Source organism: Lolium perenne, chromosome 1 (assembly GCF_019359855.2).
Source record: "Lolium perenne isolate Kyuss_39 chromosome 1, Kyuss_2.0, whole genome shotgun sequence".
Lineage (NCBI taxonomy): Eukaryota > Viridiplantae > Streptophyta > Magnoliopsida > Poales > Poaceae > Lolium > Lolium perenne.
The window spans coordinates 6,654,212-6,726,300 of NC_067244.2; the positions used below are offsets into that span (position 1 = coordinate 6,654,212).

Here is a 72,089-nt window from a genome sequence, read left to right on the forward strand (position 1 = left end):
ATAAATCATGTAGCGCACGACGGCCTGTCGAAGGAATAAGACAAAGTAGAAGCGGTGCCGTGCCTATAAAAGGAGCATCGATACGCCTTGCCAAGCAGATCAACAAGCCAAGCACAGTTTCATTCCCATGGATGAAGGAAAGGGTTGGGAAATCTCCCGTGGCGCAGCTTCTCGAAGATGTCGTTGGTGCACACGCCCTACGGCATCTTCGGAAGCTGCTCTTCGGAAAAATTTCCATGCAAGCCCGTGAAAGACTCTGTCTCCTCTAACAGTGTTGGGGAAAGGGTTCTCATTATTACATAAATGTAGAGATTGTCTTGGGAACTATATATGAAGAATACATTATTACATCGCCATCTAGTGTTGTGATCTTCTACGCCGTAGCCATGGAGAATCTTCATCATTTAGCAAGATGCTTGGGTCAATTTTCACCGTGAAGGGCGGAATTTCTTTAAACTTATTATAATCTTCTGACATGTCTGTCTTGTCATCCACTCCCACGATGTTTCTTTTCCCCAAAAGAACTATGTGGCGCTTTGGCTCCTCGGTTGATGTATTCTTTTGTTGATTTCTCTTTCTTGATTTGCTAGACATGTCCTTCACGTAGAAAACTTGAGCCACCTCGCTGGCTAGGACAAAAGGCTCGTCCAGGTACGCAAGATTGTTGGGATCCACTGTTATCATACCGTACTTATCGTCAATATGTATAGCGCTGAGCTTCACCCATTTGCACCGAAACAAAGGGACCTTAAAAGTGGGACCATAGTCAAGTTCCCATATCTCCTCTATGTATCCATAATATGTGGTGGTCTGCCCATTCTCGTCTGTTGCATCGAAGCGGACACCGCTGTTTTGGTTGGTGCTCTTTTTATCTTGGTCGATCGTGTAAAATGTATTCCTATTTATCTCGTACCCTTGGAATGTACATATGTTTGAAGATGGTAACCTGGCCAACAAGTACAGCTGCTCCACCACAGATGGGTCATTAATGAGATGTCTTTGCAACCAACTGCCGAAGGTATTCATGTGTTGACGTGTAATCAAGGACTCGGGCTGGCCCGGGTTTATTTCTCGTAAAACATTCTTATGTTTCTCGATGTACGGAGCCACCAAGCTGGAATTGTATAGAACTGTGTAGTGTGCTTGATTGAAAGAAATCTTGTCCCTCCACACCGTTGCTTTCCTTCCTAGTGTGCCTTTTCCAGTCAGCCTCCCCTCATACCGAGATTCAGGAACACCAATCGGTTTAAGGTCAGGAAGAAAGTCAACACAAAACACAATGACCTCCTCAGTTCCGTAGCCCTTTGAGATACTTCCTTCCGGCCTAGCTCGGTTATGAACATATTTCTTTAAGACTCCCATGAACCTCTCGAAGGGGAACATATTGTGTAGAAATACAGGACCGAGAATTCTAATCTCTTCAACTAGGTGAACGAGGAGGTGCGTCATAATATTGAAGAAGGATGGTGGGAACAACAACTCGAAGCTGACAAGACATTGGACCACATCTTCCTGTAATCCTGACAAAGTTTCTGGATCCATTACCTTCTGAGAAATTGCGTTCAGGAATGCACATATCTTCACAATGGCTAGTCGAACATTTTCTGGTAGAAGTCCCCTCAATGCAATCGGAAGCAATTGTGTCATAAGCACGTGACAGTCATGGGACTTCAGGTTCTGAAATTTTTTCTCCTTCATATTTACTATCCCCTTTATATTCGACGAGAAACCAGACGGAACCTTGATACTGAATAGGGCTTCAAAAAAGATCTCCTTCTCTTGTTTGGTAAGAGCGTAGCTGGCAGGCCCTACAAACTGCCCTGGATGATTGCCGTTTCGTCCTTTATGAAGTTCCTGGTCCTCCCGTGCTTCTGTTGTATCTTTTGTCTTTCCATACACGCCCAGAAAACCTAGAATATTCACACAAAGATTCTTGGTCAGGTGCATCACGGTGATTGCAGAGCGGACTTCCAGGACTTTCCAATATTCTAGCTCCCAGAAAATAGATTTCTTCTTCCACATGGGCGCGTGTCCGTCATCGTCTTTCGGAACAGGTCGACTGTCTGGACCCTTTCCAAAGATAACATTTAAATCCTTGACCATGTCAAATATATCAGCACCACTACGGGGGACAGGCTTCGGACGGCGGTCTGCCTCGCCATCGAAATGCTTGCCTTTTTTCCTTAAGGGATGCTTGCGCGGAAGGAAACGACGATTGAACGGGTACACAACTTTTCTGCTTTTTCCCAAATATTTACTTTCAGTCTCATCTAAACAGTGTGTGCATGCATTGTATCCTTTGTTCGTCTGTCCTGAAATGTTACTGAGAGCAGGCCAATCATTGATGGTTACGAATAGCAACGCTCGTAGGTCAAATTCTTGCTCCGTGTGCTCATCCCACACACGTACACCTGGTTTGGCCCACAACTCCAAAAGTTCATCGACTAATGGCCTTAGGTACACATCAATGTCGTTGCCCGGTTGCTTTGGGCCTTGGATAAGCACTGGCATCATAATGAACTTCCGCTTCGTGCACAACCAAGGAGGAAGGTTGTAGATACATAGAGTCACGGGCCAGGTGCTGTGACTGCAGCTCTGCTCCCCAAAAGGATTCATGCCATCAGTACTTAGACCAAAGTATAAGTTCCTTGCCTCACCTGCAAAATCCGGAAACTCTCTCCCGATGTTTCTCCACTGCCGACCATCAGCGGGGTGCCTCAACATCGCGTCTTTCTTACGTTCTTCCATGTGCCATCGCAACAACTTGGCATGCTCTTTGTTTCTGAACAAACGTTTCAACCGTGGTATTATTGGAGCATACCACATCACCTTCGCAGGAACCCTCTTCCTGGGTGGCTCGCCCTCAACATCACCAGGGTCATCTTTTCTGATCTTATACCGCAATGCACCACATATCGGACATTTATTCAAATTCTCGTACTTCTCACCGCGGTAGAGGATAAGTCATTAATGCATGCATGTATCTTCTGCACATCTAATCCTAGAGGGCAGACAAGCTTCTTTGCTTCATATGTACTGACGGGCAATTCATTATTTCTTGGAAACAGCTTCTTTAATATTATCATCAATTTCTCAAATCCCGAGTCAGTCACACCGACCTCTGCCTTCCATTTCAGCAATTCCAATATGCTACCCAGCTTTCTATGCCCATCTTCACAACCTGGGTACAACAATTTGTGGTGGTCCTCTAACATCTTGTCGAACTGCAACCTCTCCTTATCCGTGCCACAGTCTCTTCTTGCATCAGAAATGGCCCGACGAAGATCATCATCAACAGGATCATCTGATGCCTGTTCTTCACCTCCTTCTTCTTCATTGTCGTCCATTGCGGTATCAAAGCATTCAGAGAACATAGATCGGTACTTCTCATCATTATCTTCTTCCTCATCGCCGTCTTCCATCATAACCCCTTCTTCTCCGTGCTTGGTCCAAACATTATAGCTGGACATGAACCCAAACCGAAGCAGGTGGCTCTTAATATCTCTTGAGCAAGAGTAATCCTTCTCGTTCTTACATTTTAGACATGGACAGCACATAAAACCTTGCTTCGACTTGTTGGCCTCGGCCACAAGCAGGAAAGAATTCACGCCCTCTCTGAAAGCGGGAGCACATCGGTTACCGTACATCCATGGATGACTCATCTGCATCATAAGTACAATTATATATGTATCAGATGCAATCACCTTGCTAAAATTAGTATTGTACGGACTATGCATATATATATAGTCGAGAAAATAGTTGCTAACCTTTTAGGATCAAAAAGAGGAGAAATCTTATCAAATAAAACCAAGTGGCATCCCTCTCACAAGCATTCCATCAAACACCTCTTGTGCACATGTAGAAAAAATGAGCTAGCATACACCTCCACCTTCACCACCAAGGAAAAAATGAGGTGGGGGGTGGCTGGCTGCTTCTATATATATAGGCATGGACATTTTGTCGCGGGCCGTATTACGACCCGTGACAAAAGGGGTGGCCACGTCGCTCCTACCCCTTTTGTCGCGGGTCGTAATACGGCCCGCGACAAAAGGCCGCGACAAAAGCCTCTGCGCGCTCCACATGGTTTCGGGGCGACGTGGCCAGGCCGTTTGTCGCGGGTGCAGGCGCGCCCGCGACAAAAGGCTCCCACGGAAGCCCTGTTTTCCACTAGTGCGTACACGTATATAGTGTAACAACTACATCTCTACTTGACCAAGTGGCCGGAGCTAATATGACTATATATATATATATATATATATATATATATGATAAATACTTCCTACTCCTTGGTGTAACTACACCCACGTGTCATATACTACCATACGGAAGTATGTACCATATTTTATCGGTTTGAGTATGTTCTTATATTATATCTAAGATATTACAAACCAAGTTTTGCGAAAAAAAATATAAGTGAGCATGTAGTTTGAACTATATATACGAAATACATGCATATGTATACGTAAAAAATGAGTCTACGTAAAAAATTGTGCATGTTGCGTACAAAGTATTATATATACTACCAAAATAGTCGTATATACTTCATACTACATGTACATATACTTCGGTATGATAGATACTCCCTAGATTATACGAAACACGCGTGGGTGTAACTACACCCGGGTGTAGTATGAATATGTCCTAGTAGGAAGTATGTAGAATTTTTTACGTACACTAGTTTTTTACATATGCATGTATTTCAGATATATAGTGCAAACTATGAGTTCATTTGTATTTTTTCACCAAACTTACTTTGGAGTATCTTAGATATAGTGTAGAAACATACTCAAAATGATAAAGTATCGTATATACTTCCGTATGGTAGTATATTAGATATGGGTGTAACTACACACAGGGGTAGGAAGTATTTATCCTATATATATATGCAAGAATAGCTGCACACATATTGCTTGCCGCCTGCTTCTTCTTCCTTCCATAAAAATATTAGTTGAATGGCCGTGCGTTACCTCGGTTCTTTTAAAAAAATGTAATTGCCGCCCATATGTAAAATACATGTAAATATATAGAAAGCTATTTGTCTTTATGTACTTCATTGGGTACTTAGGTTGTGTGGACTAAGGGATCCTTTTAGAACTTTGACAAATATTTTATGTCCCGCCTATGATCTAAAAGTTGAAATATAATATATGAAAATAAATTATATATATCATGATGTGCAACATGCGCATAGAAATGAATAACAATTCTATGTGTGCACCTCCTTTGATCTTCGATCCCTTCTAACGTTTTAGCGTCAAGGTCCTTCTTAATTATGTCATCGTGTCGGTTCTTGTGACCTGATATTTTTGAATAATCGCATAATCCCTCTAACCACTGAGCTCGAACCCTAACAACACAATAACTCTAAAGATCCTTGAAATCGATGAATGAGCCCGATTGGCCTCATAGCGCAAAATACAAAAAAATAGTGGGAATACAGTTTCAATGATTATGCTAGGTGACCTCGTAGAACAAGTTGTTTTCAACCATATATACTTACACATGTGATAAATAACATCTCTTTGCATGGCATTGGTCATTAAAGAAAATCAATTTGTGAAATCATAAAAATCAGCAGAAAATAGTCAGATAAATAGGATTCGCATCCTGATATTATTTTAACATGAAAACTCAATAATGGATTCAACACATTACATATGTGTGTAACATAAAAGTGTTTGCACAATGTAGATCCTAAATCATATGTTGTGCCACATTCAACAAAGTGATCCTTTCTAAAAACAAGACACTTCAAACAAAATCCATTAGAAAAACAAAAGGACATCTTCAGTAGAATAGCACCCGGCCTATTGTGCTTTCCATTAGTCTTAAAAATGGATCAACGGAGCCTAGAACAGATTAGGAAGAGGAAGAGGGATGATGATGATAAGCTATTCTTCTCCATTCTACCAGCACTATACCTCTACTTGAAAAATACAGAAAAGACCTTCTCAGGTGGGAAAAGAATAATGTGCAGAAGGCCTTCTCAGGTGGAAAACAAATTAAGAAAAGGGCATCTCCAAATTGCTCCAAGAAGACTTCACCTAAATTTAAGAAAAAGCTTCTCCAAAAGGTACCCAATACTACTGTACTATATTGATACCCAATACTAATGTACCATATTGATACCTGCATATTTGCTTGATATGTGCAAGATTTTTCATGCTTCTTGTTTTTATGCATTAGTTAAATGGACAACATGATTTGCAAAATGTACTGCAATTTTATTTGTAGCTCCCTCTGAACCATCACTCTTGTATGTTGTATCTGGGAAACCTAGAGCTTCATGGAATATAGGAATATAGAAGTCTCTAGTGAATATTCTTCTTGAGCACAACAATACATTCCATAGAGGACAAAATGGGTGGAGTAGTGAAACGTGGAATGTAATGGTGAAGCTTTTCCTCTCTCAACACCCATATCTTAAAATGGAGAAGTCACAAATAGAAGATAAGGAGAAATATTTAAAGACGGGCTAGAGGATGCTAAAGGAAGCTAGAATGCAAAGTGGGGTTGGGTGGAATGAAAGACAATTCAAGCTACAGGCTGAGCCCCATCTTTAGGAAAATCTGGAAATTGTAAGCCTTCACTTTTGACCCATTAAACTAAACTTCTGTAGTCACTATTTATTCAACTATTGTAGTCACATATTGTTTAACTCTTGCAGTCATTTGGTACAAGAATCAAGAGATTCAAAACGAAAGATTTTCCTCTCTATGAGTCACTTGGACAACTTTATGAAGGTAATATATGTACTATGCTTGCAGAGAACATATTGTCATCCATTCTACGAACCATCTGACTTCTTTGTTGGATCTTTTGCAGGGAGCATAGCGGAAGGTAATTATAACTTCACTTCAACCTCAACTACATCAAGGGAGTATCTGACACAAGTAATAAGTGATGACGATGAACCTGAAGGAGAAATTAAGGTTGATATAGCTGAGAGAGAAAGTGAAGATGAACACCAAGTTATGGATCATTCTCCAAGTGCTCAGAGTATGGCTCGGTGGAACACCAAAAGGTGAAAGGAAAAAGGGTTGATGTTGCAAGGAACAAGCTTGCAAAGATATCAAAGTGGGGTCGTAAGAAGAGGAATTCCGATGGAATTGTGCAACTGATGAAGAGGATGGTCCAAGTGCGTGAAAAATAAATCACTCAAGAACAACCTCTACAGAAGTTGTCTATTACCAGATGCATAGATGCACTAAAGACATTGGATGGTATTATAGGTTCTATTAAAATCCCTGCATTGGATGTCTTCAACATTGCCGATAATCGTGAAATATTTCTCAAGCTTGTTGATGATAAAGATGATAAAGAAATAAAGGAGAGAGATAGTGAAATGCCCGTTAACCCGTCGCCACGTCAACACCTAGCTCACGGGCCCATCTAGACCTGCCACGCATGCATGCAGGGAACGTCCCATTGGAGCAATTTTCTCCCCTTTTATTTTTTTTCCTTCGCTTTGGAGCTGCAATAACTAGCGAGTAATGCTACATCTACGGATGTTTTTTTACAAAATCACATTAATTTTTTCTTTGATGTGGCGTGAAGTTAAGCACGTTACGTCCCTAAAATTATGGAAAGGAAAATGCACGTAATTAATTTTTCCCAAAAAGAGGGAAGATGCACGTAATTAATTTTTTCTGTCCCTAAGGTACACTCGTCGGTCCACCATGTCGACACAGAGGAGGGAAGGCCCGCCGTGCAATGCACGCATGCATGCAGGGGACGTCGCATCGGAGCAATTTTCAGTCACATCATTGATCGCGCGGAACGCAACGCGGAGCACGCGGCTGCCATCGCCTAGCACACATTACCATTACTTCCTAGGCTTTCCCACATAGCTTCATCGACCAGCTTCATCTCCCCCAATTAATTAACTATGCATCAGCTTCTTCGCCGCAGGTGAATAAATGGTGCGCCTCAACTTCCTCTTTTTCTTCATCTTCCAAAAGCCCCAGCCACCATGTCATACCACCCACCCTTGAGCAGCTGCACCTCCGATGAGGTCAGCGACAAGGACAACCACCCGAACCGTCGCCGTTGGTGGGATCGGGAGCCGGAGAAGAAGCATGCCTAACGCGGGAGAGGCGGGCAACGTAGGTGATGCCCATGACTCCAACTCCCCCAACCCGCAGTCGGACGGCGAGTTCGTCCACCAACGATGTCGTGATCGCCCGCTCCGAAAAGTACTGGGAGCAGGAGGCGCGGAAGGAGGCTATTGACGAAGCTCGTGAGGAGCGGCGGACGGCGCGGAGGGAGAAGCACGCGGCGGCGAAGCGGACGGCGGAGAGGGAGGATCGCTAGGCGGCACGGGCCCGGGCCGAGGCTAAGGCCGCGTTCCAGGGGGCCCAAAAGGCGGCGAGGGCGGCGGAGTGGACGACAGCGGGATGGGTGCCACCGGGGATGCACCCGTAGGCTAGCCTCCCGGTGGCGAGGTTGGCCGCAAGATCGTGGGGCCAACCTCCTAGGGTTTGGGGTGGGGCCAACCTCCTAGTTTTTTATATCTTTTTTAATGTTTTTTTATCTATGTCATCATGTAAGTATTGTAATGCTACTATGTGTTCCTTGTTTTTACTATCATAATGCTACTATCCTAATATCGTAATTATCCTTGTTTTATTATCTGTTTCTTGTTGTGTGAGTTTGTATGGTGTGCGTTTGTATCGTGTGTTGGTGATGGACATGTTGTATCGTGCGTGCGTTTGTATTTTGTTGTGGAAGTTTGTATGGTTACCGACGATGCCTAACAATGCCTTCAGACTTGCAACATGATTCAAACTCATTAGAATAGAATTCCACCACATTACCAGTGTGAAGCTTCTTTACCTTCCTTTCAGTTTTCCTTTCAACCATAGTCTTCCATTCTTTAAATGCTGAATTTTTTTCTGATTTAAGTTTCAAGAAATAAGGCCAAACTCTTCATGAGTAATCATCAATAACTGTCAACATATAACGAGCACCACCTAAGGATGTCTTGCGAGATGGTCCCCATAAATGTTTATTTCCTTGTTTTATGTGTGTTTTCCATGTATTATGAGTTTTCTTATCTAGTATCCATTTTATTTGTCCAAAAAATGTGGTAAAACACTTATGTATAAAAATGCTCAATCTAACGGGAACATGCACTACCTTCCACTAAAATCACTTATAAAAATGCCCAATCCTTAGTTTGGACCGTATTGGGCCTCGAAACGCACTACTGGGCTGGCCTTTCCTAGAACTTGTCGTTGGTTTTTTTATTTAACTGAACTTTGCAAACCCTGCACACACCGCGCGACCTGGACAACATGGTAATTTTGCCAAATTGTTGTTGCATTTGATTGAACGCAAAGACAGTGAGCATAAGATCCATCTCGGTACTATTACAAAGCATGGAAATTCTTAAGCGAACATTGGTTTCTCTGTCTAACGCATAATGATCAAGAGATAAACAAAGCTGAGACAAATTACATAAAAATAAAATAGCCCGGCCATCAATTTATCCCGTTTTTTCAAATTCACAAGTTTCACTAGCTGCTTGTTGATGACCCACAAGTATAGGGGATCGCAACAGTCTTCGAGGGAAGTAAAACCCAAATTTATTGATTGGACACAAGGGGAGCCAAAGAATACTTATAAGTCTTGACAGCGTAGTTGTCAATCCAGCTGCACCTGGATAAGCACTAGCAACAGGGTGATGTCAAAACAGTGGTAATATGATGCGGCGCTAGAAAATAGTTGGTACTACTTTGATAGCATGTTCACAGGGAAATATGATGCGGCAGTAATATGAGAGCAATAGTAACACAACAGTGGCAGTAACACAGAGGCGATGGCACTGGAAAATATCCCAGCTTGCAGTTGATTGAAAAGCAATGATGATAAAATAAAGGACCGGGGTTCCTGACGATCTACACTAATGGTAACTCTCCAGATAACAAGTGTTGGGTGAACAAATTACAGTTGGGCAATTGACAGAATTGAATTTAGCATTAAGGCAAAATATCCAGTCTATTAATATGGTAGGAATGTTTCCATATATAGTCATACGTACTTGCATAACATCTTTTGTCCTACCAGCCCGTTTGCAACGGGGCCTCAAGGGAAACTACTGGTAATTAAGGTACTCCTTTTAATAGAGCACCGGAGCAAAGCATTAACACTTGATGAAAACATGTGATCGTCATATCAAAGTCATCCCCTCCGGTTATCCCAATTCGAGATCACTTTGGGGCCTTGGGTTCCGGACAAAGATATGTGCATACAATTTGTAGATACAATCTAAGCAACAATTATAGAGCCTAGATCTAAGATCATGCCACTCGTGCACTAGTGACAAGCATTAAACATAACAATTTGCAGCAACAAATACTTCACAAACTTATAAGATATACTGAAAATAATGATCAACCCATCGGATCCGAACAAACACAACACCGACTACAACCAAGAACCCATAGTGCCTGCGGGAACTACTCACAAACCACCATGGAGTCAAATTGGAGGCGGTGGAGTCGATGGCGATGGCTCCGGGGGTACTTCCCCGTCCCGGCAGGGTGCCGGAATAGAGACTTCTGTCCCCCCGAAACTTGGTTTCGGCGATGACGGCGACTATGGAACTTTTCGTGGACGGAGGGTGATTCGTAGCGGAGTTTTTAGGTTAGAGGGTTCTTATAGGCGAAGAGGCGACGCGAGGGGGTGCACGAGGCCACCATACCACCCCAAGGTGCGGGCCAGGGCTGGCCACGCCTGGGCCTGGTATGGGCGGCCTGTAGCCCCCCTCCGGCTCTCCTTCTGGCTCCCGGGGTCTTCTAGTATATTATAATTTCTGTGATTTTTCCAGAATTTTCCGAGAACTTTCATTTTTGGACATTTTCTGCAATAAACAGACATAATAAACAGGAACTGACACTGTGGCACTTTTTAATAGGTTAGCCCAATAAATGTCATAAAATGATGCAAAGTGAACATAAAACACAGAGGAATTGCTGTAGAACAAGCATGGAGCATCAAAAATTATAGATACGTTTGCAACGTATCAACATCCCCAAGCTTAACTCCTGCTCGTTCTCGAGTGGGTAAGTGATAACAAACAAATAATTTTTGAAGTGGCATGCATCTTCAAAGTTCAAAGGATGACTAGATACAAATAATTTAAGGACAAGTAATAACAGATTCATGATTCAATCAATAATAATTTTCGGACCATGCACATAAAACTAAGAATGACAACTATGCTCTCTTAATGGTGCATGAACTTAGAAGATGAAGACACAACATAAAAGTAAAAGAAAGGCCCTACACAGAGGGAAGCAGAGATTACTCATGTGCTAGAGCTTTTTATTTTGAAAGCATGTAAACAATTGTGTCAACGGTAGTAATAATTCATATGGGTTATGTATAAAACTTCCTATAAGTTGCAAGGCTCATGCATCGAATACTAATAGTGCCCGCACCTTGTCCTAATTAGCTCGGATTTCCATGGATTATTATCGCATTACATATATTTCAACCAAGCGTCACAAAGGGGTACCTCTATGCCACCTGTACAAAGGTCCAAGGAGTTAAATCGCATTTGATTTCTCGATTTTGATAGATCTCAACTTAAGGACATCCATACCGGGATAACATAGAAAACAAATAATGGACTACTCTTTTTAATGCTCTAAGCATTCAACAATAATAATATTCTCATAAGAGATTTTGAGGATTTGAGTGTCCAGGCTGAAACTTCCACCATGATACATGGCTTTGGTTGGCGACCCAATGTTCTTCTCTAACAATATGGATACTCAAACCATTTCAGCTCATGGCAAATCTCCCTTACTTCAGACAAGACGAACATGCATAGAAACTCACATGATATTCAACAAAGGTGTGACAGGTTGATGGCGTCCCCAGTAAGTCAATGGTTACCGCTCAACAAGCAACTTATAAGAACTAAGATATATAAGTGACACATTCCTTACCACAATAGTTTTTTAGGCTACTTTCCCATGAGCTATATGTTGCAAAAACAAGGAACATTTTGCTTTAAATGTAGCACACAAGAAATTTACTTTGGAATGGCTATGAAATACCACATACAGGTAGGTATGGTGGACACGATTGACATTTTGGTTTTTGGGAGTTGGATGCACAAGTAGAGCTCATACTCAGTACAAATGAAGGCTAGCAAAAGAAAGTGGGGGACCGACTAAGAGAGCAATAATGGCCATAATCATGCATACAGACAAAACTTATCAATCAAAGCATATGGTGATATTAAAAGTAAAAAACTAAATGATCATCAAGTCAACTCAATTTGAAACATCAAAGGAGATCTTTCATTTGCATCACTATTAATATGAGACTTCTTACTCGTATCCAACACCAATTAACTTATTTGAAACAACTCTCGTAGATAATATTCAGTAGATATTAGAGAGATAAATTCACTTGCATATAGAAAACCAACAAGCTCTGAACATAATATGAATGAAAAACTAGAGCTTAAATGCAGTACTCGCAAAAATAGAACGCTCGTTGAACATATGAATGAAAACGAGAGCGTTCATGCAATTAAAACGGAGCGTGTCTCTCTCCAAAACCAATATGATGGGGTCCAACCACTTGTTACAACAAACAAAACAAAAAAACAGAAAACAAAAAATAAAGACGCTCCAAGAAAAAGCACATAATGCATGAAGGAATAAAAATATAGCGCATTAAAAAATGACCTGGTGATTTTTACTGATGAAGAGGGGGTGCCTCGGACATCCCAAGCTTGAGATTTTCTCCATGCTTCATCTTATTGCATCATTCTTCTCTCCCTACACTTGAAAACTTCCTTCACACAAAACTCAGCACAATTGATTAGTAACATTAGTGCAAATAAAAATATATCAAACCAGCAAGGCTTCAGTAATGGCACATATCAAACACTCATTTTAACATATTCTACTGTAGCTACTTCTTTCCAAAGCACTTTTTCACAAAAGAACTCAAAAATACGAAGCATAAGACGCAAATGCAAAACATGGCAGAAATCTGTCAAAACAGACCAGCAGGCAGAGATCGAAATTAAATAAATAGTTCTGTTGCTCAAATCGAAAAATGATAAACTAACGAAAGTTAGCTAACATATTGGGTCATAAGCACGAAAATTTGCAGCTCACAATAACGTTCTGGCGATTTTTAAGAATGTTTTCGTGACCAGCACAGAATCTGTTTCAGAATTGCAAATACCCCAAACACTACTTTCTTACCATTAGAGGCTACTCTTGGCACAAAAACGAAATAAAAATGATAAGGAGAGATCATTAAAGTAGACTTCCGAAACTGAACAAAACAGTAAAATAACATAAATAAAAACATAATGGGTTGTCTCCCAAAAACCTCTTTCTTTATAGCCATTAAGATAGGCTCAGTAATTTGAGAAGATGCTCACATATATAATATGAATTGAAGCAGAAAAGAGCATCAAGAATAAAATATGAAACACATTTAAGTCTTACCCACTTCCTGTGCATGGGAATCTTTTACACAAATAAATTCAGAAGAATAAAGTGACAAGCATGTGAAGGTAAAACAAGAGTAACTTTAAAAATTTCATCATGTAGAGAGGTGTTTTAGTACCATATAAATTCTTACAACCATATTTTCCTCTCTCGTAATAATTTTTAGTAGCATCATGAATAAAATCAACAATATAACTATCACATAAAGCATGCTTTTCATGGTCTTCAAACACATAATTTTTATCAAGCTCAAAAATAGTAGATTAAAACAATCAAACCCACTTTTAGCAATTTTATAACAAGATGATTGATCATTCTCAAGAGGTATGGGACTACTAGTAGCAATCCTATTTTCAGTAGCATTATAATTTATAGCATCAAGTAACATAGGACCATCATCTAGAGCTTTATGGTAAACACTCTCCAAGCAAAATTCTTTAGTTCCATGCATTTCGAAATTAGGCACAAATAAAGGATTATCATGAGATTTATAAAAATAGCATGGATTATCATAAATAACAGTAGCATAATTATTCTCACAAGTTTTACTCACAGGGAATATTTCAAGAGAATCCTCATGAACATAACATTCGTCCTCCTTTGGTGAGCATGGAGGGCAATCAAATAATGTAAGAGATAAAGAGTTGCTCTCATTAGAAGGTAGGCATGGGTAGCTAATCCATTCTTCCTCCTTTTGTTCATCACTCTCCTCCTCGTTTTCATCTAATGAGCTATCAGGTTCAACAACTTCTTTGTCCACGGGTTCCTGCAAATTGTGGATACATTCTTGTGCATAATTGAGTCTCTCTTTATAATCAATGATATAACAATTATTACTGAAATTTTCTGTGCAATAATCAAGGATAGAAGAGACATAATCTTTAAGGTCATGACAAGCAACACAAGTTTCATAATTTTTAGACATGAAGGATTCTATTTTAGAGGCTCCCATAAATAAGACAAAATTTTCTACTTCTTCGAATCCAAGATAAATATAGTTATTCCAATGATAGTTCGAAATTAAAACTTCTTCACTAAAGCCACATTGGAATTTAAAATGTTTCGTATCCTGTTTAGAGCAACAATTTATATCATGGCATTTAGGCAAAATTTTAGCAATTGTATCCAACTTTTTCAACACGCCACTCATTACTTTTCCCTTATATGATTCTCTATACGTCATAAATAATTCTACAAGTTCAATATAGTATAAAGCAGGTCCTTCCATAACAACAATTTTTAGTTTTTCAATTTTTCAAATTTTTATGGATTTTCAGATATATAGGAAAAATAAAACAAGACAAAAATAAACTAAACAAAACAAAATGAAATAAAAACAGCGAGAGAGGTGGAGTGTACTCGCCAGGTGAACTTATAAGTAGAGCTATGCTCCCCGGCAACGGCGCCAGAAAATAGTCTTGATGACCCACAAGTATAGGGGATCGCAACAGTCTTCGAGGGAAGTAAAACCCAAATTTATTGATTCGACACAAGGGGAGCCAAAGAATACTTATAAGCCTTGACAGCGGAGTTGTCAATTCAGCTGCACCTGAAAAAGCACTAGCAACAGGGTGATGTGAAAACAGTGGTCATATGATGCGGCACCAGAAAATAGTTGGTACTACTTTGATGGCGTGTTGACAGGGAAATGTGATGCGGCAGTAATATGAGAGCAATAGTAACACAACAGTAGCAGTAGCAGTAACACAGAGGCGATGGCACTGGAAAATATCCCAGCGCGCAGTTGATTGAAAAGCAATGATGATGAAATAAAGGACCGCGGTTCCCGGCGATCTACACTAGTGGTAACTCTCCAGATAACACGTGTTGGGTGAACAAATTACAGCTGGGCAATTGACAGAATTGAATTTAACATTAAGACAAAATATCCAGTCTATTAATATCGTAGGTATGTTTTCTATATATAGTCATACGTGCTCGCAATGAGAAACTTGCATAACATCTTTTGTCCTACCAGCCCGTTTGCAGCGGGGTCTCAAGGGAAACTACTGGTAATTAAGGTACTCCTTTTAATAGAGCACCGGAGCAAAGCATTAACACTTGGTGAAAACATGTGATCCTCATATCAAAGCCATCCCCTCCGGTTATCCCAATTCGAGATAACTTTGGGGCCTCGGGTTCCGGACAAAGACATGTGCATACAATTTGTAGATACAATCTAAGCAACAATTATAGAGCCTAGATCTAAGATCATGCCACTCGTGCGCTAGTGACAAGCATTAAACATAACAATATTGCAGCAACAAATACTTCACAAACTTATAAGATATACTGAACATAATGATCAATCCATCGGATCCCAACAAACACAACACCGATTACATCATATGGATCTCAATCATGTAAGGCAGCTCATGAGATCATAGTATTGAAGTACATGGGAGAGAGTACCATCTAGCTACAACCAAGAACCCATAGTCCCGGCGGGAACTACTCACAAACCATCATGGAGTCTAAGTGGAGGCGGTGGAGTCGATGGCGATGGCTCCGGGGGCACTTCCCCATCCCGGCAGGGTGCCGGAACAGAGACTTCTGTCCCCCAAAACTTCGTTTCAGCGATAACGGTGGCTACGGAACTTTTCGTGGATGGAGGGTGATTCGTAGCGGAGTTTTTAGGTTAGAGGGGTCTTATAGGCGAAGAGGCGACGCGAGGGGGTGCACGAGGCCACCATACCAACCCCAGGTGCGGGCCAGGGCTGGCCGCGCCTGGGCCTGGTATGGGAGGCCTGTAGCCCCTGATACGTCTCCAACGTATCCATAATTTCTGATGTTCCATGCTTGTTTTATGACAATACTTACATGTTTTGCTTGCACTTTATAATGTTTTTATGCATTTTACGGAACTAACCTATTAACAAGATGCCACAGTGCCAGTTCCTGTTTTCTGCTGTTTTTGGTTCCAGAAAGGCTGTTCGGGCAATATTCTCGGAATTGGACGAAATCAACGCCAAACATCTTATTTTTCCCGGAACCTTCCAGAAATTCAGAGGGGGACCAGAGGGGTGCCCTGGGGGCCCCACACGTGTGGCCGGCGCGGCCCAGGAGGGGGCCGTGCCGCCCTAGTGTGAGGAGGCCCCGTGGCCCCTCCGACTCCGACTCTTCGCCTATTTAAGCCCTGGAGACCTAAAAACGCGATACCAATTGACGAAACTCCAGAAAGACTCCATGGGCGCCGCCACCATCGCGAAACTCCAATTCGGGGGACAGAAGTCTCTGTTTCGGCACCCTGCCGGGACGGGGAAGTGCCCCCGGAAGCCATCTCCATCGACGCCACCGCCTCCATCATGCTCCGTGAGTAGTTCCCCCATGGACTACGGGTTCTAGCTGTAGCTAGTTGGTATTCTCTCCCCCATGTACTTCAATACAATGATCTCATGAGCTGCCTTACATGATTGAGATCCATCTGATGTAATCGGTGTTGTGTTTGTTGGGATCCGATGGATGATACATTATGATTAGTCTATCTATAAAGTTTGTGAAGTTATTGTTGCTGCAATCTTGTTATGCTTAATGCTTGTCACTAGGGCCCGAGTGGCATGATCTTAGATTTGAGCTCTATACTTATTGCTTAGATTGTATCTACAAGTTGTATGCACATGTCACTGTCCGGAACCAAAGGCCCCGAAGTGAAAGAAATCGGGACAACCGGAGGGGATGGCGGTGATGTGAGGATCACATGTTTTCACGGAGTGTTAATGCTTTGCTTCGGTGCTCTATTAAAAGGAGTACCTTAATATCCAGTAGATTCCCTTGAGGCCCGGCTGCCACCGGCTGGTAGGACAAAAGATGTTGTGCAAGTTTCTCATTGCGAGCACGTACGACTATAATTGGAAAACATGCCTACATGATTAATGAATTGATGTTCTTTCTTAATGCTTTATCAATCCTATCAATTGCCCAACTGTAATTTGTTCACCCAACACTTGTCACTTGTTATTGGAGAGTTACCACTAGTGTAGATCGCTGGGAACCCCGGTCCATCTCTCATCATTATATACTTGTTCTACATGTCACTGGAAGTAGTATCAACTATCTTCTGGTGCCATTGCTCCTGTGTTACTATTACTGCTGCTGTGTTACTGTTACTATTGCTCTCATATTACTGCTACTTTCACATCACCCCTGTTACTAGTGCTTTTCCAGGTGCAGCTGAATTGACAACTCAGTTGTTAAGGCTTATAAGTTTTCTTTACCTCCCCTTGTGTCGAATCAATAAATTTGGGTTTTACTTCCCTCGAAGACTGCCGCGATCCCCTATACTTGTGGGTTATCAAGACTGTTTTCTGGCGCCGTTGCCGGGGAGGCATAGCTCTACTCATAAGTTCACCTGGGGAGTACACTCTACCTCTCTCTCTGTTTTATTTTATTTTGTTTTGCTTAGTTTAATTTTGTCTAGTTTATTTGTGCCTACTTTATTTCTCTCCAGTATTATTTTCCTTAGTTTACTTTTGCTTAGTTTCTTTTTGTCTTGTTTTATTTCATACCCAAAAATCCATAAAAATTTGAAAAATCGAAAAATTAAAAACTGCTATTATGGGAGAACCAACAACCTACTTGGAGCTTATAGAATGTTATAATAATTATAGAGAATCAAGAACTGGTGAAGTAATGAGTGCTGTGATAGAAAAATTGAATTCAATGGCTAAAATCTTGCTTAAACGCCATGATATAAACCGTTGCTCTCAACAGGATACTAAACATCTTAAATTTCAATGTGGCTTTAGTGAGGAATTTTTTATTAAGAACTATAATCGGAATTGCTATATTCATTATGGGTTCGAAGAGGTAGAACAATTTGTCGTATTTATGGGAGCCTCTGAGATAGAATCCTTCATGGTTAAGAATTATGAAACTTGTGTTGTTTGTAAGGACCTTAAAGATTATGTCTCTTCTATCCTTAATTTTTTCAATGAAAGTTACAGTAATAATCCTTATATCATTGATTATAAAGAGAGACTCATTAATGCACAAGAATGCACTCCCAATTTGCAGGAACTTGTGGAAGAAGAAGCTGATGAACCTGAAAGCTCATTGGATGAAAAAGAGGAGGAAATTGATGAACCTGAAAGCTCATTGGATGAAAAAGAAGAGGAGAGCGACGAACAAAAGGAGGAAGAATGGATTAGCTACCCATGCCAACCTTCTAATGAGAGTAACTCTTTATCTCTTACACTATTTGATTGTCCTCCATGCTTACCGAAAGAGGTTGAATGTTATGTTCCTGTGGATTCTCTTGAAATATTTCCTATAAGTAAAACTTGTGAGAATAATTATGCTACTGTTATATATGATAATCCATGCTACTTTGATAAATCTTATGATAATGCTTTGTTTGTGCCTGATGTCGAAATGCATGGTACTAAAGAATTTTGCTTAGCAAATGTTTATGATAAAGCTCTAGATGATGGTCCTATGTTACTTGATAATATTAATTGTACAACTAATGAAAATGGGATTGGAGAGTTCTTGACTTATTCTATGAGTCCCATATCTCTTGAGATTGATCAACTACCTTGTTATATTATTAATAAAAGTAAGTTTGAAAGTTTTAATTCCACTATTCTTGAACTTGATAAAAATTATGTGTTTGGAAATCATGAAAAGTATGCTGCATGTGATAGTTATATTGTTGAGTTTGTTCATGAAGCTACTGAAAATTATTATGAGAGAGGAAAATATGGTTGTAGAAATTTTCATGGTACTAAAACACCTCTCTATATGCTTAAAATTTTGAAGTTACACTTGTTTTATCTTCCTATGCTTGTTACTTTGCTTTTCATGAACTTGTTTATTTACAAGATTCCTTTACATAGGAAGCATGTTAGGCTTAAATGTGTTTTGGATTTGCTTTTTGATGCTCTCTTTTACCTCTACTCTTGTTTCTTGCGAGTGCATCATTAAAACTGCTGAGCCCATCTTAATGGCTATAAAGAAAGAACTTCTTGGGAGATAACATGTGTTATTTTGCTACAGTACTTTGTTTTATATTTGTGTCTTGGAAGTTGTTTACTACTGTAGCGACCTCTCCTTATCTTAGTTTTGTGTTTTGTTGTGCCAAGTGAAGCCTCTAATCGAAGGTTGATACTAGATTTGGATTTCTGCGCAGAAACAGATTTCTATCTGTCACGAATCTGGGCTGTTTTCTCTGTAGGTAACTCAGAAAAATATGCCAATTTACGTGCATGTTCCTCAGATATGTACGCAACTTTCATTAGTTTTGAGTTTTCTGATTTGAGCAACGGAAGTATTTATTACAAATTCGTCTTTACGGACTGTTCTGTTTTGACAGATTCTGCCTTTTATTTCGCATTGCTTCTTTCGCTGTGTTGGGTGGATTTCTTTGTTCCATTACCTTCCAGTAGCTTTGAGCAATGTCCAGAAGTGTTAAGAATGATTGTGTCACCTCTGAACATGTGAGTTTTTGATTATGTACTAACCCCTCTAATGAAGTTTATGAGAAGTTTGGTGTGAAGTAAGTTTTCAAGGGTCAAGAGAGGAGGATGATATATGATCAAGAAGAGTGAAAAGTCTAACCTTGAGGATGCCCCCGTGGTTCATCCCTGCATATTTCAAGAAGACTCAAGCGTCTAAGCTTGGGGATGCCCAAGGCATCCCCTTCTTCATCAACTTATCAGGTTTCTTCTATTGAAACTATATTTTTATTCGGTCACATCTTATGTGCTTTACTTGGAGCGTCTGTGTGCTTTTATTTTTGTTTTTGTTTGAATAAATTCGGATCCTAGAAATCCTTGTGTGGGAGAGAGACACGCTCCGCTTTTTCATATGAACGCTTGTTCTTCGTTTTACTTTTAATGTTTAATGATAAAAGTTGGAAGCTACAATAATTATTTTTATTTGGTTGGAAACAGAAAATGCCTCATATTGTCTTGAATAATTTGACACTTGGCAATTGTTTTGAGCTCTCAAGTAGATCATGTAGTTTAAACCTATTAGTGGAGAACTACCGTAGAGCTTGTTAAAATTGGTTTGCATGATTGGTCTCTCTTAAGGTCTAGATATTTTCTGGTAAAAGTGTTTGAGCAACAAGGAAGACAGTGTAGAGTATTATAATGCTTGCAATATGTACTTATGTAAGTTTTGCTGTACCGGTTTATACTTGTGTTTGCTTCAAATAGCCTTGCTAGCCTAAGCCTTGTATCGAGAGGGGATACTTCTCATGCATCCAAAATCCTTGAGCCAACCACTATGCCATTTGTGTCCACCATACCTACCTACTATGTGGTATTTCCTGCCATTCCAAGTAAATACTTCATGTGCTACCTTTAAACAATTCAAAATTTACTATCTCTTATTTGTGTCAATGTTTTATAGCTCATGAGGAAGTATGTGGTGTTTTATCTTTCAATCTTGTTGGGCAGCTTTCACCAATGGACTAGCGGCTTCATCCGCTTATCCAATAATTTTGCAAAAAGAGCTGGCACGGGGTTCCCAGCCCCCAATTAATTAACTTCATTAATAATTCTCTTCACATGTTTTGCTCTGATTCATCAGTAAGCAACTTAATTTTGCAAGTAGACACTCCTCCATGGTATGAGATTGTTAAGGCACCCGAGGATTCGGTTAGCCATGGCTTGTGTAAGCAAAGGTTGGGAGGAGTGTCAACCATAAATAAAACTAAAGTACATGTGTAAACAAAAGAGAAGAGGGATGATCTACCTTGCTGGTAGAGATAACGTCCTTCCTGGGAGCCGCTCTTTGAAAGTCTGTTTAGCAAGGGGGTTAGAGTGCCCACTACCATTCGTTGACAACAACAAACACCTCTCAAAACTTTACTTTTATGCTCTCTATATGATTTCAAAAACTTAAAAAGCTCTAGCACATGATTTAATCCCTGCTTCCCTCTGCGAAGGGCCTTTATTTTACTTTATGTTGAGTCAGTTTACCTACTTCCTTCCATCTTAGAAGCAAACACTTGTGTCAACTGTGCATTGATTCTTACATACTTGCTTATTTGCATTCATCATATTACTTTATGTTGACAATTATCCATGAGATATGCATGTTGAAAGTTGAAAGCAACCGCTGAAACTTAAATCTTCCTTTGTGTTGCTTCGATGCCTTTACTTTGAATTTATTGCTTTATGAGTTAACTCTTGTGCAAAACTTTTGATGCATGTCTTGAAAGTATTATTCATGAAAAGTTTTGCTATATGTTATCTATTTGTTAGCAACTATAGATCATTGCCTTGAGTCACTTCATTCATTTCATATGCTTTGTAATAGTATGATCAAGGTTATGTAAGTAGCATGTCACTACAGAAATTATTCTTTTTATCGTTTACCGCTGGGACGAGCAGAACTAAGCTTGGGGATGCTGATACGTCTCCAACGTATCCATAATTTCTGATGTTCCATGCTTGTTTTATGACAATACTTACATGTTTTGCTTGCACTTTATAATGTTTTTATGCATTTTACGGAACTAACCTATTAACAAGATGCCACAGTGCCAGTTCCTGTTTTCTGCTGTTTTTGGTTCCAGAAAGGCTGTTCGGGCAATATTCTCGGAATTGGACGAAATCAACGCCAAACATCTTATTTTTCCCGGAACCTTCCAGAAAGTCAGAGGGGGACCAGAGGGGTGCCCTGGGGGCCCCACACGTGTGGCCGGCGCGGCCCAGGAGGGGGCCGCGCCGCCCTAGTGTGAGGAGGCCCCGTGGCCCCTCCGACTCCGACTCTTCGCCTATTTAAGCCCTGGAGACCTAAAAACGCGATACCAATTGACGAAACTCCAGAAAGACTCCAGGGGCGCCGCCACCATCGCAAAACTCCAATTCGGGGGACAGAAGTCTCTGTTCCGGCACCCTGCCGGGACGGGGAAGTGCCCCCGGAAGCCATCTCCATTGACGCCACCGCCTCCATCATGCTCCGTGAGTAGTTCCCCCATGGACTACGGGTTCTAGCTGTAGCTAGTTGGTATTCTCTCCCCCATGTACTTCAATACAATGATCTCATGAGCTGCCTTACATGATTGAGATCCATCTGATGTAATCGGTGTTGTGTTTGTTGGGATCCGATGGATGATACATTATGATTAGTCTATCTATAAAGTTTGTGAAGTTATTGTTGCTGCAATCTTGTTATGCTTAATGCTTGTCACTAGGGCCCGAGTGGCATGATCTTAGATTTGAGCTCTATACTTATTGCTTAGATTGTATCTACAAGTTGTATGCACATGTCACTGTCCGGAACCAAAGGCCCCGAAGTGACAGAAATCGGGACAACCGGAGGGGATGGCGGTGATGTGAGGATCACATGTTTTCACGGAGTGTTAATGCTTTGCTCCGGTGCTCTATTAAAAGGAGTACCTTAATATCCAGTAGATTCCCTTGAGGTCCGGCTGCCACCGGCTGGTAGGACAAAAGATGTTGTGCAAGTTTCTCATTGCGAGCACGTACGACTATAATTGGAAAACATGCCTACATGATTAATGAATTGATGTTCTTTCTTAATGCTTTATCAATCCTATCAATTGCCCAAATGTAATTTATTCACCCAACACTTGTCACTTGTTATTGGAGAGTTACCACTAGTGTAGATCGCTGGGAACCCCGGTCCATCTCTCATCATTATATACTTGTTCTACATGTCACTGGAAGTAGTATCAACTATCTTCTGGTGCCATTGCTCCTGTGTTACTATTATCGCTGTGTTATTCTTGTTACTATTGCTCTCATATTACTGCTACTTTCACATCACCCCTGTTACTAGTGCTTTTCCAGGTGCAGCTGAATTGACAACTCAGTTGTTAAGGCTTATAAGTATTCTTTACCTCCCCTTGTGTCGAATCAATAAATTTGGGTTTTACTTCCCTCGAAGACTGCCGCGATCCCCTATACTTGTGGGTTATCAGCCCCCCTCCGGCTCTCCTTTTGGCTGCCGGGGTCTTCTGATATATTATAATTTCTGTGATTTTTCTAGAATTTTCCGAGCACTTTTATTTTTGGACATTTTCTGCAATAAACATACATAATAAGTAGAAACTGGCACTGTGACACTTGTTAATAGGTTAGACCAATAAATTTCATAAAATGATGAAAAAGTACACATAAAACACAGAGGAATTGGTGTAGAACAAGCATGGAGCATAAAAAATTATAGATACGTTTGAAACGTATCAACATCCCCAAGCTTAAATCATGCTTGTTCTCGAGTAGGTAAGTGATAACAAACAAATAATTTTTGAAGTGACATGCACCTTCGAAGTTCAAAGCATGACTAGATACAAATAATTTAAGGACAAGTAATAACAGATTCATGATTCAATCAATAATAATTTTGGGACCATGCACATAAAACTAAGAATGACAACTATGCTCTCTTAATGGTGCATGAACTTAGAAGATGAAGAATCAACATAAAAGTAAAAGAAAGGCCCTTCGCAGAGGGAAGCAGGGATTACTCATGTGCTAGAGCTTTTTATTTTGAAAGCATGTAAACAATTGTGTCAACGGTAGTAATAATTCATATGGGTTATGTATAAAACTTCCTATAAGTTGCAAGCGTCATGCATCGAATACTAATAGTGCCCGCACCTTGTCCTAATTAGCTCGGATTTCCATGGATTATCATCGCATTACATATGTTTCAACCAAGTGTCACAAAGGGGTACCTCTATGCCACCTGTACAAAGGTCCAAGGAGATAAATCGCATTTGATTTCTCGATTTTGATAGATCTCAACTTAAGGACATCCAAAGCGTGGCCATTTGCGCTGGGACACGGAAAAGGAGCTCACATCGTCTATCGGTGTTGCCGCGCGTCGTCATCGGAGAAGAAGGGGTGTTATGTTGTGATCCAAATTCATATACTAAAGGGAGGCTAACTTCTGACGAGCGGAGCGAGGCCCGTCGCCGGTAGCCCGTCGCCGGCTAGGGTTGATCAGATTATAAGATCACCCACGGCATTTGTAAACACTCCCCGATATAGTGAAGTTTTGCTGGCTGGTGCCAGTGGTTTTTTCCCCTTCTGTGTTGGAAGGGGTTTTCCACGTTAAATATTGTGTCTGCGCTGCGTTTACCTTTATCGTTCTTCGTTATTTGCTTCTCTCATTTATAACAAGTGGTATCAGAGCCCGTGTTTCAGTCTAGGGTTTTGCGACATGTCTTCCTTGAAGTTCGATCTACCGTAGCTGGATTATACCACGAGATTTTCTCTGTGGCAAGTGCAGATGAGGGCGGTCCTTAACCAATCTTCTGATCTGGATGAAGCTTTTGATGGATTTGGCAAGAAAGGTGCCAAGACCTGGATCGACGATGAAAAGAGGAAATACCGTAAGGCTTTTTCATTAATTCAGCTTCATCTATCCAACAATATCTTGCAGGAAGTGCTGGCCGAGAAATCCGCAGCGGCGCTGTGGTTGAAACTGGAATCGATATGCATGTCCAAAGATCTAACTAGTAAGATGCACGTGAAGATGAAGTTGTTCTCGCACAATCTGCAAGAAGGTACGTCAATGATGAATCACCTATCGATCTTTAGAGAGATCATTTCTGATTTGCTATCCATGGAGGTAAATTATGATGATGAGGATCTCGCTCTTATACTGTTAGTCTCGTTGCCTAATTCTTTTGCGAATTTTCGAGACACCTTGTTACACAACCGTGATGAACTAACCCTTGCCGAAGTTTATGAGGCCCTCCAGCAGAGGGGAAAGATGAAATCGATGGTGCAGGCAGAGGGCTCGTCATCTAAGGCAGAAGCACTGCAGGTCCGAGGCAGGACCAAGAACAGAAACAATGACTACAACAACTACAACAGAGATAAGAGCAAGACCGACAGAGGTAGCTGAAAGTACAAGGGACGAGATGGTAAGTTCTGCAAGTATTGTCACAAAACTAGCCACGACATTGATGATTGCTGGAAGTTGCAGAACAAAGAGAAAAGAAACTGTACTTACCAACCAAAAAACAAATCTGAGGGTGATGGTAAGGCTGTTGTTGTTTCCAGTGATAATTCTGATGGCGATTGCCTAGTTGTGTTTGCTGGTTGTGTTTCTGGTCATGATGAGTGGATCCTTGATTCTGCATGTTCGTTTCATATTTTCTATAACAAAGACTGGTCCAGTTCTTATGAGTTTATGCAGAGTGGAGATGTTGTGCGTATGGGAGATAACAACCCACGTGAGATCGTGGGCATTGGCTCCGTTCAGATCAAGATGCATGATGGCATGACACACACTCTAACAGATGTGAGACACATACCTGGCATGGCCAGAAATCTGATCTCTCTCAGTACCCTTGATGTTGATGGGTACAAACACTCCGGTTCTCGCGGAGTTCTGAAGGTATCAAAAGGTTCTATCGTTCACATGATTGGTGATATGAATTCTGCAAAATTATATGTTCTTAGAGGTAGCACTTTGTCTGGTATTGCTGCTGCTGTTATTTCTGATGAACCTGGTAAAACTAATCTGTGGCATATGCATCTTGGACATATGAGTGAACATGGCATGGCAGAATTTCACAGGAGAGACCTGCTAGATGGCTGCAATTTGAGTAAGTTTGAGTTCTGTGAGCACTTCATTTTTGGTAAGCATAAAAGAGTTAAATTCAATGCTTCCGTTCATACCACTAAAGGGATTCTAGATTATGTGCATGCTGATGTGTGGGGAACTTCCCGCAAGACTTCTCTTGGTGGTGCAAATTACATGCTTACTATCATAGATGATTACTCCAGAAAAGTGTAGCCTTTCTTTCTGAAACATAAATCTGATGTGTTTGATGCTTTTAGAAAGTCGAAAGTTACGGTAGAGAAGCAAACAGAAAAGAAAGCTAAATTGCTTCATACTGGCAATGGCATGGAGTTTTGTTCTACTGTTTTCAATGATTATTGCAGTGACGAAGGCATTGTCAGGCACCACACCATCCCGTATACTCCTCAGCAGAATGGTGTGGCGGAGAGGATGAATAGAATCATCATCTCCAAGGCTCGTTGCATGTTGTCCAATGCTGGTATGCATAGACGTTTTTGGGCGGAAGAAGCCTCCACCGTTTGTTACTTGATAAACAGGTCACCTTGCCTTCCGCTTGATAAGAAACCTCCTATTGAGGTATGGTCTGGTTCATCTGCTGATTATTCATAGTTGAGAGTTTTCGGTTGCATTGCTTATGCTCATGTTGATAATGGAAAGCTAGAGCCTAGGGCTGTTAAGTGTGTGTTTCTTGGTTATGGTTCAGGAGTTAAGGTATACAAGTTATGGAATCCTGAAACTAAGAAAGTTTTGCATAGTAGGAATGTAGTCTTTAATGAGGTTGTCATGTTTTATAAGAATTCATCTACAGATGTTACTGACGCTGTTGATTTATCTGATAATTCTGTTGATGAACAACCGCTGATTAGCGTGCAGGTGGAGCACGTGGAGGAGAAAGAAAATGATGTTGCTGAAAATGATAACACTGTTGTTCAGCACTCACCACATGCTTTGCAGCAAACAAATAGTTCCATTGCTGCTGATAGACCGAGGCGTAACAATGGTCCACGTTCTCGTTTAATTGAAGAATGTAATCTTGTTCACCATGCTTTGAGTTCTACTGAACAGGTGGAGCATGATACTGAACCTGCTACATATACTGAGGCCATTGCATCCGTTGACCGCGTGAGGTGGATTTCTTCTATGCAAGAGGAGATGAAATCGCTTACAAGAATGGCACATGGCATGTTATGCCCTTGCCTAAACAAAAGAAGGATGTCCACTGTAAGTGGATATTTAAAAGAAAGGAAGGTTTGTCTCCTAATGAGCCTCCGAGGTTTAAGGGAAGGTTAGTAGCAAAAGGTTTCAGCCAAATTACAGGTATTGATTATAATGATGTATTCTCTCTGGTGTGAAGCATAGTTTCATTCGTGCATTCTTTGGTATTGTGGCTATGCATGATCTTGAGCTTGAGCAGCTAGATGTAATGACTACTTTTCTGCATGGTGAGCTTGAGGAGGAGATATACATGGACCAACCTGACAGTTTTGTTGTGCCTGGTAAGGAGGATCTTGTTTGCAAGCTAAAGAGGTCCATTTATGGTTTGAAACAGTCTCCAAGACAGTGCTATAAAAGGTTTGATTCGTTTATGATTGCACATAAGTTTAAGAGATCTCAGTATGATAGTTGTGTTTGTATCAAGTTTGTTAATGGTCACCGATATACTTGATGTTATATGTTGATGATATGTAGATTGCTGCCAAGAGAAAGAAAGAGATCACTACTTTAAATTCACAATTAAGTAGTGAGTTTGAGAAGGATCTTGGTGATGCTAAGAAAATACTAGGTATGAAAATTACAAGAGACAGAAAATCTAGTGTGTTATTTCTTAGTCAGCAAAATTACATTCAGAAAGTTTTCATTGTTTTAATATGCATGATGCAAATTCTGTTAGTACACCTATTGCTCCTCACTTTAAATTGTCAGCATTGCAATGTCCTAGTACTGATGGAGATATTGAGTACATGTCACGAGTTCCATATTCTAGTGCTATTGGTTCCTTGATGTATGACATGGTCTGTTCTCGCCCTGATTTGTCATATGCTATGAGTTTGGTCAGTCAATACATGGCTAATCCTGGTAAAGAACATTGGAAAGTTGTTTAGTGAATTTTCAGGTACCTTCGTGGCACATCCAAAGCTTGCTTGAAGTTTGGCAAGACCAGTGAGGGACTCGTATGCTATGTGGATTCAGATTTTGCTGCCAATTTGGATAAGAGAAGATCCCTCACAGGCTATGTGTTCACTGTTGGTGGATGTGCTGTGAGTTGGAAGGCAACGTTACATCCTGTTGTTGCCCAATCTACGACCGAAGCAGAATATATAGCAATTAATGAAGCTTGCAAAGAGTCTGTTTGGTTGAAATGTTTGTATGCTGAACTTTGTCGAGATGATTCTTGCATTAACTTGTTTTCTGACAGTCAAAGTGCAATATACCTTACTAGAGATCAAATGTTTCATGAGAGGACAAAGCACATTGATATCAAGTAGCATTATGTGTGCGACATTATTGCTCAAGGTAAATTGAAGGTATGTAAGATAAGTATTCATGACAATCCTGCTGATATGATGACAAAGCCAGTCCTATTTTCAATTTTGAGATTTGTTCGACCTTGGTTGGTATAACTATTTAGCCCAAGTGGTTGTTGGCGCCAACAAGTGTTTTTTTTGATGTTCAGGAGATTGCTGAAGTTCATGCTACAAGATGGAATTTGTCTCAAGGTGGAGTTTGTTATGTTGTGATCCAAATTCATATACTAAAGGGAGGCTAACTTCTGACGAGCGGAGCGAGGCCCATCGCCGGTAGGCTTGGGCCGAAGCGTTGGCACCGCTGGCTAGGGTTGATCAGATTATAAGATAACCCACGGCGTTTTTAAACACTTCTCGATATAGTGAAGTTTTGCTGGCTGGCGCTCGTGGTTTTTTCCCCTTCTGTGTTGGAAGGGGTTTTCCACGTTAAATCTTGTGTCTCCACTGTGTTTACCTTTATCTTTCTTTATTATTTGCTTGTCGCTTTTATAACAAGGTGGAAGAGAGGATACAGAGGAGGATGCAACGGTCGGGGATTGCTCCGGCGCGGGGGCAAGGCGGCTCTATTTTGTACCAGCTGAGAGCTGTGGGTCCCATGCAGTGAGGTGGATAAGCTGTGGGTCCCGCGGTGAGGTGGACAAGAGTAGGTCCCGTGCTCGGAGGTGTCCTGTGCTTTTGTGGATAAGTTGTGGGTCCCGCTCAGCCCATGTAATTTGAGTTGATAAGCTGTCTACTGCTGTTTAAGAGAAGTGTCGCATGCTAGCTATTTGCGTGGTCAGGAACATCGCATGCCGGCTATTCCTAGCAACAATGTTGTGTTCTTTCCAATAGCGAGAAAAAACGTCGCACATGAGCTATTCACCCCTGCTCGGTAGTACATCCACTCCCCTTACCCGTGTATATAATCGATTTTGATGTAATTTTCCATCTCTGCCAATAGGCTTCCAACCCGAGTAACCATCAAACAATAAACATAAACCTTGGCATGCAAATACGTTGACGCGGTTCATCCCGCTTATTAGAATTGAAAAGATCGACAAGCATTTAAAACAAGAAATAAGAGTTTAACTAGAAACTCAATCAAGATTGAATTTGTAACTTATTGTATACAGCACTAGATTTAAGTGAAATTCGTCACCCAAAACAACCTTTGGTAGGAACAGAAACCTTGGTAGCTTGGATGTTTCAACACTCGGCTGCGCAGATACAAATATGTGTGTCTGCGAGCCTCTAACCAGGAGTGCAAAGCATTGGAAGGGCCAGACACATAGAATGGCGACGACGTCTAGCTCGCTGGTCCATTCCCGGCTTCTGCTTCCGCTAATCGTACTACTGTTTTGCAGCGGCAGCTGATTACCAGACCCCGCGTGCAGCGGTGCAACCGAAAATGGTTTCTGCAGGTGGTTGTACACTTGCCACGTGTGAACAACTGTGAGAATGGTTAGTCTTCACTGACTTTCTGTTGTTCCACTTCTTGTCATAGAAGACACAGAATACAAGGGAAAGTCTACGGGGTAGATCATCCACGTTTGCAAGCCTTGATCATGATTTGTATAATTCGGTTGCGCAAGCCGTTCAACAGTAACATAAATCATTATCTAAACCAATAATTGAGCTAAGGCTGTGTTTTCTTCTTTTATCAAACCAGGTTGTTAATTGGACTCGACTCTCTGTAGAATAGAAAGACTATTTGTGAAGACTAGCATACAACGTCTAACGTCTTAGTATATCTTCTTTGAGTTTGTCATCATATGCAGATGCCTGTCGACTAACCGCATATGCAGGCATGCAGCTACATACAAGCTTGTCTTGTATGTTTGTCTGGAAATGTATACACAAACATAGCGATATATAATTACATCATTAATGTACAAGACACACGCGTGGTAAGTTTGTTTTTCTTTGGACTCTAGCGTAGGCAACAACGCAGCTTACTGTAATAAATTTTTGATGAAAATATAACCAGGCGTACGATGTGCTCAGGCTTAATGAAAATCATGACTTCGCCACTAAAAAGGTTTTGAATTTAAGACCTCTTAGTACTAATACCGTATAAAATTATTGTAGTAGTTAATTTAATTAATAGTCTGAACTGATGGATGGAGCCTATGCGGGATATTTATATTTCACAACATTGCACTATATATTTCTTTTTGGAGGCGTTGCTTTTGAAGAGTCTGAATTTCAGGTGTTGTCTTGGTGGTGGATATATTACTGTTGCTAGGGCTGAGATACTGTAGTGGAACTTTTATTTCTTAGTTTTTTTTTCTCTTTTCTGGCTGTGTGCATCCGTAATGTTATTAGAACATTGCGTTGTTGCAGAGGCTGGGTGTAATTGGTATTCTGATATTAATATATTTCGTTTATCGAAAAAAAACAAAAACTATGCGCTAATTGTATAGCGGCCGAGCCATTTCACCTGACATACGTATTGAGAGCCCGAGGCGACCAGCAGGCTTGCCTTTGTAAAACAATCTACACAGCATTGGATTTAAGTGAAAAATGTCACGAAAAAGAATATCTGACGTAGGAACAGAAACCTAGCTAAGCTGGGTGTTCCTAGAGAAGGATGGATTCTCCGTTGCCCAACAAGATCTGGACCGAGGCGTTGAAGAGTGCCAACGATTCGGAACCAATCTGAAGGTCCATCCCACTCCGTGGCTTGGAGCAATCGGTTCTATGCAGCCAAAGCCACCTAGCCCTCAGAGCGACATTCATCCAGCGAAGGTTCATTAATCCAAGGCCACCCAGGGCTTTCGGTTGGCAGACAAGGTGCCAAGCCATAGTGCAGCATCCCCCGTTCGCCTCGCTGCTGCCCACCCAAAGGAAGTTTCTCCGCAGCTTATCAACGGCTTTGAAGAACCATGGGTCAAGATCGAGCGCCAGGAGCTGGTACACCACAGATGCAGACATCACGGCATGCACGTACACGAGACCCTTAGTCCCAGTTCATAATGCAGCCGAGACTACATACGTGCAATTGCAAATAGATATGGAATTACAGTAGAAAGACTACTCCCTCTGGCCCTAAATAATTATCGCGGGTTCAGCAAATCTAGATATATTTTAGGGTATATTTTTATCAAACTTGCGACGAATATTTATAGCCATAGTGAGTAAAAAAGACACAAAAAAATTCAGCTTTGTTCTAAATTATCTAGGCAAATATTAATCACAAGAAGAAACAAGCCCATACAAGCCTACAAAATATAAAAAAAGGACGAACTTAAGGACACAAGCGTAACAAGCACATAGAGGTGGGAAGTGCATATTAAAAATGATCCATGGCTGATCCACACGCAAGCAAACTGCATCCTAAACCTTAAACACCAGCACCCGAACGAACGAAACAAAATCCAAAAGCAGAAAAAACAACTTTAACTGCAGCCCCGTGCGAACGCTAAACAACAGATCGATCAACAAGTAAAAGAAAAAAAAACAGATCGATCGACCTCTAATTAAATTCCCGATCAGCCGGGAACTAGCAAACCACTTTCTTTTTTATCAAACCAGGTTGTCAATTGTACTTGACTCTGTAGAATAGAAAGACTATGTTTGGAGACTAGCATACAACGTCTTAGTATATCTTCTTTGAGTTTGTCATCGGGTAGATGGACTGACCGCGTATCCAACTACATATAAGCTTGTCTTATATGTTTGTCTGGAATGAATACACAAACATAGCAATATATAATTACATCATTAATGTAAGACACGCACGTGGTAAGTTTATTTTCCTTTGGACTCTAGGGTAACCAATGGCGCAGCTTACTGTAATAAAATTTTGATGAAAATTTGACTAGGCGTACAATGTGTTCAGACTTGATGAAAATCATGACTTCGCCACTAAAAAGGTCTCAAATTTAAGATCTCTTAGTCTAATACCGTATAAAATTATTGTACGACTTAATTTAATTAATAGTCTAAACTGATGGATGGAGCCTATGGGGCATATTCATAGTCAGCAACAACAACCAAACAAAAACTATGTGCAGTTTTTTTTGAAATGGAAATATATTAAGCTAGCAAGCCGTCTCATTTAAAACCTTCCAGTCCCCTTCGGTACCCTGGTAAGAAAAAGAGTGCGTCTGAAACTTGCTGCTGCACAGTTAAAGTATGGTTACATCACTAAGAAGCTTATCAAGGAGGAAGCTAGGGGGATCATCGTCCCAATTACAAGAGATCTTATTACTATAACTATAACTAGCTAACTCATGAGCCACTTGATTTGCTTCCCCGAGGACAGAATTTAAAGCAAACATCTCCAATATTTGAGACTTTATCGATACAATCTGCATAGATCGCCGCTGAGTCATTCCATCACCTGTGTTCACCAGAACAAGCTTCAATAGTTTCCAAAGAGTCTGATTCAGCAATAATCCCGTTACAGCCCAATCTCTCTGCCAAAGCTACACCATGTTTCATTGCATGGGCCTCAGCTAGCTCCACTGAGGAGACATGTGATAGAAAGGAACAACTAGCCGCAACGAGATGACCTTCATAATCCAGGATCACAGCCCCCACCGCCCGAGCGCGATCATCTACATGAAATGACGTGGTTTAAGAATTCTAGCCTCCGGCCTGGTCCATCGTTCGGACCTCGGGTCGCCTTTACCTTTGCTCCTGCTTGCATTTGCTGTAATTGTTAAAATCGACATTTTGCATTTGTAAAGACAATCTTGTTAAGCGGAATTGGCATGGAAGTACACGGTGCGTTTTTTGTCATCAGGACGAAACAATCAAACACTTATTCTTCCAGTGCCAGTTCGCGAGATCTATATGGTCAGTCATCCAAGTAGCGTCTACCCTGTATCCTCCGACTAGTGTCACCAATGTCTTTAGCAATTGGCTTCATGGTATCGATTTAAGGTTTAAGTTGCTTCTTAGGGTGGGGACGCTAGCAGTTATCTGGGCGCTTTGGCTATGTAGAATTGACAAGATATTTAATGACAATAATTGCTCTTTGTTGCAGGTCATCTACAGATGTACAGGTATTCTCCGTTCATTGTTACCTCTTCAGCGAGTGGAGAACCGAGACCTATTTACGGAGCTCTGTACACGGTTGGAGGCTACGGCGAGGGATACTTTTTCCCTACATGGGTGGCAGCATAATCTACGGATAGATGCCCCACCTACACCTTAGGCGTTATATGATTCATCGTTCCGATATGTATCTCGCCTAGTTTTTATTATTTACCCTTTTGGACTCGAGACAACAAAACGGCTGTGTGCATCCTTGGTTATACAGAGGCTCGATGTAATTGCTTCTAAAAGTAATAAAGCATCCTTTATCAAAAAATATAGGAGGCACATCCTCATTATGCGTAGATGTATAGCTGGCCGAGCCATTTCACCTAACGTACGTATTGAAAGCCCGAGGCGACCAGCAGACTTGCCTTTGTAAAACAATCTACACAGCATTGGATTTAAGTGAAAACTGTCACGGAAAAAGAATACCTGACGTAGGAACGGAAACCTAGCTAAGGAAGCTGGGTGTTTGGGTACCCAACTGGCCGGTTATAAATAACTGTGTCTGCAAACCTGTAACCGCAAGTCCAAAGCATTGGAAGAGCCATAGACACATACAATGGCGTCGACGTCTAGCTCCCAGTTTCCTTCCCGGGTTCTGCTTCCGCTAATCCTACTACTGCTTGCAGCGGCGTCTGATCACCGCACCCCGCGTGCATATGCCGCTACGTTGCCGATCACTCGCCCGGGCTGCCCGGACAAGTGCGGCGACGTGCTCATCCCCTTCCCGTTCGGCATAGGTTCCGGCTGCTTCCTCCAGGGCTTCGAGGTCACCTGCAACACCACCTTCACTCCACCTCGAGCCTTCATCACGAACCGCGAGATCGATGACCCCACGGCGATATGGCCTTACACCGGCGTGTTCCAGGACGTGCTGGAGGAAGTGTACCTGGCGGGAAGCGACGTCTACTCAGAGCCGTCGAGCAGGAAGAATATGTCTGTCCCGCTTGAGCTCTTCAGCATAACGGTGGCCGACAACCAGGCCCGAGGGTACGGCGCCATCTCGTCCGACTGCAGCACCGACACCACCGACCACCTGTACAAGTACCAGGGGACGGTGTTCGACCGCGACGGGCCCAACGGCACCTTCCTCCTGTCGGCGACGAGCAACGTTGTCGTCGGCGTTGGCAACAACGCCGAACCTCTGCTATCCCAGGTCGTGGGGGACACCACGGGCTTCTGGGTCTCCTGCGTGGCCAAGGAGGACGGCTACCTGATGCTTACCACAAACGGGTCGTGCACGGGGCATGGCTGTTGCCAGGCCCCTGTGCCGCCTGAAGCGGAGCCCCGCAGCCGCAGCACCTTCTCCGTGGCCTTGTATCCCAGGAACAACACTAGACGGGACGTCTACCCCTGCAGCTACGGCATGCTGGTGGAGGAGTCATGGTACAACTTCTCCACGCCGGACACGGGCGGCTACGAGACGCTGCCAAAGAAATTCCCCAGGGGGGTGCCCTTCGTGTTCGATTTTGCCATAAGGAACGGCACATGTCCCGCGGAAGGCCAGCGGCCGCCGGCAGACCACGCGTGCGTTAGCGACAACAGCTACTGTGCCACTGCAACCAATGGCCAGGGCTATGTCTGTAAGTGCTCCCAGAACTACGAGGGCAATCCTTACATCAAAAATGGATGCCAAGGTATAGAACACACAACCACCTTTTGTGTAGGCTAACAAAACAGAGCTCGCCTCTGTAAACAAAACCTCACATGCATCGAACAGTTTTGTACACAGATATATTTAATTAACTTAACTTATGTGGTTGTTTACAGACATCGATGAATGCGAGGACCCTGTTAAGTATCCTTGCCAAGGAACCTGCAAGAACAAACCAGGAGACTATGACTGTCTCTGCAAAGCCGGGATGAAAGGCGACGCCAAGAAAGGAAACTGCACCGAGAAATTCCCCACGGTAGCAAAGGCGGTTGTGGGTAAGCATTTAAATTAAGGAATATAAACTTATACCTCACTAAAGTTAACTACTATTACTTTTGTAATTATGTTTGCACCAAAACAACATATACAGGAAAATAATATTATACTTCTTCCTAAATTCTAAAACCCTACAGATATTCACACACACATACATATATATTAGAACTAAGGCATTCCACAACTATTGCCTTGTATTTCTTCTGGACTGCTAGCATCACGCCTAAATGACTTGACGACTAGCGGTTCGATCATACACCTAGTTATTTCATTATTACTTACTCTTAGTTCTTGAATATTTATCCTGCCAGATGCTAAATATGTCGTTATTTTTCTCTTAGAGCAAGTTCAATAGTATAGCCAACTGCTGGCTATAAGCAAGATGCCATGTCATTTATAGCCAACCTATAGCTCTCATATATATAATAGTTAGCTATAAGAACGTACTACTATATCAATCCATGACCCCTTCAGTTCACTATCACAAAGTGCCTAGAAACACTCTCTCCCATCCAACTAGGCAAAAAAGATAATATTTTAATGCTTATGGCAATCTGACTAGAATTTACTCTGCTTGCTCTTAGGGAAGGCTATGTTCACTAATGTAACTACATGATTTAGTTAGTGTCAGCTAAGCCAGAGGGATCAACTCCCCTCCCTTACTGACCTTTCAAAAAAAAATAGCTACTTAATTTCTAAGCAAGTATATATTCCAAATGTTAATGTACATAAAATTATCAACATGGTTTTGCGTTCAGTACTTTTTCGTGATATCAGCTATGCTCAATAATCTTGGAAATTTCAGAGTTGTAAAATATATTTGTTTCTATGTAGGTGCAATCGGTGGCCTTTTTCTTATAGCCCTTTTATCATTCCTAGTTCTCCTTCGCAAAGAGAAAAGGAAGACGAAAGAGTTTTATGCAAAGAATGGTGGGCCCACACTAGAAAAAGCAAAGATTATCAAGATTTTTAAAAGGGGAGCATTGAAACATATCTTGAAGAGTAGCAATGTAATTGGAAAAGGTGGCTTCGGTGAAGTTTATAAGGGTACTGTTGGTGATGAAATAGTTGCTATAAAGAAGCCAATTAATGGCAGCATCCTGGAAAATGAACAATTTGCAAATGAAGTGATTATCCAATCTCAAGTGATCCACAGGAACATTGTCAGGCTCATTGGTTGTTGCCTAGATGTTGATATCCCGATGCTAGTCTATGAGTTCCTCTCCAGAGGTAGCCTTGATGACATTCTTCACAGCAATAACATGGGGCCTCTCAACTTGGATGAGCGTTTACGAATTGCAGCCGAATCAGCAGATGGCCTGGCTTATATGCATTCAAAAACAAGTACAAAGATCCTGCATGGTGATGTTAAACCAGCAAATATCCTCTTGGATGATAATTTACTTCCCAAGATTTCAGACTTTGGCATTTCAAGGTTGATTCCAAGAGATAAAGAACACGCTGCATCAGTCATTGGTGACATGAGTTATATGGACCCTGTATATCTTCAAACAGGCCTACTAACTGAAAAAAGTGATGTTTACAGTTTTGGAGTGGTACTCCTGGAACTTATTAGTAGGAAGAAAGCCACACATTCTGACAACTATAAATTGGTGAACAGTTATCTAGAGGATCACAAAAACGGCAAGAAATCCACCGCGTTATTTGACAAGGACATTGCAGAGGAAAGTAATTTAGAGATTCTTGATAGCGTTGCTGGGCTCGCTGTGGAATGCCTTAACCTTGATGTGGATAAGCGACCAGCCATGACAGAAGTAGCTCATCGCCTTCTCATGTTGTATCAATCTCGTTTGTCTTAGGTTATCTGCCACTAATAGGCTCATTTGCGCTTCGAGACCACACTTTATTTTGTTTCCCTTTCACAAACATTCTCTGATAGTTGATGCGTCACTTCTTTCGTACAAAAAGATGTATATTCTATTTTGGTGACCGAGATTATATGTCAAGTTTGTATGTCTTAAGGAATAAATGTAATCAGTTATTGTTTTTACAGGAGTCCATCAATTACATTTTTCCTTCAAGTTAGAAGTGGATATAGGGCTAAGTTCACGAACAATTTATAAGTTTTCCTAATTGCATGAATTCTTGAATCACTACTAGTGTAAGTGTGCACATGTGTTCAAACGAATGTACAATACAACTAGTACAGAAAACCAACATTTGGTTTGATGGATTGGAAGACAGTGGCAACCCCGTAGTAAGAGCATCTCCAGCCGCGTCCCCCAAAGCGTTCCCCAAACCGCGCCGGATTGAGCGTTTGGGGGACGTGTTTCGTTCGTGCCGCCTTTGGGGGACGTCGCTCCCCAGTCGCGTCCCCCAAACAAAAATTCGTAAATTTTAAACTTAACGAGATTCGACTAAGATTCGTCCAAACTTACATAGATTCGAACGAAATTTGACTAAATTTAAACTAAACCTAATCTAGAACCACTTGCGGCGGCCGGAGGCGTCGTAGTACTGCTGGAAGTTGTACATGTCGTCGGTGACGACCTCCTGCTTGACGCGCTCGCCGACGGGTGATACGTCCAAAACGTATCTACTTTCCCGAACACTTTTGCTATTGTTTTGCCTCTAATTTGTGTATTTTGGATGCAACTAACACGGACTAACGCTGTTTTCAGCAGAACTGTTCTGGTGTCTCGTTTTTGTGCAGAAATCCAACTTTCGGGAAAATCCTCGGAATTTATGCAGAAGGCCCTATTTTCCCAGAATAATGACGGAGCCAGAAGGACAATTAAGGTGGAGGCCCGAGGGCCCCACACCATAGGGCGGCGCGGCCCAGGGGGGCCCGCGGCCCTGTGGTGTGGCCCCCTCGGCCGGCCTCCGACGCCCTCCTTCGGACTATTTATCGGCCTCGACCTAAAAACGCACGGAGAGAAGTCGAAGTCGCCAGAAACCCTCCAGAACGCCGCCACATCGCGAAACTCCGTCGCGGGAGCCAGAAGTCTCCGTTCTGGCACTCCGCCGGGACGGGGAATTGGAGGAGATCATCGCCGCCATCACCGCCAACACCTCTACATCAACCAGCCATGTTTCCCCCATCCATGTGTGAGTAATTCCCCCACTGTAGGCCGAAGGGGATGGTAGGGATTGGATGAGATTGGTCATGTAATAGCATAAGATTGTTAGGGCATAGTGCCTAGTGTCCGTAATTGGTACTTTGATGATATTTTTGCAACTTGTTATGCTTAATGCTTGTCACTAGGGCCCGAGTGCCATGATCTCAGATCTGAGCATGTTATTGCTTCATCAAGATAATCATTGTTTATGGTCTTACCTATAAGTTGTATACACATGTCGCTGTCCGGAACCAATGGCCCCGAAGTGACAAGAATTGGGACAACCGGAGGGGATGGTAGCGATGTGAGGATCACATGTGTTCACGGAGTGTTAATGCTTTGCTCCGGTACTCTATTAAAAGGAGTACCTTAATATCCAGTAGTTTCCCTTGAGGCCCGGCTGCCACCGGCTGGTAGGACAAAAGATGTTGTGCAAGTTTCTCATTGCGAGCACGCACGACTATATATGGAACACATGCCTATTGATTGCTTTGTACTTGGACACCGTTTTATTATTATCTGCAAATGCCCTGCTATGATTGTTACATGAGTTTCTCTCATCCATGCAACGCCCGTCATCCGTCCCCGTGCCTACAGTATTTTAATCCTGCTGTTTACTAAAATCACTACTGCTGTCTTTGTTACTCTGCTGCTGTTATTTCACTACTGCTACTGCTATAAAACTGTTACTGCTGATAAACTCTTGCGAGCAAGTCTGTTTCTAGGTGCAGCTGAATTGACAACTCCGCTGTTAAGGCTTCCAAGTGTTCTTTGTCTCCCCTTGTGTCGAATCAATAAATTGGGTTTTACTTCCCTCGAAGACTGTTGCGATCCCCTATACTTGTGGGTCATCAAGACTATTTTCTGGCGCCGTTGCCGGGGAGCATAGCTTTATTTGGAAGTTCACTTGGATTAATATTGTTCGCTGCAAATTCTCCATCATGGGTAAACCTCGCGATACTAAGATCGCCATATTACCATCCACTACAAGAAAAGGTACAATTCTCAATACCTCTGCTGCTCTTGATTCACCATCTGTGATTGATAAACTTGTTTCACCGCCGCATGTTTCAAATGCGGGTACTTCTGCTGAATCTGAAAACTCTCATAATATTGATAATGTTTCTGCTATGCTTGATGATAGTGGTTCTTTGGGATCTTTTCTAGATGCTACAATTGCTAGGTCTAGACAAATTGAAAATACTGAAACTCCTAATGCTACTACACCTGTTAATTCACCTGAACTTGATTATTTTAGTGATGATCCTGATGAAGATTATGTGGAGCTTAATGATGATTTTATTGAAAAATGCAATGCTACTACTGATGCAAGAAAAATTAAAAAGTTGCTTGCAGAACATGCTGTTAGATATAAACTGTCTCCTGATCCTAAGTTTGCCACATCTCCCATAAACATTAAGGATAAAGATTATGATTTTTCTCTTGATCTATCTCATATAGCTATTGTTGAGAAAACACCCTTTTGTGGTACTGAAAAAGAAAGTGCTGTTGAACACATGACTGAGTTATCTACTCTAAGTAGCTTGTTTTCTGATGATGTCAAGATGCGTACTTACTTTGTTGCTAAAATCTTACCATTCTCATTAAAGGATGACGCTAAAATTTGGTATAATAATTTGCCACCTAATTCTATTAAAAGTCCAAAAGAATTGCTTGATGTTTTCTTCCGCAAATACTTTCCTGCTAGTGCTCAACATATTGCTTTGCAGAGAATTTATAATTTTGACCAGGGAGATGAAGAGAAATTGCCTGAGGCTTGGGCGAGATTTTGCTCTCTTATTAGAGCTCGGCCTGATCATGATCTGGAAAAGCATGATTTACTTGATATATTTTATAGCGGACTAACCATTGAGTCTAGGGCATACCTGGATAGTTGTGCTGGTTGTGTCTTCAGGGAAAGAACTCAGCACGATTTGAAGAATTATTGGCTAAAATAAGCCGGAATCATGATGATTGGACTACGCCTGAACCAACTCCAACGCCAATATTGAAGAAGAGGGGTATGATTAAATTGAATGATGAAGATATGAGGGAAGCCAAGAAGTCTCTCAAGGAGAAAGGTATTAAATCTGAAGATGTGAAGAATCTTCCTCCCATAGAAGATATATGTGAGATAATTCCCCCTTCATCCATGATTGAGGTAAACTCCCTTCAACGCTTTACTAGGGAAGATATTCCGTATTCGAAACCTCCTGCACAATGCTTAGATGAGTTTGATAATTATATTGTTAAGCAAGAAAATTTTAATATGAGAGTAGAGAATCATTTAATGGAAAATTCTCGAGCTATTAGTGAATTGCATGATATTGTGGAGAGAACCTCCAATGATGTTAAGATGCTTGTTAAACATTTCCATATGATTCAAACTCAAATTGATCAACTCACTAAAGTGCAAAATGACTTGTTAGGGAATAATTCTAAAGAGAAACATGCTTATGAAGTAACAACTAGAGGTGGTGTCTCTACCCAGGATCCTCTATATCCTGAAGGGCATCCCAAAAGAATTGAACAAGATTCTCAACGCATTGAACCTAGTGCTCATTCTAGGAAGAAAAAGAAGAAGAAACATAAAAATGTTGTAGAATCCTCTGAACCTGTTAATGATCCTAATAGTATTTCTATTTCTGATGCTGAAACTGAAAGTGGTAATGAACATGATAATGATAAAGATAATGATAAGAATGATACTCCTGATAAAGAAGAGGTTGAAGAAGAACCTGAAAAGCATGCTAAAAATAAAAGGTACACTAAAGAAGACTTTATTGCTGAGAAACATGGTAATGAAAGAGAACCTTGGGTGCAAAAGCAAATGCCTTTTCCTGCTAAGAAACTAAAATCAAAGGAAGAAGAACACTATAATAAATTTTGTGATTGGATGAAACCTTTATTCTTGCAAATCCCTTTGACTGATGCTATTAAATTGCCTCCTTATTCAAAGTATATGAAAGATATTGTTACTAACAAAAGGAAAATCCCCAATGAGGAAATTTCCACTATGCTTGCTAATTACTCTTTCAATGGCAAAGTTCCAAAGAAGTTGGGCGACCCAGGTATACCTACTATTCCTTGTTCTATTAAGAATAATTCAGTTAAAACTGCTCTATGTGACTTGGGAGCCGGTGTTAGTGTTATGCCTTTTTCTCTTTATAAGAGACTTTATTTGGATAAGTTGATACCTACTGATATATCTTTGCAAATGGCTGATAAATCTACTGCTATTCCTATTGGTATATGTGAGGATGTTCCTGTTCAAGTTACTACTAACTGCTTGATATTAACTGATTTTGTTGTGTTGGAAATGCCTGAAGATGATAATATGTCTATTATTCTTGGGAGACCTTTTCTTAACACCGCAGGGGCTGTTATTGATTGCAATAAAGGAAAGGTTACTTTCAATGTTGATGATAGGGAGCATACCGTTTATTTCCCCAAGAGGATTGAGAAAGCGTGTGGAGTTAATACTATTTCTAATGTGAGAACTATCAAAGTGGGAACTATTGATTGTCCTATATATGAGCCTAAGGAAGAATATCAAACTCTTGTGATTGGATCCATATCAATACAATTCAAGGTAACATGATTGATTTGAGGTTTATTTCTTCTTATGCTATGTAAAATTTATTTGGTGACAAGACTTGATCGACCTTGTTAACAAATACCTTTTACATGCATAGAGAGGGTAAACAACATCTCTTTCTTCCTCCACTTGCTCTAGCTGCTGTAGCATTTTTAATTTGCAAAGTTCCTCAGTTATTTGGAGATTTCAAAATTTTTCCTGGCCAGTAATAATAAACTAAATACCCAGAAATGTGCGTTTTTCAAAGTTTTAAAAAATTCACAAAAATTATACCGTTGGTCCTATTTTTCGACGAGGCACCTGGGAGCACCAGAGGATGACCTGTGGGGCACCAGAGGGCGCCAAACCATAGGACGGCGCGGCCAAGGAGGTGGCCGCGCCACCATGTGGTGTGGGCCCCCATTTGCCCCACTTTGTCATCTCTTTCTCCCAGCACCTTCTCTCTCCCGAAAAAACTCGTACCAAGTTCCTCTCACTCGCGTTTTTGCTCCAGAGCTCCAGATTTCTCGATCTCTTTGCTCAGCCCAGATTTCCTGCTGAAATTTGGCACATTTGCTCCTTGGTATGTGACTCCTCCACCCATCCAAGTAGAATTTTGTTTGGTTGAGTATATCTTGAATATTTTGCTGCTGTAGGTAACATATTTAGTGAGCTTGCATGCTTGTTCTAAGTGGTAGAAACTAGTTTTGATGCATGATTAGTACTCTAGCAAGTTCCTATGGTAGTTTCCCTCAATTATATGTCACCAAACCAAATTTTATATCACTTGTTGAAAATTTCAGAGAAGCTATGAAGAAGTTCAACTTTGGAGAGTTGTTCAAGAAAGGAACAACCAGCACCGGGAGGCCTTCTAGGGCCGCCACCCGGATTAGGCGATCATACAATGAAGACATCATCGCGCCTAGTTTCGCGCCCGAAGAGGACAACGGGCCTCCTAATGCTTCGACTTTTCCATGCTATGATTTTCTAAGGAATGCAGGGATATTGGAGGATTTTTTTTTCACCCTTGTCAACAGGGCAGGGTTAACCACCTATGTGGGAGATGAAAGGGAGCAATACTATATGCTCACCAAAATCTTCGTCGAGAGTTTCCAGTTCAACAACAAACAATATGAGCCGACGGTTGCATTCAGGATCTATGGTAATCCTGTTACTATGAAATTGGAGGATTTTTGTCGTGCATTGGATATTGTCCCTGTAGGTACAGCAAGTAGGATTGATGACAACCCCCGGGACTTGTTGGAGCTCTATCGAGGGATTACCGATGATGATTGTCGCACCATTCAGCGTGGCAAGATAAGGAACATTCAACTCCCCGCCATTAAGTATTTTGCATACTACATTGCTACTAGCATTCTTGGTAGGGAGAACACTAGCAACATTTCTAGTTACCATCTTGCTTTCTTGAATATTGCACTTACTGGTCAAACATCTTATCACCTTGGTGCTCTTATTGCTCGCCGCCTGACTACCAGGGGGCCTATTTTTGGAGGAACTATTGCACTGCGCGTTTTAACATATCTAAATCTTCCTATTGATCCTAATGATGTGCCATTGGCCCCTAGGAAACTTGATATTGTTGCTATGAAGAGTCATCATTTTGTTACCACTGATTCTACTTTAGATAATATGGTGTATAGAATGTTGTTTTCTGATGGGGAGGAGAAGGAAATCCCTCTTCCCCAACCAGGTTTGTTCAGTATTGACAGGCAGTCATGGTCGTGCACTAAGGAGGAGGTGGATGAACATATGAAGATACAAGATTTCCACCAGCAGCATGACTCCGAGGACGTCGAGCCCTCCTATGATTACACCGTCACATATCCCGGTGCTTCTTCTAGCACATACCCGGAATACGATCCATCTTCGTCATACTACGGAGACACTACCTCATGGGATCGATGGGATTGAACTCCACTTAGGCCAAAAGCCCTAAGCTTGGGGGGAGGTATACCGGCATCACTCATTCTTTGCATATTATGGTTGCTGGATACTTGCACATACTTGTTTTGTTCGTTTGAGTGGTTTTCTAATGAGAGGAAGATGATATTTGGGGAAGTGCTGCCTGAAAACAGATTCTGGAACGTTACCGTAAAAATTCTCAAAAATAGCCAGGGCGTCATTTTGAGCTGCCAATTTTTGTGCAGGTTCCCCAGGTTGTTATCTAACTTTCATTAGTTGAACACTTTTCGAGCTGAGCAACGTAAGATTTTTGTAAAAATCGATTTCTGTACTGCTGTCAGGTCTTGGCAGATTTCTGTCATCCTGCTGTTATGTGTTTCTTTTAGTTTGCTATTTCTTGTTTTCGCTTTGTTTCTTTCCTAAAACACAAAAAGACCAAAAATATTTCTGTTGTTTCTCTTCACCATTTATTTGCTTTGGTTTCTTGCATTTGTTTCGCTTAATTTGCTATTGCTAGTTTGTTATAAGAAAACCCAAAAAGATTTTGCTTTGTTTGCTTGTTTCCTCTTGTTCTTGTTTCTAATTTGAAAACACCAAAAATATTTGCTGTTCTTCTCTGGTTTGTAAAGTTCTTTATGAGTTCAATGGTCTTTGGTGGCTGGAGCGTGGTTTTCATTTCATATTATCCAAGCTACACAAGTGAAAAGGCAATAATGACGATCTACGACAATTGGATTGTGGTGAGAGGCTGGTATGAACTCTATTTGTTTTCATTTTTGTACATATACTCATCCATGTGAGCATGCTTAGTTGGTTCATGTGAGGTATATGTTATTTGAGAAAGTCCAGTAGTTTATAATCTCTCATGTTTAGCTCCAATCTATTAATACGAGTAGCATGTCATGGATGTTTGCTTGCATTGTTTTATTCATAAGTAAGTATGGCATTGTGGTATCCTCCTCTGAATAATTCATTTATATCGAGTTGGCACATGCTCACGCATGCATATGGCTGAACCAAAGTCAATTAAGCCTCGATGATTTATATTGCTTCAGAGTTCTTGTATCACTTTTATGCCTCCGTTAATTTATTTTGCCGCAAGTATGATTATGACAGTTACTGCTCTCTTGATTTGTCGCTCCCTAGTCTATTGCTAGCCTTCACTTGTACTGAGCGGGAACGCTGCTCGTGCTTCCAAACACCTGAAAACCAAGTTGTTCCAAAAGTGTCCACCATAAATACCTATGCATGGCATTTCAAACCATTCCAAGTAAATTCTCATGCGCTACCTTTAAAACCTTCAAAATGCTTCTCAATTTGTGTTTATGTTTCATAGCTCATGAGGAAGTATCTGGTGTTTAGCTTTCAACCTTGTCATTTACTTCTGACGGACTCTCATATGGACTAGTGGCACATCCGCTTATCCAATAATTTTGCAAAAAGAGCTGGCAATGGGATTCCCAGTCCCGAATTAATTAACTTAAATAGACACTCCTCCATGGTTTGTGATTGCTGGACGGCACCCGAAGGATTCGGTTAGCCATGGCTTGTGTAAGCAAAGGTTGGGGGGAGTGTCATCATCATAATAAAACTAAAATAAAAAGGCACTCCTTCATGGTATGAGATTGTTGGCAGGCACCCGAGGATTCGGTTAGCCATGGTTTGTGTAAGAAATGTTGGAAGGAGTGCCAAATAAATATGCAATAATTCATGGGAGCCGCTCTTGAAAGTCCGGTTGGCGAGGTAGTTGGTGTACCCATTACCATTCGTTGACAACAACAAACACCTCTCAAAATAATTTTGCTCCTGTCTTTATAAAAATGAAAAGCTCTAGCGCATGTTAATCCCTGCTTCCCTCTGCGAAGGGTCAATCTTTTACTTTTATGTTGTGTCTCCATTATTTCTTTGAGCACTATCTTGAGAGCACAACTGTCATTCTTAGTATAATATGCTTGTCTCAAAATATGATTGATTGTGGTATAACTTTGATGCATTTACCTTTTGACAATCACTACTTCTAGTCTTTCTATGAACTCCAGAGGTGCCCGGGCATTTATGTTTTGCCAATCAAATACAGGCAAGCGAGATACCACTTTATCATACTCTCTTATGAACATTGCAATCTTGCTTATATACATGATTCATGATGCTTATTATTAATTGTTGGTACATCTTCATGATTGACATAGCTGTTAGATGATCTTATTTGCATGTATCTCATTATGAATTGCTTAAGTATTAGCCATAGCATGAGAATATATACATCATATGAGCAAATGTGTTCGTGAAAGTTCTTTTATCGCTCAGTTGTTAACTGAATTGCTTGAGGACAAGCAATAAGCTAAGCTTGGGGGGAGTTGATACGTCCAAAACGTATCTACTTTCCCGAACACTTTTGCTATTGTTTTGCCTCTAATTTGTGTATTTTGGATGCAACTAACACGGACTAACGCTGTTTTCGGCAGAACTGTTCTGGTGTCTCGTTTTTGTGCAGAAATCCAACTTTCGGGAAAATCCTCGGAATTTATGCAGAAGGCCCTATTTTCCCAGAATACTGACGGAGCCAGAAGGTCAAGTAAGGTGGAGGCCCGAGGGCCCCACACCATAGGGCGGCGCGGCCCAGGGGGGGCCCGCGCGGCCCTGTGGTGTGGCCCCCTCGGCTGGCCTCCGACGCCCTCCTTCGGACTATTTATCGGCCTCGACCTAAAAACGCACGGAGAGAAATCGAAGTCGCCAGAAACCCTCCAGAACGCCGCCACATCGCGAAACTCCGTCGCGGGAGCCAGAAGTCTCCGTTCTGGCACTCCGCCGGGACGGGGAATTGGAGGAGATCATCGCCGCCATCACCGCCAACACCTCTACATCAACCAGCCATGTTTCCCCCATCCATGTGTGTGAGTAATTCCCCCATTTGTAGGCCGAAGGGGATGGTAGGGATTGGATGAGATTGGTCATGTAATAGCATAAGATTGTTAGGGCATAGTGCCTAGTGTCCGTAATTGGTACTTTGATGATATTGTTGCAACTTGTTATGCTTAATGCTTGTCACTAGGGCCCGAGTGCCATGATCTCAGATCTGAACATGTTATTGCTTCATCAAGATAATCATTGTTTATGGTCTTACCTATAAGTTGTATACACATGTCGCTGTCCGGAACCAATGGCCCCGAAGTGACAAGAATTGGGACAACCGGAGGGGATGGTAGCGATGTGAGGATCACATGTGTTCACGGAGTGTTAATGCTTTGCTCCGGTACTCTATTAAAAGGAGTACCTTAATATCCAGTAGTTTCCCTTGAGGCCCGGCTGCCACCGGCTGGTAGGACAAAAGATGTTGTGCATGTTTCTCATTGCGAGCACGCACGACTATATATGGAACACATGCCTATTGATTGCTTTGTACTTGGACACCATTTTATTATTATCTGCAAATGCCCTACTATGATTGTTACATGAGTTTCTCTCATCCATGCAACGCCCGTCATCCGTCCCCGTGCCTACAGTATTTTAATCCTGCTGTTTACTAAAATCACTACTGCTGTCTTTGTTACTCTGCTGCTGTTATTTCACTACTGCTACTGCTATAAAACTGTTACTGCTGATAAACTCTTGCGAGCAAGTCTGTTTCCAGGTGCAGCTGAATTGACAACTCCGCTGTTAAGGCTTCCAAGTGTTCTTTGTCTCCCCTTGTGTCGAATCAATAAATTGGGTTTTACTTCCCTCGAAGACTGTTGCGATCCCCTATACTTGTGGGTCATCAACGGGCTCGTCCTTCACCGCGCCGCTTGGTCCTGCCTCGCCGTCGTCGGTGAGGTCCACCAGCGGCTTGCCGGAGTCGCGGATGGACAAGGCGATCGCCACGTCGAGGTCGCCCCTCCAGGCGTCCTTGTCGTTCATGGACGCCAAGAACGCCGCCCGCAGACCTGGGCAGTCCGCGGGGTCGTCGCTGTTGGCGATGAGCCGCTGCTGCCGCTCATACTCCGCCAGCAGCGCCGCCTGCGACGCTTCCTCCGGCTCCTCCTTCACCTCCGGCTTCGGGATGAGGAGGGCGCCGCCGCGCCTCCCTTGCTGCAGCCGGCTGCCGCTGCCGCTGCCGTCACGCCTCGTGTTGATGGGCATCGCCGGCTCCTTCTTCACCTCCCGTTTGGGAACGGTGTACGGCGCCGACCGGTAAGACGAGGACGGCGTCGATCGCGCCGGTCCTGAGGAAGAAGAGTGCGAGGAGGACGAGTACGTCGTCCTCCTCGGCTGCCATTGAGGAGACGGTGGCGGCAACGACGGCATCTCCAGCCTTGGAGCGCCGTTGCGAATGCCGCGGATGATGTTGTCGAGGGTGCGCCCCGGAACGCCCCAGAATAGGGCGCGGCCGTCCTTGTTCCAGCTATTGGGGCCGCCGACGAGCCCCTCCATGCTGTGCATCTCGATGTCGTACTTCGCCTTGAAGTACGTCGTCCACCAGGCGTCGTTGTTGCCGACTGCCCACGTCGGATCCAACCGCTCCTGGGCGGTGAGTTGAGCCCGACGGGCCTTGACGGCGTCCCACAATTGGTCCGTGCGCGGCTTCGGCGGCGGCGGAACGCCAATGCCGTTCACGGCCATCTTCCAGCCGCCGCTGCTTAGCAGCCGCATGTCCGGCGGGACTGGATACCAGGCGTGGTACAGCGCCCACGCCTCCGCCACGGTGAGGCTGCCGCGGCCGAAGCCGTTCGCCGCGGCGATCTTGCGGGAGGACGAGCTCGACATTTTTTGGAGAGACGAGAAGAAGATCTGGGAGGGGGGAGGCGGCGGCGACGAGAAGGTTTGTGAGCGGTGAGAAACTGCAGGGCGTCTTTAAACAGCGGCGGCAGCGGGTGGTTGCACGCAATAACGCCGGCGCGGACGGCCACACGGCCATGCACGACGAGACGCGTCCCTGCGTCGCCTGGGAAAACAGGGACGCCATTAACGTCGCTTGACCAAAGGTAGGCGACGGGGTTTTAGGCTTCCGAGCCGCTGACGCGTCGGGCCCGCGTCGGGCCCGCGTCGGTTCGCCTCGCTTTTCGTTGTGTCCGGCGTGCCCGGTGCGTCCCCTGTGGGACGGGGACGGGCTCGGGGCGCCGGACACCGTATGGGGGCGCGCCGGACAAAAATGGGCTTTGGGGGACGCGGCTGGAACGGTTTTTTTGTCCGACGCGCCCCAAATCCCTTTGGGGGACGCTTTGGGGGACGCCGCTGGAGATGCTCTAAGAGTTCAGATACCAGGTTTGACACTTGGCAAATTATTTTCTGTGCGAGATGGTTTTCATCGACAGCAAGACGTCTTTGGTGACATCATCTATCAAGATCCATCGGATTAGTTTCTTTGACCCGGTCTCGGAGGTGTTCATAGAGGTAGGGTGTGTGTACGTGCAATCGTAAGGATACGCTGTATTTTTTTTATTTGTGAGCGTCTTCCTTTGTACATTCGCAAAAAAAAAAACTTTTCACTTCCGTGTCAATTAAGTTTTGCAAGTTTGTCCTTAGTAATAACTAGCTGAATGCCCGTGCTCCGCCACGGCTCAGCAAATTTATCCAATTGGTCGAAAAAATCATTATGAAAATAAAAGACACAATTGTAACAAGCAAAATTTATGCTACATCAAAAATTCCATTATTATTATTAGTTAAAGGTCAAATATACGAAATGTCATATGCAACTCATTTTGGTTGTATGATTGGCTACCATTTTCAAGTGCATGGAAAAAATAAAATCAAAGTTGTAAAATCTATAGTGAATGAATCGTTGGATCTGTGATAGGTTTACTACTGTTGCCACGGTCTTCACAATTTAACTTATTTTTTTCTAGATTTCTGATAATGCAAGCAGAGCAAGTTTTCTGGATTTCGAATAGTGCAAGCCGAGCAAGCAAATAGTATTATTTTCTTTTGCCTCCTCATTTATCTTTCATCCCTCTTTGTTACAATAACAAGTCGGTAGAAAATAGAATAACCTGAAAACTAAAACAAAACCTTGTCTGCCTATACATAACAGAAAACTTCCTATGCATAACCATATATAATATAATCAAGAATCTATCTTGTTGCAGCTACAAACTAAGAGCATCTCCAGTCGCGTCCTCCAAACCGTCCCCCAAAGGGATTTGGGGCGCGTCGGACAAAAAAACGTTCCCAGCCGCGTCCGCCAAAGCCGTTTTTTGTCCGGCGTGGCCCGATACAGTGTCCGGCGCCCCGAGCCCGTCCCCGCCCCACAGGGGACGCTCCGGGGATGCCGGACGCACCGAAAAGCGAGGCGAAGCGACGCGGGCCCAACCCGTCAGCGGCACATTGAATTTTAACCTAACCGTCGCCTACCTCACGAAGGAAGTTATTCGAGCGCAGTGACACACGACGGCATCTTCGCCTTAATGGCGACGGAGGGGCAGGGAGACGTCTCGTCGGTGCTGTGCAGCCTCCACGCGGCGCCGGCGTTCGCACGCCACCGCGCGTTCCCGCGCTTTCTTCTTGCCTCTTCTCGCCTCTTCCCGTGCTTTCTTCCTGACGCCGGCGTCTATAAAAGGCCCTCCCGGCTCAATGGAAGCCACCACAGCTGCTGGCACCCTTTCTCCGCCACAAGCACAGCCCTAGTCGCTCCACCACCAGTGCACAGTGATGAGCCGCCCCGGCAATGGCCAGATCCCTCCACCCTCGTCTCCTCCAGCACCACCTCCACCACCGGATTCGCAGTTCGGCATCGACGTCGCCACCCAGGAAGAGCGGCGGCGACGAGGGATGGAGAACTGTCGTGCACATCGCCAGGAGCGGCGGGAGGCACTCGAGCAGCAGGCCAGCCAGCGGCGTGAGGCGGCGCACGCGGCGGATTTAGTGGCGCTCTACGCCCTGGCCCCGCAACTGATGAGGGCGTGGCGGCAGCAACGTGGCAGGAGAAGGCAACTGCAAACACCATTGCAGCATTCGACGCCTCCACGGAAGAAGAGCGCGGCGGCGCCGGACGGAGGAGATGAGTCGGCGGTGGGATGATGAGCGCCGGCGCCAGCGCGAGGAGCGGGAGGTGCAGTACAGTGAACGGCCAGTGGCGGGAGGCGATCGAGCGCTAGCGGCAACTGGCGGCAGAGGAGTGTCAGCAGCGGCAGGCGGCGCTGGAGGCAACGAAGGCGGCCTGGGGAGGCGGGCGGACAAGCTGGCGGCGGAGGCCGACGCGTTGGTGGCGGCGATGATGGAGGCGCCAATGGATGAGGAGGAGGCGCCAATGGAGGAGGAGGCCGAGGCGGAGGAGGACGAGACCGAGGTGGAGGAGGCCGAGGTGGAGGAGGACGACGACGACGAGTTCGAGTGGTCCAACGACGATGGGCCGCACCCGGACGAGACGACCGATCAGCAACGCGCGCTCTTCAAGTCCTTCGAGTCGGAGAAGAAGCTCCAGGACGCCGCCCGTGCCCGCGAAGAGACGCAAATTCACCGCGCCATCGAGCTCTCCCTCCAGGCGGCGCAGCAGGGGAGGGCAGGCGACGACGCCGCTGCCCTGCTGGAGCAGCGGCATCTGGCCACCGCCCTACGCATGGAGAGGCGGCGCGCGCAACAGGAGCTGCGGCGGAGGGGAGGCGACGACGGGGCAGGGCCATCGAACGCACCGCTAGGCGGTCAGTAGGGTAGGGTTTAGATGAAATGTAGCCGTTTTCATTCAAACTTTATAATATGTAATCAAATTTAAATGAAAATCTTTATTTTCGTGCACTAATATTTATTTGGGGATTTTGTTTGGGATGCGATTGGGGAGCGACGTTCCCCAAATGCGGCACGAACAAAACACGTCCCCCAAACGCTTGATCCGGCGCCGTTTGGGGGACGGTTTGGGGGACGCGACTGGAGATGCTCTAATAGCCTGTGATTGGTAACCTCCAAACCAATTATTCTAGAATTTAATCTTCCCAAGAATAAAACTAATGTCAGCTACTACTTCATCCAATTGCAGATTTCCCTGATCCCTATTCTATCATGCAAACAACTATATATGTAAATCAAATGCGAGAGTTTATAGGGAGCTTTACCCAAAGACGTGAATTCCTGATCCAGCTTTTGTAGCATAGGGAAGGGAAGCGGCCGAAGCAGCGGCAAGAAGGTTTTCATGTCGCAACGGCCCAATAGGCATCACTGGCACTATGTGATTTAAGAAACACGCCAAAACCTCGATAATTGCAGCACGGCGAGCAGAGCAAATCCATCCAATTCCAATCCACAGAAACTAACATCACGTTAGAGCCCTAGGGGAGAGGGGGATAGGCAGTTCACTTGGGAAGCGGTGGACAACGCAACGGTGAGGGCCTTGATGTTGCTGCTCCTGTGGCGGTTGTTGTGGCTGTCGGCGGCGAATGGGTAGGATAGGCAAGCAGTGACATCATGGGGGCAGGGCCTCGTCTTGAAGGCCATTGCTGTGAGGGGAAGACAGACTGGGAGGTGGAGGTGGATAGAAAGAGAGACTAAAGGTGTGGGTGGTGTGGTGAAGAAGGGAGAGATGGGGGCGAAAACGATCTCCTCAAATCCAATTGATGTGGAACGGGCCCTCACCGCCTGCATCGATGAGGAATCCTTCCGCTAGATTTAAGGAGCCACCTCGCCTCCTTCCGGCCCCCCCCCCCCCCCCCCCCCCCAAACCACTCCATCCGAACAATGCATGGTGTGAACCAACACATCTTCCCCTTTACCCGCCGATGTTGATCTCGTTTCTCCACTTCAGTAACTACATTCTTACCAACCGAACTCGACACATTGAAGAAATATTCCAATAATTTTTCTTAGGAGTTCACGTACAATGAAGTTTTTTGGACCGAAATAAACTTTAAAAGTGCAAATTACATGTGCGCAGGGTGCTAGGGTCAAGCGAACCTTCATATAGAAATGCAAATCGAATTACATAAATATATCTAAGATCCAGATTTGCATTTCCTACATAGAAAACTACATAAACCAACCGATAAAAAATGCAAGAATATTGCACCTCATTGTGGCCGGATGGAGCCCATTCACATGACTACAAGTAAGATCAAAGGTATACAAACCACTAAGATACTTAAACATGCAAAAAAGGATTTATTGCTTCAGTTATTTTTTAAAAACTTGCCAGCTCATATAAATTGTAGTGTCATTGTGCCCTTATACATGCAATAACAGAAATACATATACAACCTTCAGTGGGCATAGATTAAGAGTGCTAATGCAGCTTTCTGTTTAATAATTCTTCCACAATAGCACTCAATTAAATGAGACCATAGTAAAACATGAGGTTCCGCAAGCAAAATTCATACAGCCACATATAGTGCATATCCAATCACATGGTGCAAATATGTTCCCACACCCATACCTAGACCTCGTATCATGTTCAAGAGAATCCCCACCAGTTGGCTAATTACTGCAGTGATGACTGTCGGCCGACATTGTGAAGAGCACAAACAATAGATAAGGAATATAACTATGAGCACAAAAGGAGTACGGTATATGATAAGCAACTAGTACAAATGCCCGTGCGTTGCTACGGGTACTCAAATTTTATTTCTCAGTGCACATATATAATTTACAACTTATTCTAAAAATTTAAAACAAATAAGAGATATCATAATGTACTGCAGCATGATAATACTGAACGCAATACCAAGACAGCATTGTGGTTACTCTTTTTTTCCACCACATATTTAATATAATAGAACATTCAGATAAAGATACATGTCATTTAATAGGTCCTCGATTTCTTTTCCGACACACATTTAATATAATATAATATTTAGACAAAGACACATGTTATTTAATGTGGGGCACATTTGCCACACTTTCCTTTTGCACTTTGCATATTTGCCACATCATGTGTCATTTATACGAATTGCAAAAATTTCTTAGCCTAGACGTTCTCACAATTGCAAAAACATGCACGCATGTACTTCCTCCGGTCCTTTTTAACCGACTCAATTTTATACTAAATTATTAAAAGATATCGAAGGGAGTAGCTGTAAACATGAAATAGTAGGCTACAAAGTGTTCTTCTATAGTTGTCATAGTAGGAAGTAAAGAGATCAAGCATTAGGGTGTAAATTGTCACCCAAATTCTTTTCGGTAGGACATTAATAAGGATTGCCGCTTCTATCTGTTGTTGGTTTTACAGTTTTTTAGGGAAAGTCAGTACAACATTCTTCCAGTGAAAAGAAAAAAGGACTCACAATGATAGCTATAGACAGCAAACAAAAAGTCCCGCGGTCTAGAATGAACAACTACCGAATAATGAAGAAAGAATACAATAAAATTAAATAATTCTTACCAATTTCGAAATTTTAGTTTCCGGTAACAAAACCACTAATCTCAACCGGAAGTTTTATGTAACATTGCACAAAACCATTATGCTTTAGCTTCTGGAATAATTCATTGGTTCGGTTGAACCATTGCATTGATACTCCATCAAAATTATCAGACATATTAGAAAAAACTAAATTGTAGTTTCAAGTGATATATTTAATAGATTATCTATCTACCCATGTGCAGATCCCACTCCAGATGCTTCGACTTCACCTCCAATAAATATTTGACTCTGCTTAGCAGAGGAAACCCAGTGGCCCAACCATGTCTTGACTCATCTGTTTGTAATAACCAAATCAAGTGTATGAGAACCACATGTGCTAACATTAGGAGCAAGCTGGTGGAAAAACTCGTGTGTAATTACTTCGTATGTAATATATTGTTGAGTATGGTTTGAAAATATCTACAAACTTCTCTACAACATAAAAATGCTGAAATGAATCATGACAAATGTTCTTCCATCCCCAATACAGCAAAAACGGGAAGAAAAAAACCACACCAATCCCGTCATGAAATGTGCACGCCACCAGGTTGCGAAAAGCCTATCCCTTGCTCTCGAGGATTCCAGCATCAACGGTGAGGCAATAGAGGGAACGACGATGCATTACTGGCTGAAGGCATCAAAGCAGGCTGGGTGCAGCCCAAGCCTGAACTACCTGGGGTTTGCGACGCGGCTGGATAAGATCACGTCGAGCCGGGGGCAGTTCGAGTGGTACAAATAGAGGGTACTATGACCTGTTCAAGCAGCGGAGGTCACCCAAGATGTTTGACAGGGCCAACATGTGCCGCCCCAAGTTGGTTCAATTTTCGGATGGCATGCTGTCCATGCTTGACAACAGCCAACTCCCCCATGACTTCCACCGTCGTGCCAAGTACTTGGTTAACGCTGCCCGCTTCTACCAGCTGCCTGTCCAACCCCTCGACATTGCTGACTACCACCACAACAAGCTCCACAGGACAAGAGGTAGCTACATCAGTCATGGCCACGAGATAAGACAAGGGCAATATCACCATCATAGTTGATACTTGATATGTGAGTTCACACAAAGTTCATGTACACTCCGCGGGTATGAATTGTTTGATATGTGGTGGAAGGAGAGAGGCGCCTTCACTGGAATGGGTGACACCTCGACCATATCAAAGGGGTTGAGGAGCAAGCACGCGAGTCTAACGCAGGAGCCATGCCTCTGGGTGAGAGTGGAGGAGGCACATGAGCTGACGGAGAGGGCCAAGGTCAAGCACGGCACAAAGTCAGTGGCGATGAAGCTGGGGAGCCTAAGAGAGTTCAGAGTGCTACTCTGGTCAGCTGGTGGAGAGCAAAGAGGTGTCCATCGATGTCCTTGCGCCACACTCAAGCTATACCTTATGGGTGGAGGAGTGGGAGGAGCTCCAACTATGGACGTACAGGTGATTGTAAATACGCATAGGCTTGCAGAGGCACTGCATTATGAGCTTACTTTAGTTGGTTTTTCTTCTATTTGGTAAAGAGCTTACTTTAATTTCCATAATTTAGCATCAGGTGGTCCCAGCTGTATATAGCTTTCCTGTATAATCAGTGTTGGTGCAAGTATGTTGTCTGTTCTGGGACCAACCAAATTATGTGAGATGCTAAACAAAATAAAAGCAACATTTTTCATGATTCATGATGCTCCCAAAATTCCATATCATTTAATCTTCAATACTTTAAACATAAATAACGCTGAAATGCAGTGCCTCTACAAACTTCACCTGAAAGGGGCATTATAGAGGGAATCAAGATGGGCCTTATTTTACATATTATTACTGACAAACTCTTGGAAAAACCATGAGGTACAAATAGCAAGACTAATTAACATTTGTAGCATAAATCTCATTCGAAGAGAGCCTGGTGGTCAAGGTAGAAATCCAGGAAAATGGTTACCTTTTTATTGGAATGAAGTAGGACGAGAATCCTGATCCACGGGGCTTCCTTTGTTCAGTGACTGAAAGGAAATTACAATTGAGTTAGCAAATTCACATCGAAAGTATTAATTATGGATTAAAAAACTAAACCAGGAATACCAAATGTTTGAACTTTGCGTTACAAAACTTGCAAATATTTTGTCATCTGGAAGCATTTACAACGCACACTCGCAGTAGATCGGCAGGGGCGGAATCGCTCACACTCGCAGTAGAGGAACACGCACGGGGAGCCCTGGCTGCGCTCGATCTCGCGGTGGAGAACGTCGCTGGTGGAGCATGGGAACAACGGCGCTCGATCTCGCGGTGGAGGACGATAGGCCCATTGAGCAGGGGAACTGTTGCGCTCAGAGGAATTCAGGAATCCTGCGACCACGGGCAAGAGAGCATCCGCGTCACAGGGAAGAAGGTGGAGTAGGAGTCGGGCCGGGCACGCACTGCCCCACTACCCCATCAGTGATGAGGAAGTCGATTAGGAGATCGTGGAATGGGGCGCGCGGGTCGAGTCTCCTTCACATGGTACAGGTCGTCCAGGGCGAGTCCCCTTGAACTCCATCCTATACAATGTCAGTTTTATCCCTCTCACTAACCTTCTGAAGACAACATGTGCTTTTATTATGTAAGCGCATCAATAACAATAATTACTTTGTTAATCCTCAATCGGCATCGATTCAAAAATTGCAACAGAATGCGGAATATGAAGCAGCGAGAAAGAAATATAGCGCATCTCTTTTCTGACATAAATGCGTAGAGAAATCAATAAAGCTCTAGCCCAGATATATTTAGATGATTTTTCAACTATACTTGCTATTCAAATTATGATAAGTTATTAATTTGTATAACATGCAGCACATAATTATGATAGCATTACAATACATTTGATGCTTGAAGGATCTAAATGTTTTATTCTATTAAAAGAATAAAACGATAGAGAAATTTAAATGCATGCTAACTAAGGTCTTGCATCATTCTAAGATCAAGATAAATCTTACTAAGGATTTTAAAATACAAATATCTATAGATTATCACAACAGAAACTCATAATTTTTTCTCATCATATTGTTATGGGTAGACACGACAACTACACATCATGTATTATCAATAGTTCATACACTGCTTTGAATTAATGTGTTGCCATACTATATAAAACTAACACTTACAGAAATAAGTCTCAATAAGTGTTCCATTCAGGATTTGGTACCAGCTCCTTGTAGCACAACAACAACTTCAATGTCAGTGTCAACGACGGCCTGTGAAATCTATGGGTGCATACAAATTACAGTTCTTCTCAACTCTCAAGTGTCTTAATTTCTTGTTCATGTAACAAAACAAAAACCAAATAACCAATTGAAGCCGAATGAATAATCAATACATATTACGGGTGCGGGTACATACTACATACACTTGTCTTCCACAATTGATGAACCGCGCTTTGTTGCTACTAATTGAACGTTATTCTCTCCCTCATGAAGATATTACGTCATGTTCTCATCAAGTAATATCAAGCTCATCGAGCTCCAGCTTGTCTCCGTGGTATAAAATATAGCAGAGGGCCTGCAGGGGAGGAATAGATACCACAATATAAGCAGCAAGGATGCGGCTTATTAAGAATCCAGTAGAGATAACTATATGTCCACTGGTGGAAAAAGGGCCTTTGGTCGCGGTTCGCAACTGCCATTAGTCGCGGTTGCGCAACCGCGACCAAAGTAGCGCGACTAAAGCCCCCCCCCCCCCCCCTTAGTCGCGGTTCCTTACGAACCGTGACTAAAGGCCCGTCCACGTGGGCGCCAGGCGGCCGTCCGGGCGGAGGACCTTTAGTCGCGGTTCTTCTGGCCAACCGCGACTAAAGGCCGCCGCAGGTTTAGGGTTTTAGGCCCCCCCTAAACCTGCCCCCCCTAAACATATTTTCTGTTTAATTTGTATATTATTTTATTTCTTTTGTGCTTTATTGTAATTTTGAAGGAGTTTCACATATTCTACGGTACTACATATATACATGCATATGAATGTACAATTTCAAACAAATTTGAAATTAGAACCAAAAAGAATTCAAGAGGAATATACAATATATATTCAATATCATCGGATGACCATATACAAGTTTGAACAAGTTTCCATACATAATTTAATGCATGTATAGTTCTACGTCGTCGCAATGGTGTTCTCCTTTAGGATGGAGGACTTCCCTCCTGAACCATCCAGCTAGTTCCTCTTGAAGTGGTCGGAAGCGAGCTTCTGGACTAAGCATCGACCGGAGGTTATTCCTCTGAGCATTGAGATCACTCGGAACGCGCTCAGAGGTGTATCTCCGGATCATCTCACAGACATAGTATCCACACAGATTGGTTCCCGGTGGCTGCATATCGCTACCATTCTTAGCCTTTGACCGCATGAAATTTAGCTCTTTCTTGAATTCACCGACCTTTGTATCTGCGAACCGTCTCCAAACCCTACGAGGCAAAGAAAATTAAATGAACAAGAGAGTTATTAGTTAATTACTTGAAGCTTAATTAGGAAATGAACGAAATAGGCCGATCGATATAGAGCGGAAATGAATGAAAACAATTACTTTTGAATCATTTGTCTCATGTCGGGCCACTCCGCCTTATCCATATCCAGAGAGTCGTGGATGAGACATTCTGATTTGTCAACTTTAATTACTAGCAGAATCCAGTGGAACCTGCGGACACGATACATGCACAGTACGTCATGCATAACTCATCGATTAGCCGGCCACATACCATGCATGGAGTAAACAAAAGAGAATGTGCTCAAGACATAAACACTCACCCAAAATGGTAAGGAAATAGAATATCACTTTTGAGTTCCTGCTTATCAAGAAACCGCCACAGGTCTTTCTCCACGTCGGCGGGGTGATGCTTTAACGTATATCCATTAACGATGTGTGGGTCAATGAACCCAACATCATGGATGCTCCTTACTCTGCATTCCTTAATCTTCAATCTGCATGTATAATAGCGGACACAACAATATAGTTAGGACATATATATATATATATATATAGTGTAGGCAATATGAACGAGATGGGGTAGAAATAAATCACTTACAGAACGTAGCAACTGATGATAGATTTGTCGAGCTCGCGCAGATTGAAAAGCTGGAACAATTCACTCAGATGAATTTGTACACAGTATTGTTTGAAGTGATGCTCATATCCAACTTCCGCATAAATATAATCTTTGGCGTTTTTATGTTTTATGTAACCCTTGTACCAGTTCAGCAGACCTTTCATTTGTGGAGGTAGATCCTCTTCCTGCGCAGGCTCGACGAGAGGCCCATTCTTCACATATGTAAGTACTACCTCCTTCACTGGCGCCTCATCAAGGCCTAACAGTTCACGAAGAGTAATACCTAAGTTGGCCGCTTGTTCTCTGGCACTCGTTACAGTCAATCCCTGTGCTGCCGCAGCTTCTATGATTTCAGGGGCATCCGGACCGGCGGCTGTCACTATAAGCGGGGCAATCGATTGTTTACTTTGTTCCCCGAGCTGGGCAACAACTCGTTTCCCGCTTTGTGCACTTTGTAATTCCGCTTTATCGGCCTCCTCATTCTTCTCCTTGAATATGCGTGCCTGATTCTTTAGTTCACGTGCATAGTCGTCAGGCAGATTCTTCGCGGCTTAGGACGGCGCGTTCAAAAATGACTTAGCCCACTTCTTTTGCTCATCAGAAAATACTGGCTTGGGCTCGGGCTCTCTTTTCTTCTTGCAGGCCGCCTTCCATTTCTCTAAATTAGCAGCCGCGTGTGCGTCGACTTCCTCGGCACTACGTTCCCAAGGCCTCGTGGGGAGAGGCTTCAGTGATGGCTCCGGTACCTTTGTTTTCTTAGGTACGTAAGGGTCCGGGTTAATAATCCAGGACTGCTGCTTCTGCTTCTTCGCCGGAGGTGGATTGGGGGCGGCGTGCTCGCACCCGCCCGGGGCGGACTAGGGGGCGGCGGCTGCTTACCCGCCGGAGGTGAATTGGGGGGCGGCGTCGGCTGACGTGAAGGAGGTGTAGGTGAAGCACCACCACCACCACCGCCACCGCCGCCACCACCACCACCGTAGGGGGGTGGACTTGTTGGCGCCTCGCCTGGAAACTTGATAAACTTCTTCTGCCATAGAATGAACTGGCGCTTGACATCTCCAAGTCTTTTCGCCCCTTCAGGTGTAGCAATGTCAATGTCCAGGTCCTCAAACCCTTGGACTATCTCCTCCACCGTGACACGAGCATAGCCATCTTGAATGGGGTTGTTGTGGTGGAGTGCTCCAGGTGGTAAAGCACTGCCGATGGCTACCTTCATGGACATGTTCCCGATAGGATAATACAGATGACATGCTTTCATCTCCTTTATATCGTCCACGGGGTAGCGAGGAGGCTCCGGTGCAGTAATTTCGACCACCAGAGGCTCCGGTGCAGTAATTTCGATCGTCGGTGCACCAGCCGGTGAGGCCTCCGTGGAAGCCACGCTGCTTCTTCTCTGCTGCTGGCTTCCGAGATCCATTGGATGATCTTCATGCTGCGCCCGAGCTGCATCTCTTTCGGCTACTAGTACACTCACGGTTTTCTTCATCACATCCATTTCCGTTACCAACTGCGCCACAACATCTGCATCCCGATCCATCTTTCTCTTACGGCTTCTGTAACCGTACGGGTCATCGTTCTGGGGGAACCCTACTTTCCACGGAATGGGCCCCATGCCTCGTACACGTCCTCCGTGTTCAGGATTCCCGAGGGCTTTTGTCAGGGCGTCGTTCTCTCTGTTGAACTTGATCCTCCCCTCTTGAGCATCCCTCATTGCCTCAATAAGCTTTTGGGTGGGTTTAATTATTTTGCCCTGATAAACACACTCCCCTGTCTCCGGGTTCAGCGATCCCCCATGCCCGTACCACCAGCTTTTGGCCCTTGGGTCCCATCCCTCCGTACCTGGACGGATTCCTCGCGCCCTCAGCTCGTTCTCCATCTTCTCCCACCTAGGCTGCCAAAAGCGATACCCTCCTGGCCCCATAATATGATTGTACTCCTTCTTGGCCGCATTATCCTTATTTTTTTCGATATTTCAAGGAACTGCTCCGATTTCTTTTGCTTCACAAATTCTGGCCAATCATGTTGCAGTTTCTCATATTGTCCTTTGAAATCCGGAGTCTTGCCCTGCTTGACAAAGTCATGGGCTAGATTTTGCTTGTATTTCTGGAATGCGTTGGACATCTTAGAAAGAGCGAACTGTTTGACTAGCTTGCACCTCTCCTTGTTTTCCTGAATCTTGTTACCCTTCTCATCGTATTTGCGGTATTCCGGAGGTAGAACGAAATGTTCCATAAGCTTGTTGAAGCAATCTTTTTTTGTTCTCTTATCGACAAAAGTGAAACCAAGACGTGCCTTCTTTGGCTCATTCCACTCCTGGACGGTGATCGAGACGTTGTCTCTAACAACGGCTCCGCATTGGCTGATAAACTTGGTGGCGTTCTTGCTGGGCTCCAGCGGCCTGCCGGTTGCTTCCTCGACAACCTCGATGGTGCATGTTTCGTTTGGTTTCATCGTCTTGGTTGCGCCACGCTTTGACGACGTACTCGATTTTTTCGACGATCCGGCTGAGGGCTAAAATAAGAAAGAGAGTCGCGCGCGTTAGTACACACATATTTATTCAAATCAGTTAGTTTGTATCACCAGAGGCTCAATGTATATATATACCTCGGCGCCGGAGGTGGTTGCTACTTCCAATTGAAGATCGTCGTTTATCGACGTTTCTTCGGCATCATCTTGCTGACGGCGCCCTTCATCTTCACCCTCAAGGTTCAGATAAGAAGAGATATCATCTTCTTCTTGTCCGGTCGGCACATATAGAATATCGCCTTTTATGATGCCGAACATATGGTCTTCAAGGTCCGGATCATAGTTGTCCAGAATCGGGTCAGCTCTATCGTCCGCCATATGTCAGTCCTGAAAACATGTAGTCAAAACAAATTAATTGTGTATATGCATTATCACATCTCTTCTACATATAAACAGAGAGGGCGACGAGGGAGGCGAGAGGGGGGACGCAGTGACCGCGTGACCGAGAGACCGGTGGCGGTGGTGAAAGGGGGGACGCAGTGACCGCGTGACCGAGAGACCGGTGGCGGTGGCGAAAGGGGGGACGCAGTGACCGCGCGCGTGACCGAGAGACCGGTGGCGGTGACCGAGAGGGCGGTGGCGGTGCCGAGGACACATAACCCTCGCCGCCCCCTCTCGATCCCAAAATAAAATAATTCTTGTTAATTAAGTTAAAATTTTTGTTAAGTTAAAATTTTGTTAAGTCTAAATTTTGTTAAGTAAAATTTTTCTTAAGTCAAAATTTTGTTAAGTAAATTTTTTGTTAAGTTAAATTTTTGTTATGTCAAAATTTTGTTAAGTCAAGATTTTGTTAAGTATACAAAATTTTGTTAGTATACAAAATTTTAGTTACAAAATTTTGTTAAGTCTAGATTTTGTTAAGTATACAAAATTTTGGTAGTATACAAAATTTTAGTTACAAATTTTTGTTAAGTATACAAAATTTTAGTTACAAATTTTTGTTAAGTATATATACAAAATTTTAGTTACAAATTATCAAGTTTTACTTTTTTCTGTTAATTTACCGTTTTTGTTAAACTAATTAACTAGTTAAAATTAAAAAGAACAAAAAACACAAAAAAAGAAAAAAATCCGGCCCGGCCTCTCTCCTTTCTGGCGCGCGTGCGGGCGGCGGCGGCGGCGCGTCTGGCGGCGGCACGGTGGCGCGTGCGGGAGGCGCGTAGGCGGCGTCTGGCGGCGGTGGGGACGAACACGGCGCCGGCGGCGCGCGCGCGCGACGATATACGGTGCGCGGGCGCGGCGACATACGGGAGATGGCGTCGTCGGCGCGAGAAGAAGCGTCGACGGCGCGAGAAGAAGCGCGCGGCGGCGTCGTCGTTGGCGGCGGGGCGGGGCGGCGGCGTCGATCGGCGGATGGAGGCGACGGCGTCTGGCGCGTGCGTGCGGGCGGCGTCGATCTGGCAGAGAAATCGCGCGGAGAAGACGAGAATGGAGGCGACGGTTCGGGCGCGATTATTTATAGCCCCCCCCTTTAGTCGCGGTTGGGGAGGCGACCCGCGACTACCTTTAGTCGCGGGTCGCCTCCCCAACCGCGACTAAAGGGTATTTCGGCGGGTTTTTCGGTTCCGCGCGGCAACAACTAGTCGCGGTTGGCCTGGCCAACCGCGACTAAAGGTATTTTTGAAAATACTTTTCTTTTTCAAAATCACAAAAATCAGAAAAATAAAACTAATTCAATTCAAATTCTTAAAAATACAAATAATATATCAAAAAAATCAAAAAAATAAAACTAATTCAATTCAAATTCTTAAAAATACAAATAATATATCAAAAAAATCAGAAAAATAAAACTAATTCAATTCAAATTCTTAAAAATACAAATAATATATCAAAAAAATCAGAAAAATAAAACTAATACAATTCAAATTCTTAAAAATACAAATAATATATCAAAAAATCAGAAAAATAAAACTTATTCAATTCAAATTCTTAAAAATACAAATAATATATCAAAAAAATCAGAAAAATTAAACTAATTCAATTCAAATTCTTAAAAATACAAATAATATATCAAATAAATCAGAAAAATTCTTCCCGCCACTTTCTTCCCGCCACTTTCTTCCCGCCTCTTTCTTCCCGCCACTTTCTTCCCGCCACTTTCTTCCCGCCTCTTTCTTCCCGCCACTTTCTTCCCGCCTCTTTCTTCCCGCCTCCTGTCTTCCCGCTCCCATTTTTCCCGCCATTTGTCACGACATATAGGTAGCCCGGCTTGGCCAGCATTATCACATCTCTACAATCTCTCATCACTCTCTCATGGCTTCCACCGCACCCACTCTAACCTACCAGCAGGTGGAGGAGCTTTGCGCCTCGAACTACCCTTGCCCACCGGGCTACCGCGTCCCTGCCGGCTGGAGCCTAAGCGCCGGCGGCGTGCCGGTCCCTCCCGTCCCTCAGGGTACTGCGCGCCGGGCGGCCATCACGAACCACTACTACCTCGATCTCACGCCGGAGCAGCGGATGAATCCCCGCTGGCATCCCGATAACCAGCATACTTGGGACGCCTTCTTCATCAATCGGCGTGAGAGGGCCCTCGCCAGGTATGAGGAGGACGGTCTGCCTCCTGGAAACTTCCACGAGGCCGGCCGTCGGCTATGGTGGTACGGCCGGACTCTGCAGAGCGTCATGGACTACATCACGGCTGGCGATATCCCCCGCCTGCGCTACCCTCAGTTCGAGCCACGAGCGCCGCCCGACGACAGCGACGACGACAGCCCGGCACGACGACGCCGGCAACTTAGAAGGCGACGACTACCAGTACAACGGCGGCGGCTATGAAGACTACGAGTATGCATATTATACGCCTAGGCAGGAGTATGACTAAATCACTCCAAATTTCATGTATGCAGGAGTATGACTTAGTCACTCCAAATTTCTGTATGCGGTAGTATGACTTAGTCACTCCAAATTTCATGTATGCGGAGTATGACTTAGTCACTCCACTGTTCCTGTATGCAGGAGTATGACTGAATCACTCCAAATTTCATGTATCATCAGTGCTATCTCGAGTCAATTGAATCATTCGAAAATGGACACCAAACACATCACGGGTAATATAATTCACATGATTCATTCAACAAAGTTTGGTACAATAAATTATTACACATCATTTCTTCCCTTGTGTCCCTGCTTGCTTACGATTGTGCCGTATCCATGGAGCATCCTCATCATTTAACTTAATGCTTGGGTCGGTGTTCACTTTGAAGGGCGGAATTTCAGCAAACATATTATAATCTTCTGACATGTCTGTCTTGTCCTCCACTCCCACGATGTTTCTTTTCCCTGAAAGAACAATATGGCGCTTTGGATCATCGCATGATGTACTGATCGTTTTCTTATCTTTCCGTTTCCTCGGTTTGCTACTCATGTCCTTCACATAGAAAACCTGAGCGACATCTTTCGCTAGGACGAATGGTTCGTCAAGGTAACCAAGATTGTTGAAATCCACCATTGTCATTCCGTATTGCTGGTCCACCTTTACCCCACCTCCTGTTAGCTTGAACCATTTGCACCGGAACAAAGGGACCCTAAAGGAGGGTCCATAGTCAAGTTCCCATATCTCCTCTATGTAACCATAATATGTGACCTTTTGCCCATTCTCGGTTGCTGCATCAAAGCGGACACCACTGTTTTGGTTGGTGCTCTTTTTATCTTGGGCGATCGTGTAAAATATATTCCCATTTATCTCGTACCCTTGGAAAGTCGTTATAGTCGAAGATGGTGTCTTGGCCAACATGTACAGCTGATCTACAACATGATCGTCACTCATTAAATGTTTTCTCAACCAACTGCCGAAAGTCTCCATGTGGGCCTTCCTAATCCAGGATTCTGGCTTCCCAGGGGTTGTCCGAGCGTAAAATATTCTTGTGTTTCTCAAAGTACGGAGCCACCAAGCTGGAATTGGTCAGATCTGTGTGGTGTGCTTGATCGAGAATGGCCGTCCATACATATCGTTGATTTCCTTCCGATCGTGCCTTTTCCACTTAGTCTCCCCTCGTGCCGCGATCGAGGAAGACCAATCGGCTTAAGGTCAGGAACAAAGTCAACACAAAACTCAATTACCTCCTCATTTCCATTGCCCTTGGCGATGCTTCCTTCTGGCCTAGCACGGTTACGAACATATTTCTTTAATACTCCCATGAACCTCTCGAAGGGGAACATATTGTGTAGAAATACAGGACCGAGAATGGAAATCTCATCGACTAGGTGAACCAGGAGGTGCGTCATAATATTGAAGAAGGATGGCGGGAACACCAACTCGAAACTGACAAGACATTGGATCACATCGTTCTGTAACCGTGGTAGAACTTCTGGATTGATTACCTTCTGAGAGATTGCATTGAGGAATGCACATAGCTTCACAATGGCTACTCGAACATTTTCCGGCAGGAGCCCCCTCAAAGCAATCGGAAGCAATTGCGTCATAATCACGTGGCAGTCGTGAGACTTCAGGTTTTGGAACTTTTTCTCCGCCATGTTTATTATTCCCTTTATATTGGACGAGAATCCTGACGGGACCTTCATACTGCTCAGGCATTCAAAAAAGATGACCTTCTCTTCTTTGGTCAGAGCGTAGCTGGCACGACCTTGAAACCGTTCCGGATGCCGGTCATCAGGGTCTTTCAAACTCTGCTGGTCCTGCCGTGCTTCCTTTGTATCATTTGACTTCCCATACACGCCCAAGAAGCTTAGGATGTTCACGCAAATATTCTTCGTAACGTGCATCACGTCGATTGCAGAGCGAACTTCTAGGACTTTCCAATATTCTAGCTCCCAGAATATAGATTTCTTCTTCCACATGGCTGCGTGCCCGTCAGCTCCCTTCGGAACTGATTGTCCGCCAGGACCCTTTCCAAAGATGACTTTCAAATCCTTGACCATATCAAATACCTCAGCACCAGTGTGTTCCGCAGGTGCATGTGAACATCTCTTGAGGAAGAGTAACCCTTCTGATTCTTACAGTTAACACATGGACAGATAACAAAACCCCCCTGCTTGTTCGCATTAGCCACTACGAGGAAATCTTTCAAACCCGTACTGAACTCGCCGGAGAGTCGGTTACCGTACATCCATTGTCGATTCATCTACATTATTATAATATAAAATATATAATTAACCATCATGCATTTGTTAAACTAACTAGCTACAAACAATATAAATTAAACAATGAACTACACACATGCATATTTTATCAATGACACATCAAAGGTTCAAGTTGCTAACCGCGATCGAGGAGGAAAAAATAAATGAGAAAGCTCAAGTGTGGCTCCAACACTTCATATCATGTTTGTTTCATGCTCTTGGGGCATTTCATCAAACACCTTATGTGCATAAGAGGAACCAAAAGCAAACCTAACACCCACTTGTGAAGTTTGTGAAGAGAATGGCTCCAAATGGCTAAGTGTTGGCTGCTGGATGGGTATATATAGGGGAGGGGCTTTAGTCCCGGTTGGCCTGGCCAACCGCGACTAAAGGCCTTCGGGCACCTTTAGTCGCGGTTGGCCAGGCCAACCGCGACTAAAGACCCCCACGTGCACCAGCTGGCCACCGAGCGCCCTGGGCCCAGGCCTTTGGTCGCGGTTCGCCTCCCGAACCGCGACTAAAGGTCCCATTAGTCGCGGTTCCATAGCTTCGCGACTTATGGGGCTCACCGGAAGCCTGTTTTTCTACCAGTGGTCCTTGCCACTAATATGATGTAGCATTTTTGTTCTCTTATTTTTTCTTACGCTGGTTTTGGGTCGAATGAGAAGGGACTGGGCTAAAAATAACTTGGTGTACTAAAAGTGGGACTAAAACTTGTTGTCATCCTGTCACCCCACTGTTTGTAATGGCTGGCACATAAGAAGTTCAGTTAACTCGGAGTTTTATATACAACATGTTCATTTATCTTGCAACAAGTCTTTATTATCATGTTAGTCATGCTTCTAGAGTGGTTTAAACTTACTAAGCAGAAGAACTCAATCTTTGATTCAAAATCCTGAAGTGAATCTGAATTACAGGGAGAAGAATATACCCCATGAATACACTGTATTCTTACTCGGTGACTCTGACACTGTACACCGTAAAACATGGTAATTTGAGATTTGGCCAGTTTTGCATCCAGTGGTAGTTATTAGTGGACTATAACGAAGCCAGATATCCTATTTTTCAGCCACAGTAATACTCTTACTTGATCATCTTAAAAGGAGCTGAATGACCTATATTTGAATTTAGATAGGTGGCAATTGCCACGGTAGTCTTGAACCAAGGTATGTAGAACAACTTACACTTGAGAGTGTTCACCATCGCATGCCCTTCACGTGCGATGCCGCTTCTGGAGCTGCCATTTAACATAGATTACAGATCATAGAAAAAATAGCCGCATAATATCTCAAAAATAGTTGAATTTCTGGGATGCAGTGAAGTTCCGGGGATGCGGTGAAGAGGAGCAACAGGCGGCCGGGGATGCTATACCAAGCTGGGTTGATCGCTTCATGCATTGTTCCTGGATTTTGCATTACATACAATTTTGCTGTTGTATACTGATATATTTGCTACTCTTTAGTCAGTACGAAAGAGAAATGCAGACAATTGCTTTCCTAGCTGTTGTTGTGAATTCGCTATTGCCTGCTGCATTGATTAGTTTGCACCATCATACCCAAATTACAGCCAACTCATGGGCAAACTAAAATTGAATTATGTTCAGCTAGTAATCCAATAAAAAACCTATAATTAACTTGCATGGGAAAAACTCAAAAGTCTTCTCCTTTTCTAAAAATGTCTTGCACCTCGAATAGAAGTATTCTCCAGAAGTTCTATAATTATTAATTACTCCCAAACTAATTGTCGGTTCTAGAATTTTTCTTGCAAAAATATCTCTTTATAATATAATGAGCAGTGTTATTTGTGCATCCAATAAAAGAAATATAATCTGAAACAAACAGAAGGCAAACTGTAGCAATGATCAGATAAAGATACAACATTATTTGATTTCTATCACGTCTATCAAGTGAATTAATGAACTCAACTTTTGCCATGTTAATTTGAGGTTAGGCTTATAAACCACCAACTTTAGAAAGAGGAAAGTAGAAAGCAGATAAAATTACACAACTTTAGAAAGGAGGAAAATAGAAAGCAGTGAAAGAAGACCTTATAAAACATGGAAAATAGAAAGCAGTTTCTCCTTCTGTGGCATACTCATGATATTTTCCCAGACCCTATTTTTCCACATGATATGCCAACAAAAACTGAAACTGCAAGCACCCAACCATCAGGGAACACTGTAGAGAGACAGTATTTAGACAAAAGTATTAGTGAAATTTAGCAAAATCAACTGGTCTACCAAACCATAACAACATATACTTAATGCACATTCTTATTGCTTTTGGGTAGCAAATCCAAGCATGCACATACTGAAGGTAGATGACATAATTTCCATGTTCAGGTGTAACAAGAGTAAGAAAATAAATTTCAAATGTTTACTTTAAATTGAAAATTATGTACTGTAAGAAAACACCAAACAAATGTAGTTTCAACAAATTAAGTAATAGTAAGAATTCATTCAATACATAAACAAGGTACTCATTCTATTTGATAATAAAATCATGCCTTCTTAAATATCCAAATTAAAACATAGTTGGTTCCTAGCTGGCTAACTGCATCTGCTTAGTAGTATGTACCGGTTATAAATAGTAGGCAACCCCCAAATCTGATAGCACAGAGTGATCAAATTTTAAATTGGCACAATTAAAGTTTGGAATATTTCACATTGCAATATCAACCTGGAATCATAAATAAATCTAAGTGATAGCAAATCAAGAAATCGCACTTGTAGTTATTCATTAAACCAGTGAAGGTAATACAACTCAGCATAATCGGAAGATGATATACTTCAATGGGGTCAAAGATGTATCTAGTGTAAGAACAAGAAGATGTAGGAGAGAAGAAGAAACAGTACGGCTCATTACCGTGTCCTGAATCCTGATGCTACTATGACTTTGATAGTTCAAAAAGTCTGAGTGCGCTCCAGGGCACCAATGTCAGCCTCACCGTCACCTACCTTGACATCTTCCCGGCTCCTTTTTTTTCAGCCATCATTCCCTATGAGGGCCGATTCCAAACGCTCCAGCCAAGATATCAACCTGACTTGCAAAAAACCCTTGTTGGTAAAATTTAAGGAGATATATCTCTCACAAACCCTTAATCAAAAAAGCGCCGAGCGCTAAGCGAGCGGTGAGGCTCAGCCTAGAGAAACTACAGCTTAGGCGAGCTTAAGCGCCGCTTAAGCGTGTAGGGTAAAATCGTAAAAACAGGAGCTGGGAATCATACAAACAGAGGACAAACTATATAATATGTTATAATTTTGCAACAATTGCAAGAATACCAGCTGGATCAATATCCATTTCTTGACAATACCTACAAATTGCAAGCAAAATACCAGCTGGAGCAATCAACTAAGATAACTTCATTAATTAATTAGTAGCAGCAGCAACCTAGCAGCAGATATCATCTACAGTTCATTAGCCCAACACGTCAGTAGTTAGTACAACCTTAGCAGCAGCAACCTAGCAGCACATACACGAGCGGGCTAGCAAGCAGCAGCCCAAATCCTAATAGATTGATTCATCTACAACAGGCTGTAGATAGCACCACACCAACGCACAGTCGCACATACACACAGGACACATCAGCACACGCCAGTAGCACGTACATGTAAAGGAGAATAAAAGGGTTAGGGAATACTTGGGGGCTGAGGTGTGGCGAACGGACGGCGGAGACGAGGTCGACCTCGATCTGGGGCTCGGGCGCCTGGGCGGAGAGGCGATGAGCGGGACGGGCAGCCTGCTTGGAGAAGGGGAGTAGACATCCCGCCAGCCTAGAGAAGGAGGTGGAGGGCGCTAGAGGCGTAGCGTCGCCGGCGGAGCAGCAAGCTCACGGGTGGAGGGCGCGAGATGGGATGTGAGGGAGGCGGAGGAGGGCGGAGGGCGCTTTGGCTATAGTAGCGACGACTTGGTCCAGTCTACTGCTGCGGATCGGCTGGCTGGCATGGCGGAGATGGGACCCAGATCAGCTGCGGACGGTTGGTAGCAGCGGCAGAGCAGGGATGGTCGGCGGCGACGGCGGATGGGCGGCGATGGCGGTAGAGCCTAACCCTAGGAAGCAGCGGCGCTGGTTCTATGGTTTGTGAGGGGCAAGAAGAGGAAGGATTTGCTGGGCTTGGCCCATTCGGCCGCGACACTGCGCGAGGAAATGCGATAAAAGAGAACGACAAAGGAACGACGAAACGTATTGGCAGAATAAGAAACCAGTTTAGTCTTTTTAAGTAGTAGAGAAAAGATATTTAAATGGGAGAATATAATGACTCGAGAAATTATTTCTGTACAAGTTAAAGTTAATATTTCAATTCAATTTCCTCATATTCCCTTTCACTACAGGAATGGACGCATACGTCGACGGCCAGCTGCCCTCGGCGTAGCCACGTCTGGCCCTCGGTGTAGGCTACGCCGAGGACAGCCCTCGGCGTATGGCGTCGGTGTTTAGGTCCCTCGGCATAGACAGTATTGCCGTCGGTGTAGATCGGCCCTCGGCATAGCACGCTACGCCGACGGCAAAACCGTCGGCGCACAAATTTTACAAATTTGAATTTTCTTTTTTCCAAAAAAATTCAAAAAAAAATTCGAAAAAAAATAAGTTTTTTATATGCTGAGGGCTTTGCCATCCGCGTAGAGTTTTAAAAATTTTAAAAATTTAATTTGTTTACACCATTTTTTTCTTGTTTTACTTGTTTATCTTTCACCCATACACTTTTAACTCTAAGTACACTTAATCTTAGTTCAAATTACAATCATGGTTAAACTTTCCAGTCGGTCACCCATCCTCACACTACTCCAACCTCAGCACGCTTAACTTCTTGGTTCCATTCGGATGAGCTTCCCTTAATGAATTGATACCTTGCTAATAATAATAGCCTATCAACCCTATTAACCCTTGGACCGTGATGTCACAACTCATTATTTTTGAATTCCAAACAATTACTTGAGTAAACAATAATGAATATATAAGTAACAATGATTGATAATATTGAATTCAAATAGCAATAAAATGATTTTATTTTTGGTTTTTTCTATTTAATATGGAATAATTAATTTCTTTAAATCGAAAAATCGAAATTCCACAAATA

At 43.2% G+C, this 72,089-nt stretch overlaps 1 protein-coding gene across 1 annotated transcript; it reads left to right on the forward strand.

Annotated features, from left to right (window-relative positions):
• Positions 1–24,698: 24,698 nt before the first annotated feature.
• LOC127315416 (wall-associated receptor kinase 1-like) lies at positions 24,699–37,306 on the forward strand. The gene is made up of 5 exons (XM_051346167.2): positions 24,699–24,801; positions 25,114–25,311; positions 34,186–35,193; positions 35,327–35,485; positions 36,321–37,306. The coding sequence occupies exons 1-5, from the start codon at positions 24,699–24,701 to the stop codon at positions 37,304–37,306; spliced, it is 2,454 nt and encodes an 817-aa protein (XP_051202127.2).
• The last annotated feature ends 34,783 nt before the right edge of the window (positions 37,307–72,089 follow it).

Excerpts from the sequence above, each read along its gene's own strand:
- LOC127315416 (XM_051346167.2), top strand. The coding sequence starts at position 24,699 with ATGAGGGCGGTCCTTAACCAATCTTCTGATCTGGATGAAGCTTTTGAT. Across the intron at positions 24,802-25,113 it reads CGATGAAAAGAGGAAATACC|ACACCTTGTTACACAACCGT; the intron begins GTAAGGCTTTTT and ends CGAATTTTCGAG. Across the intron at positions 25,312-34,185 it reads TAAGAGCAAGACCGACAGAG|CGGCGTCTGATCACCGCACC; the intron begins GTAGCTGAAAGT and ends TACTGCTTGCAG.